Source organism: Phacochoerus africanus, chromosome 8 (assembly GCF_016906955.1).
Source record: "Phacochoerus africanus isolate WHEZ1 chromosome 8, ROS_Pafr_v1, whole genome shotgun sequence".
Lineage (NCBI taxonomy): Eukaryota > Metazoa > Chordata > Mammalia > Artiodactyla > Suidae > Phacochoerus > Phacochoerus africanus.
In genome coordinates this window covers 56942299-56994406 of record NC_062551.1, presented here as the reverse complement: position 1 = coordinate 56994406, position 52108 = coordinate 56942299, and the positions used below count along the sequence as shown (strand labels likewise).

Sequence of the window (52108 nt, the reverse complement as noted above, 5' to 3'; positions counted from 1 at the left end):
ACCTACAAGTGGGTGTCTGGCCAGTTGCAGGTGGCCTTGCATGGTTTGTGTTGCCATGGTGACTTAGCTCAGGGGTCCTGGGGCATGGATGCGGAGGCTTAAGTTTGTGTGGGTGGGTTTCTTTGGGGAACTCATGATCTCACCTGAAAGCATGAAGGAAGTTGAATTAGGAAGAGAGAAACTTTATTGCACAGTGTTTTAAGAACCAAGACCTGGAGTTCCCGTTGTGGCTCAGTGGGTTAAGGATCCAACTAGTGGCCATGAGGATGTAGGTTTAATCCCTGGCCTTGCTCAGTGGGTTAAGGATCTGGCATTGCCATGAGCGGAGGTGTAGGTCACAGATGCGGCTCAAGACCTGGCATGGCTGTGGCTGTGGTATAGGCTGGCAGCTGCAGCTCCAATTCAACCACTAGCCTGGGAACCTCCATATGTTGCAGATGTGGCCCTGGGAAAACAAACAAACAAAAAAAACCCAAACAGGAATTCCCGTTGTGGCTCAGTGGTCAACAAATCCGACTGGGAACCATGAGGTTGCAGGTTCAATCCCTGGCCTTGCTCAGTGGGTTGAGGATCCGGCATTGCCGTGAGCTGTGGTGTAGGTTGCAATGCGGCTTAGATCTGGTGTTGCTGTGGCTGTGGTGTAGGCCGTGGCTACAGCTCTGATTAGACCCCTAGCCTGGGAACCTCTATATGCCGTGGGTGCGGCCCTAGAAAAGGCAAAAAGACAAAAAAAAAAACCAAAAAACAAAAAAAAAAGAAAAAAACGAAAAAAACCCAAAACAACAAAAAACCAAAGCCTTAGCAGAACAGGGGCTCTTGGTGCAGTAGATCTGGGTTACTTGATCCTGAGGGGATAGATCTAGAGGGTGCTCTACAGCATCCACTCCGCGTGGTGACGTCTGTGGGGTCTTTTAGGAAGACAAGCCCTATTAGGCAACCCGTAGAGTGATACGGGGAAAATCTTGACAGATCGTTTTGTGGGTTACCTTCGGTATCTTTGAGTGAGTTTCAGATGCACTAGGAAAGATGCCAAAGAGAATCTGGAGTGTTTCCTTGGAAGATGTTGGGGTCTCCCTGGGGCATTTGCATCACTGGAGACCTTTCTCTCTCTTTTTTTTTTTTTTTTGCTTTTTAGAGACACACCTGTGGCATATGGAGGTTCCCAGGCTAGGGGTCTAATTGGAGCTACAGTTGTTAGCCTACACCACAGCTCACAGCAACACCAGATGCTTTACCCACTGAGCGAGGCCAGGGATCGAACCTGCAACCTCATGGTTCCTAGTCGGGTTCATTTCCGCTGTGCCACATCAGGAACTCCTTTTTCTTTTTCTTTTTCTTTTTTTTCCCGCCGTTTATTAGTAGTTTTGGGAGATGGCAGTACTTGGGCTGGGGTCACTGTGGATGAACATATGGTGTCTTTTGGTCTAGTGTGCTTTGGGGATCTTCCTGTATATCATTCCATCATAAATACATGAGTTATTGGGCTTGGAATATTTCAAAAAATTGCAGGGTGCTTCATTATTGAGAGCCTGGGGAATTTGTAAGTTTGTTTGGTCTAGAAGGGAAATGATGGGTCTTAAGCTTTGATGGAAGAAGGATTTTAGGTGTTCCTGTTGTGGCTCACTGGGTTAAAAATGGACAACATAGTGAGAAAGCGGGTTCGCCCCCTGGCCTCGCTCAGTGGGTTAAGGGTCCAGCATTGCTGCAAGCTGCAGCATAGGTTGCACACTCGGCTCTGATCCAGTGTTGCTGTGGCTGTGCTGTAGGCTGGCAGCTTGAGCTCTGATTAGACCCCTAGCCTGGGAACTTCTTTCCATGTGTCATGGGTGGGGCCTTAAAAAAAAGATTTCTTTTGGCTCATCAGGTTAAGAACCCAACTAGTATCCATGAAGATGTGGTTTTGATCCCTGACCTCACTCAGTGGATTCAGGAATCTGGCATTGCCATGAGCTGTGGTGTAGGTCACAGATGTGGCTCGGATCCTGCTTTGCTGTGGCTGTGGTATAGGTCGGCAGCTGTAGCTCCGATTTGACCCCTAGCCTGGGAACCTCCATATGCCAAAGGTGTGGCCCTAAAAAGACAAAAAAAAAAAAAAAAGAGATCCCATTGTGTACTCTCTCTATATATATATGTATGTATATATATATATTTTTTTTTTATTTTCATTTGTCAGTTGTGTCTCACTAAAGCTGGAAAAGATAAAGAAAGTGGGTGGTGTGTTGAACTTGCCTCTTCCTCTGAGTGGTGCCCAACTCAGATTTCCAATTAGGTTGGTGAGGCATTTTGCCCACATTTTCTGCCCTTTGACCAGAGATTCCACTTCATGTAGTGGATATGGGGCCTCAATAATATTTAAAATTCCCCAGGTGATTCCAGTCCAGATCCATCCTTGAGCAGCAAGGCTCCGTGTCCTCCCAATCCTGAGGGCTGGGATCTGGGCTGAGGGGGCGGGGGCTCTGCTCTGCTTGAGGATGGAGCAGGGCTGGTCTGTCACCTGCAGGGGGTTGTGGGGTCCAGCGGAGGTGCCCATGGCTGTGGTGTGGGTGAGGGCCTCACTAGGAGGGGTGCTTTATCAGAAGGAAAGTTGTAGGAAAACTCCCCTCTTGGTCTCCATGGGTGTCTCCTGTCTCTGAGTCCCTCCTGGGACAGTGGGCAGCAGAGGCCTGTCTCTTCCACATGGTGCAGTCTCCCCTGTGTGTGTGGTTGCGGCACAGGAAGAGCGTATATTGAATCTGAGCATTAAGCAGCATCTTTTTAACTTTCAAGTTTGATTTCCCAAAATTCAAAGATTCAAGTTGCCTGAGGAAGAAGCCTCTAAGGAGGAAGATGAAAGACAAGGAGTCAGGAATGGCTGTTTCTCAGGTAAAGTCATAGTCTCAGTTGACTCTCAGTCTGTCCTTCCCGAGATGCCCTCTTTTGGACTCAGTAACCTTGTCTGACCTGAAGTATCTGCCTGAGGCTGTACATTCAGACATACTGTACAGTGGTAAAACACAGGAGCCCTCGCCAGCCCATTTTTCTCAACTGTTATGTCAGATGAAATGGATCCAGTGTTTTCTTTTAATCATGCCGTATTTTTGCTTAATAATGTTTTTCTCCAATTTCTCTTTGTCATGTTTTTAACTAGGCAATGAATTTTAGAAGCATCTAATACTGTGATATCATTTCTTATTTTAATCTTTTAAATTTCTTCTATATAACATTAATAACTTTTCTAATCTTGGATCAATATTTCATTAAAGACATAAACTTTTTTTTTTTTTTTAATTTTATTTGACTGCACCCTTGTCATGTGGGAATTCCTGGGCCAGGGATTGAACCCACACAACTGTGACAATGCTGGGTCCTTAACTGCTAGGCCATCAAGGAACTCCTGATGTCTTTTTTTAATAACTACATACTTAAATTTAAGCAAGGATAAAATTGTATTTCTATTTTATTTTATTTTTATTTTTTTAAATTAATGAATTTTATTACATTTATAGGTGTACAACATCATCACAACCAAATGTATTTATATTTAATTTAGATATTTTAAAGAGATTAGAGGTATAGTATTCTATATATTTGTTCATATTTGTACCAGTTTTTTTTTTTTTTTTTTGGCGCACCTGCAGCATACAGAAGTTCCCAGGCCAGGGATTGAATCCTAGCTGCAGCTGAGACCTTCCCCACTGATGCAGCAATGTCAGATCCATGGCCTACTGCACTGGGCCTGGCCTCAAACCCTTAGCTCAGCAGTGACCCCGAGCCACAGCAGAGACAATACCGAATCCTTAACCCCATGTGCCATGTATGAGTTTTTTTTTTTTTTAATTAACCTAACATAGAATAATGTTGACAGATGAAGTTATGTATAGTTAATCCATTTTCATTGTCCTAAAGATGATGAAATACATGTGAATAAAAACTAATGTGATGGAATTCCAACTGTGGTGCCACAGGATTGGCAGTATCTCTGGAGTGTCGGGACCCGGGCTCGATCCCTGGCTGGGCACACTGGGTTAAAGGATCTGAGGTTGCCGCAGGTGGGGCATGGTCAAAACTGGCTTGCATCTGATCCCTGTCCCAGGAACTCCATATGCTGAGGTGCAGCCAAAATAGAAAAGAAAAAAAAAAAAAAACTAATGTGAAAAAATTACCCCCAAATCAGGAAACCCGGCCTGTCATTTCCGTTAATTATGTGTTTACATGTCAGTGCATGGGTGCATGAATACGCACGCCCGTGGTTTTTATGAAAGGTGTCATTTAATTAATTATTTATTTATTTTGTTGGCCCTGTCTGGGGCATGTAGAAGTTACTAGGCTAAGGATCAAACCCGAGTGCCACGGCAGTGACAACACCTGATCCGTAACCCGCTGCGCCACCAAGGAACTACACGTTTTATATTTTTCAGCAGTTGACGTTCTGTCTGAAGTATATTCCATAGCTTTAAACTCTTCCTGCATTAGCACGTTAATGATTTGAATGTGAGGAAGATCTTCTCTGCATGTGTGATGACTTTATGCCCTTCCCTGTGTTAACCTTCAAATTGACTCGGGTTTTCTCAGGGAACTCTGTGTCAGCGTTGGTTTATTCTCCATCTGCTACTTAACTGATTTTTCAGCTCTCATTCTGAAGTCTGACCACCTGAGTTTAGGTACTTGCTGTGCCATTTCTTTTTTTTTTTTGTCTTTTTGCCTTTTCTGGGGCCGCTCCCGCGGCATATAGAGGTTCCCAGGCTATGGGTCTAATCGGAGCTGTAGCCACCGGTCTAAACCACAGCCACAGCAACTCGGGATCTGAGCCGTGTCTGTGACCTACACCCCAGCTCACGGCAACGCCGGAACCTTAACCCACTGAGCAAGGCCAGGGATCAAACCCGCAACCTCTTGGTTCCTAGTCGGATTCGTTAACCACTGTGCCACGATGGGGACTCCTGCTGTGCTATTTCTATTTCTATTTTAGTTTTTATCTTCTTAGGGCAACAGGGTAACGTAGAGGTTACAAGGCTAGGGGTCGAAGCAGAGCTGTAGCTGCTGACCTACACCACAGCTCGCGTCCACACCGGGTCCTCAACCCACTGAGCCAGGCCAGGGGTCCATCCTGCGTCCTCATGGATACTAGTCAGATTTGTTTCCACTGAGCCACAAGGGGAACGGCTGTGCCATTTCTGAGTCCTTTGTTCTGAGGCAAGTTTCTCAGCGTGTCTTTGACACAGTTCTCCTGAAAGACAAGAGACCTCTAGGGAGATGCATGTAAGGCATTTAGAGTGATGCTCACGAGCACATGGGAAGCGTTCAAGCATCTTTAGTCATTGCTCTTGTCAGCATCATCATTTCAGATATTGATCTTCCCTAAAGCCACTGTGGACCTTGTCATCTCTAGGACATCACTCACTCTGCAGGTTGTCTGGGTTTTGAATATCACTCCGTGTATAGAACAGAATTATCACTTCCTCCACAGACCACCCATTCTTTTTTTTTTTTTGTCTTTTTCTAGGGCTGCACCTGCAGCATATGGAGGTTTCCAGGCTTGGGGTCCAGTCACAGCTGTATCTGCTGACCTACACCACAGCTCACGGCAACGCCGGATCCTTAACCCACTGAGCGAGGCCAGGGATCGAACCTATAACCTTATGGTTCCTAGTCGGATTTGTTTCCACTGTGCCACAACGGGAACTCCTAGACCACCCATTCTTGAATTTTATTTCTGTTTTTCACGTATTGTCAAAATGGAAAATCAAAAGTGAAGAATCATCAACGATGAGAAAAAAAATTTTCAAAATGAACAATCCACATTGAATGGAGGTTATTATAATCTCTATGCCAAAACATAAGAAATTAAAATTTAGACACATCATTTGCTCCAAATATTTTAACATGGATTTGTCAGAATACAGGCTTCAGCTGAGTCCATCCTTACCCCTTTCTCTTCTCATTTTGTGTGTAAATCAGAACTCTCCTCATGCCCCCTTGGTGACATATATGTTCATTTCAGGCACCGTTGACCTTGGAGGACGTGGCCATCGAGTTCTCCCAGGAGGAGTGGGCCTGCCTGGACCCTGCGCAGAGGGCCTTGTACAGGGACGTGATGCTGGAGACCTGCAGGAACCTGCTCTCCCTGGGTGAGCATCGCTTCCCTCCGGGAGTCGGGATCTGCCCTTGGGTATCTTTGCATTTTCCCGTGTGTGCCTCTTGGGAGCCCCTGCTTTGCTTGACTGAGCTCTAAGCCCTGTGGACTCAGACATTCTTGTTCATTTGATGGGCTAGGACCAGCAGTTGTTTGCTAGAAATAGTGAGAGCTCGGATTTTGTTTTGTTTGTGATCTGGGAGGAAAAGCTTTCAGTCTTTCCCCACTGAGTATGATGTTAGCTAGAGGCTCTTTATATATGTCTTTCATGTGTTACAGTACTTTGTGTTTATTCCTGCTATATTGAGTGTTTTTATTGTGAAAGTCTATTAACTAGTCATTTGCTTTTGTGCATCAACAGAGACGATCATGTACCATTTTTTCTTTCATTCTTTTTTTTTTGCTGCACCTGAGGCATATGGAGTTTCCCAGGCTAGGAGTCCAATCGGAGCTACAGCTGCTGGCCTACACCACAGTCGCAGCCACAGCCACATCAGATCCGAGCCACGTCTTCGACCTACACCACAGTTCACGGCAACGCCAGATCCTTAACCCACTGAATGAGGCCAGGGATCAAACCTACAACCTCAGATTCCTAGTTGGAGCCACGACGGAAACTCCTTTTCTTTCTTTCTTCAGTGTGCAATTTCATATTGAAAGACGTTCATTTGTTGGATTCCAAGAATATCCTTTTTGGTTAGATTGCATAATCCTTTTAATTTGCTTGAAAATTTGGTTTACTTTTGTTTGATTGGTTTTTCTTTGGTACTCATCAGAACTAGTCTATGGTTTTGTGTTAGTCTCTTTGCTTTGGTTTTAGAGTAATGCTAGCTTCATAGAATGAGTTTGGAAGTGGTCCCTGTTCTTCAAATTTTGCGGTAGGGTTTGAGGAATGTTTTTCTTAATTCATTTAAGATGTTGGACAGAGGAGTTCCCTTGGTGGCTCAGTGTATTAAGAACCTGACTGCAGCAGCTTGAGTTGCTGCAGAGGCGAGGGTTCCGTTCCTGGCCAGTTACAGTGAGTTAACGAATCTGGCGTTGGGAGTTCTTGTCGTGGCTCAGTGGAAAGGAATCTGACTAGCATCCATGAGAACGCAGGTTTGATCCCTGGCCTCGTTCAGTGAGTTAAGGATCCAGTGTTGCCCTGAGCTGTTTTGTAGGTTGCAGATGTGGCTGGGATCTGGCATTGCTGTGGCTGTGGTGTAGGCCAGCAGCTATAGCTCCAATTCAACCCCTTGCCTGGGAACCTCCATATGCCACAAGTGGGGCCCTAAAAAGACAAAAAAAAGAAAAAAAAGAATCTGGTGTTGCTCAAGCTGTGATGTAGGTCGTAGCTGTAGGAATCAGTCCCCCATCACAGAACTTACATATGCTGCAGGTGTAGCCATAAAAAACAAAAAGTGTTGAGTTTGGCAGTGATACTTTCTAGTTTTCCTTTTATTTTGATCAGTAATTGTTTTGACGAGTTACCCAATCTCCTGACAAGGTATAGGTCTGTTCAGATTTTTTTTTTTTCCTTCTGTCATTTTAGGGCCACACCTGTGGCATACGAAGGTTCCCAGGCTAGGGGTCGAATCGGAGCTACAGCTGCCGGCCTACACCACAGCCACAGCAACGCCAGATCCTAGCCACATTTTCGACCTACACCCCAGCTCATGGCAACGCTGGATCCTTAACCCACTGAGCGAGGCCAGGGATTGAACCCGAAACCTCATGGTTCCTAGTTGGATTTGTTTTCTCTGCGCCATGATAGGAACTCCCGGATTTTTAATTAATTTATTTTTCTTTTTTGGCCATCCCTGCAGCATTCAGAAGTTCCCAGGCTAGGGATCAAATCTGAGCTGCAGCTGCAACCTATGCCACAAGTGCAGCAATGCCAGATCCTTAACCCATTGTGCTGGACCAGGAGTCAACTGGCACCTCTGCAAAGATAAGCCAGATCATCAATCCATTGTGCCATAGCAGGAACTCTAGATTCTGTCTGTCTGATCCAGGAAGCAACTTTTAGTTTGTGATTTTATGTAGTTTTACTCATTTTCTTTTGTGTATGTCTTTTTTGGCTGAACCTGTGGCATATGGAAGCTCCTGGGCTAGGGGCTGAACTCAAGCCACAGCTGTGACTTATGCCACAGTGTGGTAATACCAGATCTTGAATCCAGTATACTTGGCTGGGGATTGACCCATGCTGCTGCAGATACAATGCCGGGTCCTTAACATACTGTCCTATTGGGAACTCCTCTTTTGTATATGATGCAGATTTTTCCTTTCTTTCTAACTTTGGCTCTATTTTGTTTCTTGCATTCTTTTTATTTCAATTGTTTTCCTTTTGAAATTGTTTTTTTGTGTTTTTTGTTTGTTTGTCTTTTTAGGGCTGCACCCGCGGCATATGGGGTCAGGCCAGGGGTCTAATCGGAGCTGTAGCCGTCAGCCTACACCAGAGCCACAGCAACTCGGGATCCGAGCTGCATCTGTGACTACACCACAGCTCACGGCAACACTGGATCCTTAACCCACTGAGTGAGGCCAGGGATCGAACCCGTGTCCTCATCGTTCCTAGTTGGATTCGTTTCCGCTGCGCCACAGTGGGAACTCCAGTACGGTGCTGATAACTGTGGTCAGCATTGCTGTACCTTAGATCTCCTGATCTGACTTGACTTACGACTTGAAGCTGATTCTCTGATTGATACCTCACCACTTCTGCCAAGCCCCAGCCTTTGATAACCACTATTTTCCTTTGTTTTTCTATTTGTCTCCCTGCCCCACTCCTCATATAAGGGAGATCATTATGTACTTTCTTCCTCTCAGACTGATTTTACTGAGGATAATCCTCTCGAATACCCTTCATGTTGGTACAGACAGGATTGTATTCTTTTTTATGAGTGACTAATACTTCATTGTGTATAGGAACCCAGTTTTTTTTTTATTCCTTCGTTCATGGGACACTTAGGTAGTTTCCATTTCTGGGCTGACGTTTATGGTGCGGTAACGAACATTGGAATGAAGATCTCTCATTGTGTGGCGTTCTTTTGTGGTGCTGCGTATTAAGGATCTGGCGTTGTCACTGCAGCGGCTTGTGTCACTGTTGTGGTTCGGATTCTATCCTGGGCCCAGGAACTTCCATGTGCCGCAGGCCCGGTCAAAAAAAATAATAATCATCTCGTCGTAATAGTGACTTCATATCTTTTCTTTTTGATATATGCCCACATATGGAATAGCTGCGTTATGTGGTAGTTTTTAAAAAGCATTTTGAGGTGTCCCTGTGTGTGGCTTGGCCGTTAACGAACCCAACTACTATCCATGAGGACATGGGTTTGATCCCTGGCCTCGCTCACTGGGTTAAGGATCCTTTGTTGCTGTGAGCTGTGGTGTAGGTCGCAGACTCGGCTCGGATCCCACGTTGCTGTGGCTGTGGTGGAGGCCGACAGCTACAGCTCTGATTTGACCCCTAGCCTGGGAACTTCCATGTGCCGTGGGTGTGGCCCTAAAAAGACAAAAAAAAAACAAACCAAAAAAAACCAGGCTTTTGCAGCAGTCTGCGCAGTGTTTTCTCCAGTGAGTAAAACTGATTTCAGCTGTGGCCACTGTCTCACAGGGCTCTCTTTCATCCACAACCTCATGAACACACTTACCTTTTGTCCTGCGGATCATAATCTTCCTCAGGGTGTGAAGCGATGTTCTCCTTGAGGGTTCGATTTGCATTTTCTCCTAAGGGAGGGGCTGCCACCGGGAAACTCCTCCAGTTCTGCCCGATGCATCGTGCCTGGAGGGATTGAGTCAGAACAAGCAGATCACCGTAGTTCACACTTTTTCGTTCTGTGTTTGGAGTGGAGGCATCTGTTTGGGTTTTCCAGCTTCTTAACCTGGTTTTTAGAGTAACTCCAGTGGATTGTTGTGTGTAGTTGTTAACTCAGTGTCTCTGTGGGCTAACATGTACATGGAGTTTCCTCTTCTGCTCTCCTGCCAACATCATTTTTCATCTTTTTTATGGCAGAGATTGTGTTAAGAGTTCCAGTGATAGGATTTCTAGTTAGAGCAGGCCAGCAAAAGGAATATTATATACACATATATTTGTAAAACATAGGGTGTTTGAAACTAGTCAATCCTAAAATTTTTAAATTATTTATTTACATTCATTGAGTATTTTAATTAATTTCTTTTATTTATTTATTTATTTATTTTGTCTTTTTTGCTATTTCTTTGGGCCGCTCCCTCGGCATATGGAGATTCCCAGGCTAGGGGTCGAATCGGAGCTGTAGCTGCCGGCCTATGCCAGAGCCACAGCAACGCGGGATCCGAGCCACGTCTGCAACCTACACCACAGCTCATGGCAACGCAGGATCCTTAACCCACTGAGCAAGGGCAGGGATTGAACCCACAACCTCATGGTTCCTAGTCAGATTTGTTAACCACTGTGCCACAACGGGAACTCCTAATTAATTTCTTTATTGGCCACACCCTCGACCTGCCGAAGTCCCTGGGCAAGGGATCCAACCCATGCCGCAGCAGTGACAATCCCAGATCCTTAACCTTTTGCCACCAGGGAGCTCCCCCCTTTTTTTTTTTCATTTTTCTCAGTTATATATCTCTTGTTTTTATTACTGTGTAGTTGATTTACAATATTACTTAAGTTTCAAGTGTACAACACGTGATTCACTGTTTTTAAAGGTTATATTCCACTAAGATTATTTTGAATTACCAGTGATCAGTCTTAATATGGGTTCTATTCCTTTAGTGTTCCTTCAATTTTTTTTTTTTTTGGTCTTTTGTCTTTTCTAAGGCCACTCCCGTGGCTAGGGGTCGAATCAGAGCCTGTAGCCGTCGGCCTATGCCACAGCCGCAGCAACGCGGGATCGAAGCTGCATCTTCGACCTAAACCACAGCTCACGGCAACACCGGATCCTTAACCCACTGAGCAAGGCCAGGGATCGAACCCACAACTTCATGATTCCTAGTCGGATTCATTAACCACTGAGCCACAACGGGAACTCCCACAGTGTTCCTTAAATTTTGAACATCGCATTTGGGAAGTCTCATTATTCTGTCCAGAATAAGTATTATTTTTTGGTTCAATAACATGTTTCCAATAAGAAATGATTTTGTGGCATTCTCTTGTGCAGCAAGTTAGGGATCCAGTGTTGTCACTTCAGTGGCTTGGGTCACTGCTGTGGCATAGATTTGATCCCTGGATAGGAACTTCCACCTGCCACGGGTGCAGCCAAAAAAAAAAAAAAAGGCAATTTTGTTTATGAACTGTAATTAAAAGGGTACCTATGGCTTTTTATATCTCGTAGATATCACTCGCATACCTGTGATGAAATTACAATCCAAAGGGAAAGGTGACGGAGACATATTCCAGACATTGATGTTGGAATTACATGATCGCCCTTTTTACTTTAAGGACCTCCAGGGAGCCCTGCCCGACACTGAGTGTCTGTGGGGAGATAAAGAGAGAGTTGACCGAGGAATGCCTGTACCCTCTAAAGAAAATCTCATGAATAAAAGAAATGAACCTTGGGCTCGGGATGCAGGACAGAAGCCTGTTGAAAATAGGCTTGGGTCAAGCTTTCAAGAGAAACTGCTGATACATCACACGGAAGGGAAAATTTATGCATGTAACGAAGCCGTGAAGTCTCTCAACAGCAGTGGCTCTTTCTCGCCCCTTGAAAGAATCCTGTCTTGTGTCCAAGCCACCATTTCTAATAAGCATGGGGACGATCTTAGCCGTCCTTCCGCACAGAGACGGGACCTGAATGCATACAGCGGACAGCCTCACACATGTAACGAGTGTGGGGAAACCTTTCCTCAGGGCTCACAGCTCAGTAAACATCAGTTGATCCACAGAGAAGAGAAATCACGCACATGTGATGGATGCGGCAAAGTCTTGAGTAGCAGCTGGAACCTTAAAATGCATCAGCGAATTCACACTGGAGAGAAACCGTACAAATGCAGTGACTGCGGCAAGGTCTTTAGCCAAAATTCCCATCTCAGCAAACATCGGCGAATTCATAGCAGGGAACCATCTCACCCGTGCGATACGTGCGGCAAGAGCTTTCCTCAGTCCTCAGCCCTCACCAGACATCAGAGAAGTCACACTGCAGAGGCCGAATCTAAATGCGACGTGTGTGGCAAAGTCTTCCGTCACCCTTGGAACCTGAAAATGCACCAGAGGATTCATACTGGAGAGAAGCCACACACATGCGACACGTGTAGCAAGGCCTTTACGCAGCTGTGTTACCTGAAGATTCACCAGAGAACTCACACCGGAGAGAAGCCGTACGCCTGCGACGTGTGCGGCAGAGCCTTCTCCGTGCGTTCAAACCTCACTAATCATCGGATGATCCACACCGGGGAGACACCTTTCCGGTGTAACGAATGCGGGAAGGGCTTCGTAAAGCGCTCCTACCTGGCGGATCATACGCGCATTCATACGGGAGAGAAGCCCTACACGTGTGCGGCATGTGGCAAGGCCTTTCGGCAAAAATCTGGCATCAGGATTCACCAGAGGTTTCACGATGGGAAGAAGCCTTTCAAATGCAAGGACTGTGGCAAAGCCTTCGCTCAGTGTTCCACTCTCACCACACATCAGATCATCCATAAAAGAGAGAAGCCCTATAAATGCGATGTGTGTGGGAAGGTCTTCAGTCAAAAAGCCCACGTGAAAGCCCATCAGAGAATTCACTCTGGGGAGAAACCATACAAGTGTCAGATGTGTGGCAAAGCCTTTATCGGGCAGGGGAACTTGGCATCCCATCAGGTCATCCACCTGGAAGAGAAGCCACACAAGTGTGACTTTTGTGGCAAGGGCTTCGGTCAGAACATCCACCTTGTGAATCACCGTCGAATCCACACGGGGGAGAAACCTTACACGTGTCACGTGTGTGGTAGGGCCTTTAATACGCAGTCCGGCCTAACTTACCATCACGTGACCCATACCGGAGAGAGGCCCCATCCGTGTGACGTCTGCGGCAAGGGCTTCAGGAAGTCTCACCACCTGGTCAATCATAAGAGAATCCACACCGGAGAAAAACCTTACGCATGTAACGAGTGTGGCAAAGCGTTTCCCGTTCGGTCGACCTTGAAGCGCCATCAGGTCATCCACGCGGGAGGGAAACCACATCAGTGTGATGTGTGTGGCCAGGGCTTCGGAAAGCAATCACACCTTGCGAATCACTGTAGGAGTCACCGCGGAAGGAAACTGTGCACATGAAAGACGAGGGTAGTCGACCTTAACTTCCCAACTCCTACATTGTTTAATTATGACTGATAATGTCACACCAGGACATCGTAGAATTTCAGGAATTGCATACAATTTTGAATATGTGTATTACCATATACCTATATGAGGCTTAAATTATTTTTTAATTAAACAAGGTGCCCCTGAGATTCAATATATTCTTTTTTTTGTGTGTGTGTCTTTTTGCCTTTTCTGGGGCCGCTCCAGCGGCATATGGAGGTTTCCAGGCTAGGGGTCTAATCGGAGCTGTAGCCGCCGGCCTACACCACAGCCACAGCAACTCAGGGCCCAAGCCGCGTCTGCGACCTACACCACAGCTCACGGCAACACTGGATCCTTAACCTACTGAGCGAGGCCAGGGATCGAACCTGCAACCTCTTGGTTCCTGGTTGGATTCGTTAACCACTGCGCCATGACAGGAACTCCAATATATTAAATGCTTAATTAATGCAACATTTTACCAGGTAAAGAACAAATCCTTCAAGTTCAGTGTCTTCACCCAGAGCCTGATCTGGGGGAATTTTCTCAAAAACATCAAAATTTTAGACATGTGGTCCATGTCCAAGGATCATTAATTATCTATTTGTTCAAAGTTACAAGAATTTTCAAAGACAAATGCAAAATGTGGTTTGGTTGTGCGAAGATTTAGTTTTCTTTAGTAATCATACACCTGTTTAAGACATTAAATATAGATAATAATTCAGGTAAAACCCAGTCTTGGTTTTCTAAGCAGTTTCAAGATAAGGCAAAACCTTTCAAGTAGATTATCTAGAGCAGTCAAAGAAAAAAAATTATTTTACCAACATTTTTTTTCCCCTACAGCGGGAACTCCTGAACCAGTGTATTTTTGACATTCAGTCTAATTATCTTTAGATATTTGTTAAGGAAGCCAAAAGCAGTTTTATTAATTTTCAATGTTTTTTTTCTTATTTGGGGATGATTTAGATAGTTCAGGACTACCTATTATGTAGCAAAAGGGTAAGATTTCACGTTGCCCAAGAGAGTTGGGAAAGCCATGTAAAATGTTTACTTAGCAGTTCCTGCTGTTGGAAGATGGAATTGGACTTTCAGTAGGTTCCGTTCCTGGCTTGGCACAGTGGGTAAAAGGATCCAGCCTTGCCGCAGCTGCAGCATACAAGGCAAGGGGCGTCCAAAAAAGAAAAAAGCAAAGAAAATATTATCGTGGAAGAGTTTCCACAGTGGCGCAGTGGGTTAAGGACCTGGTGTTGCAGCTATGGGTGCGGAAATTGCATAAGTCCCAGGTGCGGTGGAAAGAAAACAAAACCTTTCCCTAGAAACTTTTATCTCATACATAGCAATTCAATTGTTTCCAAGAAATGTTTAGATTACTCAAAAATTTTATTATACCAAGTTCTTTTTCTCCCTAACAATTTGGTGACACAAATAAGAGAAACTTATCAGGGAGTGCCCCTCGTGGCTCAGCGGATTAAGAACCAGACTAGTATCCATGAGGATCAAATTCCATCCCTGGCCTGGATCAATGGGTTAAGGAATCCATGTTGTTGTTGCCCCTGTGGCCATGGGAACTTCCATATAAGGCCCTAAAAAGACAAAAAAATAAAATAATAAAAATAGTTTCTACATTTTCTTTCCTCCTTTTCTCTGTCTCTTTCTTTTTTGGCCGCCCCTTGCATATGGAGTTCTGGGCCCAGGGATCGGATCCCAGCCACGGTTGCGATGTATGCCACAGCAGCAGCAATGCCTGATGCCCTTTAACCCACCATGCCAGCCAGGGATCCATCCTGGGTTCTGGTCCTGCAGAGACTCCACCCCACTCCCACCCCTTGCGCCACAACAGGAACTCCAGTTTCTTCATTTTGAACAGGATGCCTGTCAGAGCAAAAGACTTCAAGGAACACTTCAGCGAAATGAAAGTAGAACAATGCAATATATAAGACTAAAAAATTGGAGCTCCCATGTGGCTCAGTGGGTTAAGGATCCAGCGTTGTCGCTGCCGTGGCAGGATTTGGATCCCTGGCCTGGGGGTGCAGCCAAAAAAAAAAAAGGTTACAAGGGGGCTCCTTTCTTCCTGGGCCCCATCCTGGCCTTCCTACTCTGTTGTGTGTAGACCCGGGTTTTTCCTCCACCGCCCCCGCCCCAGGGGCCCTTGCAGGTAAAGCTCAGCCCAGGCTCCGCCCCCGGAAGCCTGGCCTCTAACTCTGTGCGGTTTACAAGTAGACTCAGAGCTGCGAGGGTCCGTCGGTCGTTTGGTGGACGTGAGTTTCTGGCTTGTCGTCAAAGTCTGCGCTGCGCGGTCTCTCTTACTCTCTCCTGGGACCTTGCGAGGGAGCACGGATCCAAAATCCCCACACCCGCCCCAGCACCCCAGGTAAGGGCACACAGAGCCGGTGTGGGTCGGGGATCTTTTCTCTGGGTTTTCCAGTTCTCTGAGGCGGACCCTGCGGTGTTCGGGCCATCGCTCCACTTAGACGCCACTTTTCGGGACATTTTCCTGCTGAAAACCCTTTATCACTCCCGCCCCTCACCCTCCTGTAAAGTCCACTTCCCCAGGAAGACCCGCGCCGCCCCTCCATCCACCGCCCCTGGAGGCAGCGCCGTCGGCTGGCCCCGCTCCCGAAGCCGCGTCCTCGCCCTGGTTCTGGGATTGGGGAGCCCCCCCTCTCCGGAGACACCCTCCCTGCAACCCCGCTGTCCTCGCGGCTCCCCAGGCGGGTCCTTCTGCTCCGCGGGCCTTCCCTGCATCGTCAGCTCTTCCCCGCACCCCGCGTAGGCGGAGTGACCTTGACCAGCCGTGGGACCCCCGGTGTCCTAAGATCCCAAATTCCACCCCTTTGGGAAATGTTCTCCTCCTGTAGGCGGCCGTTATTCGGTTGCTGGCCCAGTGACAAGTGTGTGATCGGGATCAGGAGACACAGACGGAGCTGCTGTGGGAGACAGAAAAACTGCAATGGAGAAAAGGGCGGGGAAGAACTGATGCGAACCTAGAGGACGGCTGAGGGACTTGTACTGAGACAGTAGAATGAAATGGATGTAGCCTTGGACGTAGCAGGGGAGTGAAATGGAGAAGTAAATTTAAAAAGCAGGGATTGGAGAGCAACATGGGGACGGGGGCCGGGCATCCACGCAGCCGGGTGGGCAGTCATGGTGAGACCCTGCACAGAGACCAGGAGAGGATCGGAGGTGGAACCACGGCCTTCAGAGCATCGCGGTGCTGGGAGAGAAAGAGGACAAAGGGTGACAAGAAGAGCCCAGAGAGCAGGAGCAGGAAGGTAGCATAGCGCAGGCGGGGGTGGGGGCAAGAAGGAGGATCCAGGGAGTGTAACGGGATAGAAGGGCCTGTAACCAGAGAGCAGAGGGGGCCAGAGATGAAGGAGGCGGAAATACATACAGGTAGAGGTCAATCAGGATGGCTGGAGAGAGAACATCAAGAGCGGGGAAGAGAGTTCCTGTAGTGGCTCAGTGGTTAACGAACCCGGACTAGGATCCACGAGGATGCAGTTGGATCCCTGGCCTCGCTCAGAGGGTTAAGGATCTGACGTTGCCGTGAGGTGTGGTGTAGGTCCCAGCCGTGGCTCGGATCTGACATTGCTGTGGCGGTGGTGTAGGCTGGCAGCTGTGGCTCCGATTTCACCCCTAGCCTTGGAACTTCCATATGTCTCGGGTGTGGCCCTAAAAAGCAAAAAAAGAAAAGGGGGGGGGGGAGTGCACAGTGGGACAGGACAGGTGTGGAGGGGGGCAGAGACAGCAGCAGAGCAGAGGGTAACACAAAAAGAAAGACGGGTGAAACAGGGAGGCATAGAAACAGAATGAAATGGAAACCCATAGTAGTGCAGGTCAAGGGGATAAAACTGGATGCTGATAGGCAGTGAGTTGTTTGGATAAGGATGATTCTGCTGTGATACGTAGTTCCCCTTGCAGCTCAGCAGGTTAGGAATCCAACTAGGATTCATGAAGATGCAGGTTCAATCCCTGGCCTCGCTCAGTGGATCAAGGATCCAGCATTGCTGCAAGCTGCAGCATAGGTTGTAGATGTGGCCGGATCTGACATTGCTGTGGCTCTGGCTGTGGCCAGCAGCTGCAGCTCCAGTTGGACTCCTAGCCCAGGAACTTCTGTGTGCCCCAGGTTCAGCAACTGGCCCTAAAAAAAAGGAACAAAAAAGAAGTCAGAGAAAAAATTGGAGTAAAACTGAAAGACTGAATGTTTACTCCTGAAACTTGATTAGGCAACACCACACTTCATGCTAATCATTGATCACATTTCTTTTCCTGCCACACACACATGTCCCACTGTGCATCTGTGATATATGATTTGTGGCTTTAGAATACAGTACATTTAACATGCGTTTAAATTATACAGATGAGGATGAGAATTGTAAAACTCCTGTCTACAAGCCCTGTGTAGTTTGTAAATACTTGCATGAGAAGAGAATTTTCATTTTCAAGCCCTGTTCAGCCAGGGGATAGTGACTTGACTCAAGAGAGTCCCTCAGAAGTGGGTCACCCCCTTTCCCTTTCCTGACATGCAGTAGAGGACTGGGGAGAAGAGACTGTTGACTTAAAAATATGCACGAACCTAAAAATTGAGTGTTACGTTTTACTGGGGGCAAAATGAAGACTATGGTCTGGGAGGCAGCATTTTTTTTTTTTTTTTGTCTTTTTGCCATTTCTTGGGCTGCTCCCGCAGCACCTGGAAGTTCCCAGGCTAGGGGTCTAATTGGAGCTGTAGCTGCCGGCCTATGCCACAGCCATAGCAACATGGGATCTGAGCTGCGTCTGCGACCTACACCACAGCTCACGGCAATGCCAGATCCTTAACCCACTGATCAAGGCCAGGGATTGAACCCACATCCTTGTGGATACTAGTTGGGTTCATTAACCATTGAGCCACGATGGGAACTCCTATCTATGAGGATTTAGGTTTCGTCCCTGGCCTCACTCAGCTCCGATTCGACCCCTCCCTGGGAACTTCCATGTGCTGTGAGTGCGTCGAGTCAGTATCTGCAAGGACTCATGATGAAGGCACAAGATCAACAGAGTTAAAACGTCAGGTTTGGAAATTCCCACTGTGGCTCAGCAGGTTGAGAAGAAGGGAGGATGCGGGTTTGATCCCTGGCTTTATTCAGTGGGTTAAGGACCCACTGTTGCCACAAGCTGAGGCTTAGGTCACACATGTGACTCAGATCTGGTGGTAGCATGGCTGTGACATAGGTCCCAGTTGCAGTTCTAATTCAACCCCTAGCCTGAGAACTTCCATGTGCTGCAGGAGGGCCCCTAAAAAAACAAAAGTCAGGTTGAAAGGTATAAAAAGTAATTTAGTCCTTTAAAATAACTCTAGAGTTCCTGTTGTGGCTCAGCGGGTTATGAACCCCACTAGCATCCATGAGGATGTGGGTTCCATCCCTGGGCTCCCTCAGTCAGTTAAAGGATCTGGTATTGCTGCGAGCTGCAGTGTAAGTAGCAGTTGTGGCTTGGATCTGGCATTGCTGTGGCTGTGGTGTAGGCTGGCAGCTGAAGCTCTGATTAGACCCCTATCTTGGGAACATCCATGTGCCATGCGTGCAGCCCTAAAAAGACAAAAAAAAAAAAAAAAGCAATACTTTCAGGAGTCCCACCATCGACAGTGGGCTTGTCTTTACAGCACTGCTGGTTCAACCCCTGCTAAGTGTCCCCCGTTTGCCCCAGCTGTGGCACAGTGCAGCTGAATAGGGAAAAAATAAAAAGAGCAATACTTTTTAAAAAATTGTTATAAATTGTATTGTTTACTCTCTCTTTTTTTCCCAGAGTGTTTTACTGGCCTTTGCAAACCTTTCATATGCCCCACTGTATGAGTTTTAGGTTACGGCATAATGCTCTGACTTATACATACTGAAATAGTTACCGCAATAGGTTCGGTAATCATCTATTATCCCATCTAAAAAGAAAAACCAGGAGTTCCCATCGTGGCTCAGCAGTTAACGAATCTGCCTAGCCACCATGAGGATGCAGGTTCGATCCCTGGCCTCGCTCAGTGGGTTAAGGATCCAGCGTTGCAGTGAGCTGTGGTGTAGGTCGAAGTTGCAACTTGGATCCCGAGTTGCTATGGCCGTGGTGTAAGCTGGCAGCTGTAGCTCCAATTCAACCCCTAGCCTGGGAACCTCCAGATGCCATGGGTACGGCCCTAAAAAGACAAATAAATAAATAAAATTTAAAAGAAAAACCAAAAAGAAAAATACTTGTCTTTTTCAGAAAATGTCAACTGAAGAAAAAAAAAAGCACAATATGAGAGTAGTTAAGTTCTATTTGTAGCAAATCGAGGACTGTAGCCCAGGAGACAGTGTCTCAGCTAGCTCTGAGTAACTGCTCCAAAGAGGTAGGGGGACAAGGCCGGTCTATCTGCTGCTTTGGTGAAGGGGGATCCAAGCAATCAAACACACATTTTGTTCTTTTTGGGGGGTGCCCGCAACTGTGACATGTGAAAGTTCCTGGGCCAGAGATGGACCCCATGTCCCAGCAGTGACAATGTCAGATTCTCTACCTGCTGAGCCACCAAGGAACTCCAGGCACACTTTTTTTTTTGGTCTTTTTTTGAGAGCCACACCCATGGCATGGCATATGGAGATTCCCAGGCTAAGGGTCGAATCAGAGCTGTAGCCACCAGCCTACACCACAGCCACAGCAACATCAGATCCGAGCTGCGTCTTCGACCAACACCACAGCTCATGGCAACGCCGGATCCTTAACCCACTGAGTGAGGCCCGGGATCGAACCTGTGTCCTCATGGATTCTAGTAAGATTCCTTTCCCTGGAGCCACGATAGGAACTCCAGGCACACATTTCTTGCAGAAGGTTGCTGCCAATCTGAGAAGACTACTGCTAGTCACCAGGGGCAGACATCTCTGTTACCAATTTTAGTGTTTTTCTAGATAGGAGGAGATGTAAGAATTTGGGCTCATAAAATCTTTTGCTGAAAACATCTACCTGAAAGCCTCTTCTGCTGGTTTTTCCAGTGCAGAGAGTGCTTCATGCTTGATCTCCACCGTGAACTGCTTTTCAACTGCATTGAGGGAGTTCCCCTTGTGGGCAGCGGAAACACATCCAACAAGTATCCATGAGGATGTGGGTTCGATCCCTGGCCTTGCTCAGAGGGTCAGTGATCTGGCGTTGGAGTTGCAGTGGGCTGTGGTGTAGGTCGCCGATCTCACATTGCTGCAGCTCTGGTGTAGGCTGGCAGCTGTAGCTCCGATTCTACCCCTAGCCTGGGAGCTTCCATATGCCATGTGTGTGGCACTAAATAAATAAATAAATAAATAAGTGTGTTGAAGGTCACTGACTGCACCAGCTAGTGCTTTAATTTCACCCCTCTAGAGGCAGATGGTAAGTTCCAACTTTTGTTGGCAGTATCCCATCCACGGTCATAAATTCGACCCTGGAATGAGAGGCCTTTGGGGACTTTTTCAACCCGAGGTGCTAGGAATGCTCAGTCTTCGATCAGGCAAAGATTTGGTCCATAGGCCACTCCATGTGCTATTACTGGACTATTAACAGTACTCTGAAGCCTTTGTACCACCCATCTTACTCGTCTGTTAAGATCCAAGAAGAAAATTCCTGGAGTTCCCGTCGTGGCTTAGTGGTTAACGAATCCAACTAGGAACCATGAGGTTGCGGGTTCGATCCCTGGCCTTGCTGAGTGGGTTAAAGATCCGGCGTTGCCGTGAGCTGTGGTGCAGGTTGCAGACGTGGCTTGGAACCCGTGTTGCTGTGGCTCTGGGGTCGGCCGGTGGCTGCAGCTCCAATTGGACCCCTAGCCTGGGAACCTCCATGTGCTGTGGGAGCGGCCCTAGAAAAGGCAAAAGACAAAAAAAAAAAATTTCCTCCTATTCGTTCTTCTCATATCTAGAATTACACCATTATGATCATCAGTCTCATAGAGAACTATATATCTCAAGTTGTCTGGTCATCATTATTTTTATTGGAGGTTCAGTCACACATGGGGTAATACAAGAAAAAATAATTTTCTAAAACAAGCAAAATACAGATATAGCTATTAGGGCTAAGTAACTATTTAAGCCAAGAGCTTCCTATGCCAAACTAGTTTTTTTTTTTTTTAGGGCCACACTCGCGTCATATGGAAGTTGTAAGAGCTGAAGCTGCTGGCCTACACCACAGCCATAGCTATGCCAGATCTGAGCCACCTCTGTGATTTACACCACAGCTCATGGCAACGCCAGATCCTTAAACCCACTGAGCAAGGCCAGGGGTCAAACCTGTGTCCTCTTGGATAGTGGTCAGATTTGTTACCACTGAGTCACGACGTGAACTCAAAACCAGTTCTTGAAGAAGTCTTGAAGGAGTTCTCATCATGGTTCAGTGGTTAACAAATCCGACCAGGAACCAGGAGGTTGCAGGTTCAATCCCTGGCCTCACTCAGTGGGTTAAGGATCCAGTGTTGCAGTGAGCTGTGGTGTAGGTCGAAGATGTGGCTCGGATCCCACGTTGCTGTGGCTGTGGTGTAGGCAGGCAGCTGGAGCTCTGATTCAACCCCTAGCCTGGGAACCTCCATATGCTATGAGTGCGGCCCTAAAAAAAAAAAAAAAAAGACTCAGTATGTGATAGAAACAATACACAGGGAATGACTGTGGTATAGATCTGTGATTAATGAAAAATGTCTCGATCTTCGAAATTAAAGGGAGAACAGTTACCATGATAGGAAAACTTAATCAAAAGAATCAGAAGTGTTTGTGTATGATTGACATCTCCCTGCTGCCAATTACCTTTTGCTACTGTTTTATTCAGAATGTATTACGGGGAGTTCCTTTTGTGGAGGAGTGGAAGCAAGTCTGAGTAGTATCCATGCGGACGCGGCCTTGATCCCTGGCCGGGCCAAGTGGGTCGGGGATCCAGCATTGCCTTGAGCTGTGGTCTGTGTTGCACATGGCTTGGATCTGTTGTTGCTGTGGCTGTGGTGTAGTCTGGCAGCTGAGGCTTTGATTCGACCCCTAGCCTGGAAACTTCCATATGCCGTGGGCGTGGCCCTAAAAAGCGACAATAAAAAACAAAGTCCCCCAAAACCAGAATGTATCCTAGATCCTGTTTCAATTAGTAAAATTTAATTCTTTTTTTGGGTTTTTTTTTTTTTTTGCTTTTTCTAGGGCCACTTGTAGTGGCATATGGAGGTTCCCAGGCTAGCAGTCAAATCGGAGCTGTGGTCACCAGCCTACTCCAGAGCCACAGCAATGCGGGATCCGAGCCACGTCTGCAACCTATACCACCGCTCATGGCAACGCCAGATCCTTAACCCACTGAACAAGGCCAGGGATCGAACCCACAACCTCATGGTTCCTAGTTGGATTTGTTAAGCCCTGAGCCACTATGGGAACTCCAGTAAAATTTAATTCTTCATAGCCCTAAAAAAATCATGCTACACTACCAAAATAGTCTTATTCCACCTAGTACCTAATAACAGAAGCTAACAGTGCACCATTAGGTTCTCAGAGTTGAAGGAATCTGTGACTATTTCTTTCCATGACAAAATCGAAAATCATACAATTAGGAGATTAGAGACACATCCTTGGAAAGATGTAACTGCTGCTTTCTTGCTTCCAGGCCAGTGCCGGTCACCCTGCTATCCTGTCCCTGTCTGTCCCTATGCAACCACAGATACACACCCACACACCCACACCCACACACACACACCTTACAGTAACCAGGGACTACTAGTGCCCTGTTGGTGACAGTAAATGACACTGCTTTCCTGGAGAACAGCATGGAGGTTCATGAATAAATTCAAGAGAGCACAGATGCACTCTTTCAAACACGTCTGTGGCTAGCTATCTCAAGGAAAGGAAGTGACGGTGGAGGAATGTATGTGGATCCAGTGAGCATTAATTACTGCATTATTCACACGAGCCAAGATGACTCAAGTTCAAAATGTCTCATGAAAAATTATTTCAGGATGGGGGATCATTATAAGGCCTGAGACAGGCTCTTGGTGAACACTTGGAAATGGACTGTCCGAGGAGACACATGTGCTGACCTAGGGAAAGGGCGCCTGGATAGAGAGCCGCAGAGTGAGGGGACCCAGGAGAACTGCTCTGCCACGTGGCTCACAGTCTCAGGTTTTAGGGGACTGAGGTTGTTGTCCGGGTCATCCCTGTCCAATCAGCTTGCTCGCCCTGGACAGGGTCTGGCTCAGAGTCCTTTCTGGTGATGCTCACAGCTCTCAGCCAAGGATCCTGGGGGGCCCCTCCTCAATGCTCCTGGTTAGGTTTCAGGGCGGCACCTGTTTCTCACCAGGGCCTCCCGTTAGGAGTCAGCTCATGCAGGCAGCTCTTACTGTGCCTGGCCAGGGTGGGCGGTTCCAGTCAGTGGTCCCCTGACAAAATGAGTGGATGATGGAAAGATTTTTACATATAAATATGTATGGGTGTGCGTGCACATACATATTTAAAATAGATGTTTGAGTTCCCGTCATCCCGCAGTGGTAAGGAACCTGACTAGGATCCATGAGGATGCGGGTTCGATCCCTGGCCTCGCTCAGTGGGTTAAGTCTCTGGTGTTGCCCTTAGCTGCAGTGTACATCACAGACGAGGCTCAGATCCTGAGTTTCTGTGGCTGTCACGTAGGCCAGCAGCTACAGCTCCGACTGGATACCTAGCCTGGGAACTTCCATATGCCTTGGGTCTGGCCCTAAGAAGAAAGACTATATATATATATTTTTTATATATATAAAATCCTGCCATTTATGACAAAATGAAGAATCTAAAGAGTATTATGCTCAGTGAAACAAGCGTGACAGAAAAAGACAAATTTCCTATGTGGCAACTAGAACTCTCAAAACCATAGAAGGGGAGTTCCCATCGTGGCTCAGTGGTTAACGAATCCGACTAGGAACCATGAGGTTGCGGGTTCGATCCCTGCCCTTGCTCAGTGGGTTAAGCATCCGGCATTGCCGTGAGCTGTGGTGTAGGTTGAAGACGCAGCTCAGATCTGATGTTGCTGTGGCTCTGGCGTAGGCCAGGGGCTACAGCTCCGTTTCGACCCCTAACCTGGGAACCTCCATATGCCATGGGAGTGGCCCAAAAAATGGCAAAAAGACAAAAAAAAAAACCACCTAAAACAAGCCCCCCCCCCTCAAAACCCAAAAAAAAACCATAGAGGGTAAATGGGGCAGTGCTGGTCAAAGTCTACGAATATTCACTCGCATGCTGACTCTACTTAGCCTGAGAGACTGTTGTGTAAGTTTTCCTACCACACAGACTTAAACTGGAAGTCACCCGTTAATAGAAGTGCAAGATATTGGATTCTGATAATTATTATGCAGTGTATACATCTGTCAAATAATCACAATGTAGTCTTTACATGCACATCTTTTGTTTTTGTTTTTTTTTTAAGTTGGCTGCTCCAGAAGCATTATGGAAGTTCCCAGGACAGGGATTCAGCTACAGCCACTGTAGAAGCAATGCCAAGTAGTTATGCTGTGAGCCACTATTAAAGTCCATGTGCATATCACTTTTATTCATCAATTATACCTTCATAAAACTGGAAAAGACAAAGAAATTGACAGGTGTTCTGGGCTTGCTTTCTCTGAATGGTGCCGATCTCAGGATTCGCATTAAGCTGATAAAGCATTTTGCTTGTGTGTTTTGTGCTCGTGGAGAAGAGATTCCCCTTCAGGAGTTCCCGTCGTGGCACAGCGGAAACGAATCCAAGTAGGAACCATGAGGTTGTGGGTTCGATCCCTGGCCTCGCTCAGTGGGGTTAAGGATCCAGCATGACCATGAGCTGTGGTGGAGGTCGCAGACGTGGCTTGAATCCCGTGTTGCTGTGGCTGTGGTGTAGGCTGGCAGCTACAGCTCTGATTTGACCCCTAGCCTGGGAACCTCCATATGCCAAGGGTGTGGCCCTAAAAAGACAAAAGACAAAAAAAAAAAAAAGAAAGAAAAAAAAAGATTCCCTTCAAATAGTTGGGATGGGGCCCAGTGTCAATAATAGTAAAGGTGGAGTTTCCGTCGTGGTGCAGCGGAAGTGAATCCGACTAGGAACCATGAGGTTGCAGGTTTGATCCCCAGCCTCGCTCAGTGGGTTAAGGATCCCGAGTTGCCGTGAGCTCTGCTGTAGGCCCTACCTGTGCTGTAGGTTGCAGACTCCTTTTGGATCCTTCATTGCTGTGGCTGTGGTGTAGGCCAACAGCTGTAGCTCGAATTGGACCCCTAGCCTGGGAACTTCCATATGCCACAGGTGCGGCCCTAAAAAAAATAAATAAAGGTCCCCCAGGTGATTCCAGTCCGGATCCATCCTTGAGCAGCAAGGCTCTTGCATCCTCCCAATCCTGAGGGCTGGGATCTGGGCTGAGGGGGAGGAGGCTCTGCTCTGGACGGGGATGAAGCAGGGCTGGTCTGTGACCTGCAGGGCATTGTGGGGTCCAGCGGAGGTGCCCACGGCTGCAGTGTGGGTGAGGGCCTTGCTAGGAGGGAAGCGAGAGGGAAGAAAGTGTGGGAAAACTGCTTTCAGAGTCTCCTGTCTCTGAATCCCTCCTGGGACCGTGGGCAGCAGAGGCCTGTCTCTTCCCCATGGTGCGGTTTCCCCTGTGCGTGTGGTTGTGGCACTGGAAGCGGGTGTGTTGATCCTAAGCCTTAGGAACCTTTTCAACTTTCAGGATTAACTTCAAAGACTCATGTTGCCTGAACAAGAAGCCCAGAAGGGGAGGAAGAAGAAGAAAGGAGTCAGGAATGGCTCTTTTTCAGGTAAAGTTTCTTTCTCAGTGATTCTCCATCTGTCTTTCCTGAGCTGCGCTTCACTGGACTCACTCCTCTTGTCTGACTCTGAAGTGTCCTACCTGACACTGGCCATTCGCAGACACCCGGGGGCCTCCCCTCAGGGCCTGTCACCTCCACTTTTGACCCAGGGACCTGGAGCTTGTGAAGAGGCCCCCCCCGGGCATCGTCCTGGGCAGGGCTTCACACCCGAGGATTGGAGACATAGCGTCAGCAGGGATTGGGCCCCATCTGGATGCACTGTCTGCTCTCTGTCAACCAGGATCAAGAAGCTGCACATGGAAGTCAAGTGCACTGTATGTGGTCAAATCTGTGAAACATACCCATGATTGGAGGACATCATAATCTTATTTCATAAAAAATAAAAGACACATAATTTGTTTAGGAAACTTTATATGGGACTTCTCAGAATACTTATTTTAACTGAATTGATCCTTCCTACTATCTCTTTTTGTGTGAATATAAAGTCTTCTCATAGCCTCTTGGTGAAACAGGTTTTCCTTTCAGGGACCATTGACCTTGGAGGACGTGACCATCGAGTTCTCTCCGGAGGAGTGGGCCTGCCTGGACCCTGCCCAGAGGGCCTTGTACAGGGGCGTGACTTTGGAGACCTTCAGGAGCCTGATTGATGTGGGTGAGGATCACTTCTTCCTAGGGGTGCAGTCTGCCCTTGCATTGTCCTCTGAGTGCCTTTTGGGAGGGCCTGTTTCTTGTTATTTGTTTTCTGTTTTTAAGGCCACACCCAGGGTATGTGGAAGTTTCCTGGCCAGGGATTTAATTCGAGGCGCAGCTGAGACCTACACTGCAGCTGGGGCAGGCCAGACCCTTTAACCCACAGAGGTGCCCAGGGATCGAGCCTGCACCTCTGCAGCATCCTGAACCCCTGTGGTTGGATTCTTAACCCACTGGGCCGCAGTGGAAACTCCAGTAGGCCCTGTTACGGTTGAGTAATCTGACAGCCCTGTTGTCAGAGACATGAAAAGTTTCGGGATCTTTCCTCACGTGGTTTCCTCACTTTATGATTCATGAGGAGTAGTTTCAGAGCTTCGATATATTTGAAGGTCAGTGGCAAACTTTCAATACATCCACTTTTTTCTAATCATGTGCTTTTTTTTTTAATTTTCCCACTGTACAGCAAGGGGATCAAATTATCCTTACATGTATACATTACAATTACATTTTTTTCCCCACCCTTTGTTCTGTTGCAACATGAGTATCTAGACAAAGTTCTCAGTGCTATTCAGCAGGATCTTCTTGTAAATCTATTCTAAATTGTATCTGATAAGCCCAAGCTCCCAATCCTTCCCACTCCTTCCCCCTCCCATAAGGCAGCCACAAGTCTTTTCTCCAAGTTCTTGATTTTCTTTTCTGAGGAGATGTTCATTTGTGGTGGATATTAGATTCCAGTTATAAGTGATATCATATGGTATTTGTCTTTGTCTTTCTGGCTCATTTCACTCAGTAGGAAAGTCTCTAGTTCCATCCATGTTGCTGCAAATGGCATTATGTCATTCTTTTTTATGGCTGAGTAGTATTCCATTGTGTATATATAGCACATCTTCCGAATCTAATCCTCTGTTGATGGGCATTTGGGTTGTTTCCATGTCCTGGCTCTTGTGAATAGTGCTGCAATGAACATGCAGGTGCACGTGTCTCTTTTAAGTAGAGTTTTGTCCGGATATATGCCCAAGAGTGGGATTGCGGGGTCATATGGAAGTTCTATGTATAGATTTCTAAGGTATCTCCGAACTGTTCTCCATAGTGGCTGTACCAGTTTACATTCCCACCAACAGTGCAGGAGGGTTCCCTTTTCTCCACACACCCTCTAGCACTTGTTATTTGTGGATTTATTAATGATGGCCCTCACACCATGCACAAAAATAAACTCAAAATGGCTGAAAGACTTAAATATATGACAGGACACCATCAAACTCCTAGAAGAAAACATAGGCAAAACACTCTCTGACATCAACATCATGAATATTTTCTCAGGTCAGTCTCCCAAAGCAACAGAAATAAGAGCAAAAATAAACCCATGGGACCTCATCAAACTGAAAAGCTTTTGCACAGCAAAGGAAACCAAAAAGAAAACAAAAAGACAACTTTCAGAATGAGAGAAAATAGTTTCAAATGATGCAACCGACAAGGGCTTAATCTCTAGAATATATAAACAACGTATACAACCCAACAGCAAAAAAGCCAATCAATCAATGGAAAAATGGGCAAAAGACCTGAATAGACATTTCTCCAAAGAAGATATACAGATGGCCAGCAAACACATGAAAAAATGCTCAACACCGCTGATTATAAGAGAAATGCAAATCAAAACTATTCATGTGCTTTTGATTTTGGAGTTGTAGAAAATGACTCTTATTTCTGCAGTATTCCACTATAGGCTGTGTACTCAGAAGGAGGCAGGCAGTGGGAGGATTTGTGGAATATTTTTCTAGACCCACCTGTATTGTCCTCAGTTCTCACCTCCACAGAGATCTCGGATTCTGGAAAAGTCAGAGCAAATCACCTTTGTATCACTCAGGTGGAGGAATTTCGGTTTTTCTGGTGAGTGTGTTACCCATGTTGGGGCAAGAGAAAGGGCCGGGGGCTGTGGAGAGTGCTGGGAATGAGCTCGGGGGTGTATCAGAGGGAACCCAGGTCAGGTCTCAGAAGGCCCGAGTGGGAGCCTCACCGTTAACTGCATTTGGGAAACGCTCCCCTTGCCAGAGAGTTCTGTGGGAATACAGGAGACAGTTTCTTCCTGTGCACTCTTCAGAGTAGAGCATCAGATGATGGGCACACACTGGCTGCTCTTGGATTCCATCCGGCCCCTCAGAGGCTGCATGGACCTGTCTCAAGCCCTGTCTGCTTGTCCCGATTCCTCAGACACTCCTTCTCTTCTGCTGTTGCTGCGCCCTTGAGGCTCATGGGCTATGAGCCTGGTGGATCGGATCTTCTTTGCATGTTACTTAGGGAATGTGTGAGGCCCTGGACGGAACATGATTTTAATGCCCTGTCCCTTTGGGGGTGACTGTGTGATGCTTTTGCTTTGGCGTTTGTGGTGAAAGGCACATATGCGTCCGTGTGAAGGTCACTGTCTGACCCACGTGCTTTGAGCTGCTTTCCCTCCTGTACAGTGCTACCCAGTGGGGCTCGTAGACACCTCCTCATTTTGTATTCCCCTAAGTGGGCATGGTTTTGCCTCTGCAACTTGCTGTTGAAACACACAGTCCTATGGCCTGCACTTTTATCTGGTTTCTTAGTTAACGAACTGCTTCTTTTTTGTTTTGCTTTGTTTTGCCTTTTTGCCTTTTCCAGGGCCACTTCCCACGGCATATGGAGGTTCTAATCAGAGCTGTAGCCACTGGCCTACACCACAGCCCCAGCAACGCCAGATCCTTAACCCACTGAGCGAGGACAGGGATCTAACCCGCAACCTCATGGTTCCTAGTCGGATTCGTTAACCACTGAGCCACAAGGGGACTCCATGATCGGCTTCTGATGTTCTCCACAAAGAGTGGTTTTCCTTGTGCTTGTATTTTCTGGCTTCATTAAAAATCACCACTTGAAGCTATTTCTTAGAGTGGTCATCATGTTTTAGGATACAAGATACACAGTATTTAGGATACAAGATATTCAGTTTCAGGAGAGCCTGAATGGTAAGTTTCTCTGGTGGTGGTGGTGGTGGTTGTAGTATTTATTGTTGTTTTTTTTTTAGAATGTCAGGAGTTCCTGTCTTCCAGGCTCTGAAACCTGAGCATTAGCATTCAAATATGCTAATGACTTCCTTTTAGTCTCAATAAATACTATAAGAATTTCTCCTGGGGCATCGTGGTCAAAGTTCACATCTTTGTATCCATGAGCCTGTGGAGCAAAGTGTTGTCGATGCCCTATTTTTTGTCACTTTTCTTTTTGGCGACACCCAAGGTGTGTAGAAATTCCACGCTGGGGGTCAAACCGGAACCGCGGATGTGTATCTTCCCACAGCAGGTCCTTTAACCGCTCAGCCACCAGGGATCTACTTTTTGTCACTTTTTCGTGTCGGTGTTCATTCTATTTAATTTCAAATTGTCTTAATGAGAAAACTTAGGAAGTGGAATGATACATCGAATGATGAAAAATCATTTGTTTGATTTAATAGACGATCCTTCCCCATGGTGTCGTCCTCAAACACTTGGACCATCCTTTGATGATGTACACAAGAGTTTATTTGCAGGAGTTCCCGTTGTGGCGCGGTGATTAACGAATCCGACTAGGAACCATGAGGTTGAGGGTTTGATTCCTGGCCTTGCTCAGTGGGTTGAGGACCCGGCGTTGCCGTGAGCTGTGGTGTAGGTTGCAGATGCGGCTCGAATCGCGTGTTGCTATGGCTGTGGCATAGGCCGGCGGCTACAACTCCGATTCAACCCCTAGCCTGGGAACCTCCATATGCCATGGGAGCGGTAGAAGAAAAGGCAAAAAGACAAAAAAAAAAGTTTATTTGTGATGTCTTTGTCGTACTCTTATGGTCTTTTTCTCAGGAACACACTGCTTTGATTAGTTGAGCTTTATTATAATTTTCAAATAATTGTAAATCCCCCAAGTTTGTTGTTTTCACCAGCCTTGTTTCTCCTATCAAGTGTCTTTTGAGATTGTATAGGAATCTAAGGGTGGGTTTATCTATTTAGTTGGTATTTTACTAGGGATTCCACTGACTCTGTTCATCGCTTTGGGTAGTATTGACATCTTGAATATACTGACTTTCAGGAGTTCCCACTGTGGCACAGTGGATGAAGAACCTGACTGAAGGGCTCAGGTTGCTGTGGAGATGTGGGTTAGATTTCCTGCCCAGGGCACTGGGTTAAAGGATCTGAGATTGCTGCAGTATGATGGATTCAATCCCTGGCCCTTGAGCTTCCATATACTGTGGGTACAGCTGAAAAAAAAAAAAGAAAACAAACAAACAAAAAAAAACACTGACTTCTAATTCATGAATTTGGGATATCTTGCATTTATATCTTTTCTAATTTTTTTCCAGCTATTAGTTTATTTTTTATTTTTTTGTCTTTTTGACTTTTGTAGGGCTGCACCTGTGGCATATGGAGGTTCCCAGGCTAGGGGTGTACTTGGAGCTTAGCCACTGGCCTACACCACAGCCACAGCAATGTAGGATCTGAGCCACGTCTGTGACCTATACCACAGCTCACGGAAATGCCGGATCCTTAACCCACTGAGCGAGGCCAGGGATCGAACCCACAACCTCATGGTTCCTAGTTGGGTTTGTTAGCCACTGAGCCTTGACAGGAACTCCAGCTATTAGTTTAGAATGTAGAACTCTTCCCCTTTTTCTATGTTTATTCCAAGTCATTGATTTACTTACATTTTGATGGTATTGTGAATGGAATTTTTTTCTAAATTTCTTCTTGATTATTCAGTTTTAGTGTTTAGAAGTATTGATTTTTGCCTTTTCATTTTATTATCTTGTAATTTTTCTTAGTTCATTATTTTTAGCAATGTTTTTGGATGAACCTTCAGGGTTTTTATGTATTAGATCGTATCATGAGTCAACAGAGATAATTTTGCTTCTTTTTTTTTCTTTTTTTTTTCCTTACACAGGAATGCCTACAACCCATAATGAAAATCTCACTGATAAGAGAGGTTAATGTAGTAGAAATTTTGCAGGAAGGAAGATTCCTGAAAAGATGCTTGCATTAAGCTTTCAGGATATACTACCTATTTTTAAAAGTGAAGAGAAAATACAAGAATGTAATCAAAGTAACAAGAGTATCAGCAGTCGTGCCTTATTTTCACCACTTCAAGGAATTTCTTCTAGTGTCCAGTTTGACATTTCTCATGGATATGACCATGGTTTTATGCATTCTTCGATAGTAACACAAGACCAGGAAACACACAGGGAAAGACCCTATAAATGTGATGTGTGTGGGAAAACCTTTGATTACTGCTCACTTCTCTCACACATTGGATAATCCACACAGGAATAAAACCACATAAATGTGATATACCTGGGAAAGTCTGTGGTCGAAATTCATACGTTGCACTGTATGAATAGAATTCATACTTACAAATGTAAAGAGTGCAGGAAAGCCTTTCATTACTGTTCACTCCTCTCAATACATCAGATAAACCATACAGGAGCAAAACCATATAAATGTGGGAGTTCCCGTCGAGGCGCAGTGGAAACAAATCCGACTAAGAACCATGAGGTTGTGGGTTCAATCTCTGGCCTCCCTCAGTGGGTTAAGGATCCAGTGTTGCCATGAGCTGTGGTGTAGGTCACAGACACGGCTTGGATCTGGTGTTGCTGTGGCTGTGGCTGTGGCCAGAAGCTGTAGCTCCAATTGGACCCCTAGCCGGGAACCTCCAAATGCCATGGATGCAGCCCTAAAGAGACAAAACGACAAAAAAAAAAAACCCAAACAAACAAACAAACAAAACCCAACCCCCCAACCCCCCCCCCAAAAAAATATAAATGTGAAGTATGTGGGAGAAATTTTGGTTACAATTCATCCCTTGAATTTAATTGGAGAATTCATACTGGAAAGAAGCCATACAAATGTAATGTCTGCAGGAAGTTCTTTAATCAAAAATCAAACCTTATAATCCATCAGAGATTCATACTGATGAAAAACCTTATAAATATAAAGAGTGTGGGAAAACCTTTTGTTACCGCTCACTCCTTTCAGTACATCAGGTAAGGCATACAGGAACAAAACCACATAGATGTGAAGTATGTGGCACAAAGTTTTGTCGTGGTTTGTCCCTCAAAGTTCATCAGAGCATTCATACTGAAGAGAAACCTTACAAATGTCATGCCTATGGCAAGGCTTTTAGTCATAAAACAATACTTGCAGATCATCAGATAGTTCATACTGGAGAGAAACCTTACAGATGTAATGAGTGAGAACCTTTTCTGCTGCCTCTGCATTCATGCAACACAAACTAATCCACTCAGGAGTAAACCACATACATGTGATGTATGTAGGAAATTCTTTCGACTAATTTCACACCTTTACAATCATCATAGAATTCACACTGGAGAGAAACCTTACAAATGTAAGGTGGCAAGGCCTTTACTCATAAAACAACCCTTGCAAAGCATCAGAGAGTTCATACTGGAGAAAAACCTGACAAATATAATGAATACTGGAAAACCTTTTCTTATTCTTCCCTCCTCATTTGCCATAAACTGATCCATACGGATGCAAAGCCATACAAATGTGATGTATGTGGGAAAGCCTTTCATCAAAGTTCACAGCTTTTGAATCATCAGAGAATTCATACTGGAGAGAAACCTTGCAAATGTATTGTGTGTGGAATAACTTTTACTCAGGGTTCCTCTCTCAAGAGTCATCAGACAGCACATAGAAAAAACATATTATGTAAGTGGCATATGTGTCAAGGTCCTCCTTTACTGTTCATAAGAAAATTCTTACTGAAGAGAAACGTCAAAAATGTAATGAGTGTGGGAAGATCCTTGGTCAAAAAAGCCTTTCTCCTTGTCAAAGAATTCAGTCTGGAGAGAAATCTTAAAAATGTAAAGAGTGTGGGAAAAACTTTTTACCACTTACTGCTCTCAGTGCAACAGATCCATATAGGAGCAAAACCATATTAATGTGAATAATTGGGGCAAACTTTAGTCACAGTTCATCCCTTGAAGTTCATCTGAGACTTCATACTGGAGAGAAACCTTACAAATGTAATGAGTGTGGGAAAACCTTTTCTTCTTCCTGCTTCAGGCAACATAAACTCATCCACACAGAGGCAAAGCCATATAAATGTGATGTATGTGGGAAAGCCTTTCGTAGAAGATCACACCTTTCAAATCATCGGAGAATTCATTCTGGAGAGAAACCTTACAAATGTAATGAGTGTGGCAAGGCCGTTAAGAAAAAAATCTACCTTGCTGATCATCAGTGTATTCATACTAGGGAGGAAACTTGCAAACGTAATGAGTGTGGGAAAACCTTTTATTATGCCTGTCAACTCACACGACATCTGTTAACCTATACAGGAGCAAAACCATATAAATAGGATATATGTGGGAAAGTCTTTGCTCCAAATTCAAATCTTTCTGGTTATCAGAGAATTCGTATTGGAGAGAGACCCTGTGTATGTAATGAGTGTGGCCAAAGCTTTCATCAGAGCTTAGTCCTCAGACGACATCAGGTGATCCATACTGGAGCCAAACCATAGAAATTCAATGCATTTTGGAGACCCTTTGGTCAAAAGTCACATCTTTGAAGTCATCATAGAGTTCATACTAGACAGAAACCTTACAGATGTAATGATTATGGCAAGGCCTTTAGTCACAAGGTAATACTCACAAGACATCAGCAAATTCATACTGCAAAGAAACCTTTCAAAAATAATGAGTCTTGGAGTTCCCATCGTGGCGCAGTGGTTAACGAACCCGACTAGGAACCATGAGGTTGTGGTTTCGGTCCCTGGTCTTGCTCAGTGGGTTAACGATCTGGCGTTGCCGTGAGCTGTGGTGTAGGTTGCAGACGCGGCTCGGATCCCGCATTGCTGTGGCTCTGGTGTAGGCTGGTGGCTACAGCTCTGATTTGACCCCTAGCCTGGGAACTTCCATATGCTGCGAGAGCAGCCCAAGAAAATGGCAAAAAGACAAAAAAAAAAATAATGAGTCTTGAAAAGACTTCACTTACATCTGTATTCTCACTACTTGTCAGTTACCAAATACAGAGGGGGAAACATTAATGTATGTGGGAAGGTCTTCATTCATCGTTAACACTTTAAAATCTGGAGTTCCTGTCATGGCACAGCAGAAATGAATCTGATTAGGAACCATGATGTTGCGAGTTCAATCCCTGACCTTGCTCAGTGGGTTAAGGAGCTGGCATTGCCATGAGCTGTGGTATAGGTCACAGACACGGCTTGGATCTGGCTTTGCTGTGACTGCGTTGTAGGCTGAGGGCTACAGCTCCAATTGGACCCCTAAGCTGGGAACCTCCATATGCTGTGGGTGTGGCTCAAAAAAAAAAAGGAAGACAAAACAAAACAAAACAAAAAAACCCACTTTAAAATCATGGGTGACTAGGGATAAATCATGCAGATATTGTGAGTCTAGGAAACTCACTTACCATCAGTTAATCTGTACTGAATAGAAATTATAGAAATTTCATGAATGTTTCCAAGTCTTTATTGAAAATTCATACCTTAAGTTCTACCAAAGAATTCATACTGGAGAGAAACCTTACAAAAATGAGTGTGGGAAATACTTCGATGTATTTTCAAGAGTAACTTACACAGCTGATATTAAACCCAATGCCATTATGTGTATATGACAACAAGAGGAACATAGTGGGAAATGGCTCATTATCTATATTATGTTGAAATTTTCTACTATTTGATTTTTTTTTTTTTGGAAAAGGCTCCATTACTTTTTATGCTTTTGAACCTGACCTTTGAAGGTTGTTGATCTTTTGCCTTCATTACAGGCCTTTGATGGTGGTTTGGGGGGAAGGTTTCAATATGATGAATGGGTTGTTTTCTTTAGGTGTGGTTTATTCACATCTATTTGCCCTGGAAAAACAAGGACCTTGATTTATTGGATTCAATAGTGTGTGAATTAGCTACAGAGAGGGGCAGACAATGAAGTAAAACTATGACATGACTCATCATAATCATTATGTTCAGGGTGCTTTCCATAAATAGGCTTCTCTGGGTCATAGGACAGAATCCTCTGCCAAATGACCTTGAAGAGAGAGGGCAGGACATCAAGGGAATGGGCTTTTACAAGGACTAATTATCTGGTAGAAGTAATGCAGGGGAAAAGTTGGTCAATTTCTGCATTGGATGGCAGCATCAGTTGTAAATAGCTATCTGTGTTTAATGAGAAACTAGTCTCTTTTTTTTTTTGTTCTTTTTGTCTTTTTAGGGTGACACCCGTGGCATATGGAGATTCCCAGGCTAGGGATCTAATCGGAGCTGTTGCTGCTGGCCTATGCCAGAGCCACAGCAATGTGGGATCTGAGCCATGTCTGTGACCTACAGCACAGTTCAGGGCAACACTGGATCCTTAACCCACTGAGCAAGGCCACGGATCGAACCTGCAACCTCATGGTTCCTAGTTGGATTCATTAACCACTGAGCCACGATGGGAACTCCTGCTGTGCCATTTCTATTTTTATTTTATTTTATTTTATTTATTTATTTTTTTGTCTTTTTGCCATTTCTAGGGCTGCTTCTGCGTCATATGGAGGTTCCCAGGCTAGGGGTCGAATCGGAGCTGTAGCTGCCAGCCTATGCCACAGCCACGGCAATGCCAGAGCCAAGCAGTGTCTGAGACCTACACCACAGCTCACAGCAACACCAGATCCTTAACCCACTGAGTGAGGCCAGGGATCAAACCTGCAACCTCATGGTTCCTAGTCGGATTCATTTCCACTGTGCCACGATGGAAACTCCTGTCTTTTTTTTTTTTAAATCAAAGAGAGCAGTTACTTGAGAGTGTCATTTATTCAAAATAATCTCTAGTATGTTTTTGAGTATTATTCATATTTAATTGCTGCCATTAGGTTTTGCAGTGTGTTATTCAGAATATATCATAGGTCTCCTATTTTAAGTAATAATATTTTAAATTTAAAATTTTATCATAACCCCGGATGAATCCTGATTCATCCACCAACATAGTTCTAACCCTATCTTAGTACTTTATATGAGTAGTTCATAATGCACCATTAGGCTGTTAACATTGAAAGAATCTATATTAATATCTTCCCAATGTGGAATCACATAACATACAGTTGGGATTAGGTACTCATAGTTTGTACTTGAGTTATTCTCTCTACACTCTAATTCAGATTATTTAAGTGAGTATAATGCAAATAGTATAGCAGTTTATTTCTGACTCTGACTTCCAGTAGTGTGCAAAAGTTGAACACAACAGGGAGTTGCCATTGTGGTGCAGCAGAAACTAATCTGACCAGTATCCATGAGGATTCAGGTTTGATCCCTGGCCTAGAGTCATCGAGTCAGGGGTCCCTAGTTGGCATGAGCTGTGGTGTATATCTGAGCTATAATGTAGGTCACAGACATGGCTGGAACCCCGCATTGCTGTGGCTGTGGGGTAGGCTGGAGGCAGTAGCTACCATTGAACCCTTATCCTCGGAACGTCTGTATACTGAGGATGCAGCTCTAAAAAGCAAAAAACAAAGAAAGAAACAAACAAAAAAGCCCATGCAGTAAATTTAAAGATCTAGTTGATCTTTTTGAATGTTTTTATATATGGAGCAGCATCCTACATAGCAAATAAAGAAGTGCTCCAAGAGCTGTACAAAATGGAAGGTTTTCTTAGGCAGAAACTTGGTGGGACAAAATTTTTACTCAAGGAAAAAGTTCTTTCAGGCAAGTTTACTTTGGGGATGGGGAAGGGCCAAAGTCTTATCCTGTAGATTACCTCGTTAGTGTTCATCTGATTCCCGAACACCTGCTCCCCATTCTTGAATATGCAGTACATGTATGTGTTTCTTCCTGTTCTTGTTTGTGTTCAAATAAATCTCATGGCCTGCACCTTGGTTTATATGAAAGAAAAACAGGAATGTATTAAACACACAAAACACTAGAAAAATTTTAAATCATCCAATTCCAGTTTTAGCCTTGAAGCACTCTGTACAATAATTTGAAAATAACAATACTCCTGAATATTTTCTTAAAAAGGAGCAATATACAGTGGGGACATTTTTGTTTGATAGGTAAACTAGAATTATTTATTTATTTATTTATTTATTTATTTATTTATTTTGCTTTTTAGGGTCATACCCGAGGCATATGGAAGTTCCCAGGCTAGGGGTCAAGTAGGAGCATAGCCATAGCAATGCTGGATCCTAAAGCCACTGAACAAAGACATGGATCAAACCAGAGTCCTCATGGATCCTAGTTGGATTGGTTACTGTTGAGCCATGATGGGAACTGCAGAGTTTTGTACTTCTCATTCAAGATTTTAATTCAAAGGAAAGTCCAGATCTTGTTTCCTTAAACTCTTTAATTCTTTGTGTTTGTTTTTTTTAGGGCTGCACCGGCAGTGGCATATGTTAGTTTCCAGGCTAGAGGTGAAACAGGAGCCACGGCAACACAGGATCCCAGCACCATCTGCGACCTACACCACAGCTCAGGGCAATGCTGGATCCTTAACCCTCTGAGAGAGGCCAGGGATCGAACCCACAACCTCATGGTTCCTAGTTGGGTTTGTTACTGCTGAGCCAGGATGGGAACTCTGTTTAATTAGTTCTAATTGAAGAAATATTTTGGGAGCCAACTACCCCCCTATCCACACGGAGACCAGTGAATTGTTTTGAGCTTTAGGAGCAGGATGGAGTAACCTGCTGGCTAAAACAGCTTTTCATAGAAACCCTAGAACTTGTTAATAGAAAATAGTTTAATTTCCTTCACCAGTGACATGCTCGCCTGTACACTTTTACCTTAAAACCTTCCCAGAGAAGGAGTTCCCGTTGTGGCTCAGTGGTTAACGAATGCGACTAGGAACCATGAGGTTGCGGGTTCGATCCCTGGCCTTGCTGAGTGGGTTAAGGATCCAGCGTTGCTGTGGGTTGTGGTGTAGGTTACTGACGCAGCTCAGATCCTGAATTGTTGTGGCTCTGACTTAGGCCGGCGGCTACAGGTCCGATTCGACCCTAGCCAGGGAACCTCCAAAAAAAAAAAAACAAAAACAAAAGCAAAAACCTAACAGAAAACAAAACCTTTCAAGACAAGATCTTTTTTTTTTTTTTTGGTCTTTTTGCCTTTTCTAGGGCCACTCCCGTGGCATATGGAGGTTCCCAGGCTAGGGGTCGAATCGGAGCTGTAGCCACCAGCCTACACCAGAGCCACAGCAACTCGGGATCCGAGTCGTGTCTGTGACCCACACCACAGGTCACGGCAACACTGGATCCTTAACACACTGAGCAAGGCCAGCGATCGAACCTGCAAACTCCTGATTCCTAGTTGGATTCGTTAACCACTGAGCCTCAATGGGAACGCCTCCAGACAAGATCTTAAAATGAGCAGCTTCAAGATATCAGGAATAACCATCCTCTCCTGGGAAGACCCCCCCCCAACTCTGTGCATGCACACTTTCTCAGTGGTGAGGGGTGACCAACACTTCCCAGAGCACAAGTTTCTCATTTTTCTTTTAAGTCTGTGCTGTGCTGTCTCCTCTGCCCCTTCCCATGGGTGTGTGGGGGGGTCCCTATGATACCAGAATCCAAGTTCTTGTTCACGGCAGTTGAAGAATTAACTCCTCGAACACACAGGCAGTGAGCAAGCAAAGTCTTTATTAAAGGAAAGCAAATAGCTCCCAGGACTGCTGGGAGAGGGGAGAAGAGCCCCCTTCTCTATTGCCCTATAGGAGTTTTTATTCCTTAGAGATCGGGGGGGGGGTATCAACGTGGGGTCCAGAAAGATGTGGTTTTCTCCCATTGGATTTGCTCAGTTACCTCTATCTGTCCTTATCCAATAGGGGTTTTAGGGGGTGGAAATGTCCCCCTAAGTTTGATGTTTTCTTTGTCCTTCTCTTGGACTAGGTCACGATTCTTCTCACTCCTTTTCTATCAGTTGAGGAGTAGGTTAGAGATTATGGTCTATCTGGGGGAAGGCACATTTTCTCTAGTAAACAAGGCCTGTGGGGAATTACTCTCTGGAGCCCCTAAACCATAAATGTTAATCAATAGCCATATCAAAGAATGCATCGAAGCCCATGCTCCTACGCTGATTGAGTTAATATTCTTCCTCACCTACAGACTCATCCTAGCACTCACCTCTCCTCCTGAAATAAACACAGATGTTGTTGTTACAGGTCGGGCTTGTTTTCCTTTGGGTTTGAAGTCGCTCTTGGCTGTTTCCTGCCCTTGGCTTTTCTGCCTGCTGTCCACATAGACACCGTCTTTTTCGTCATTTCCCCGCTTAAGCCGCTTTCCTGATGTCCCCCATTCCCTCCGTCTTTTGTGTCACCCTCATGTAAAGTCCTTTTCCACGAGGATGTCCTGTGGGTCCCCCCCCCCGCCCCCCCTTCCCCCCCGCTCCTGGTGGCAGCGCTGGCTACCCTGCTCCAGGAGAGGCCACGTCTTCACCCTGGTCCTGGAATTCTGGAGCTCGCCCTCTCCTGAGACACCTCCACTACAGCCCCTCTGTGGTACAAATACTCAATGGAATATGCTCAGCCATAAAAAAAGAACAAAATAATGTCATTTGTAGCAACATGGATGGAACTAGAGACTCTCATACTAAGTAAGTCAGAAAGAGAAAGGCAAATACCATATGGTATCACTTATGTCTGGAATCTAATATATGGCACAAAGGAAGCTTTCCACAGAAAAAAAAATCATGGACTTGTACAGACTTCAGGTTGCCAAGGGGGAGGAGGAGGGAGTGGGATGGACTGGGGGTTTGGGGTTAGTAGGTGCAAACTATTGCATTTGGAGTGGATAAGCAATGCACTCCTGCTGTAATCACTTGTGATGGAACATGATGGAGGATAATGAGAGAAAAAGAATACATATATGTATGACTGGGTCACTTTTCTGTACAGCAGAAATTGACAGAACACTGTAAATAAACTACAATGGAAAAAATAAAATAATATTTAAATATTTAAAAAAAGCAGGTACTAGGACTCACTTCCGGGACCCCGCCCTTCCCGGCTCTGGTGCTGCCCAGCAGTCGCTCCTCTCCCCGCCCCTAACGCTCCGCCCAGGTCCCGCCCCGGAAGTCCTGCCTCTTCGCTGCGCAGACACCTTGCTCCGGAAATGAAAACTGCATACTCGGGGTGAAGGTCAGAGTGCGGAGCGTTTGTTTCTTTCTTGCGTAGTTTGGTTGCGAGGTGTCCCTTACCCTGTCCTCAGAGTTTTGGGAGTGTCTATCGAGTTTCTAGCCCCGCAGCTGCCTCTCCACCCGGAACAGTTCCGGAAGTCGCGTTACAGGTCAGGTATGTTTTTCTTTGGGTTTGAAATCGTTCTGAGGTCAGTCCCTGCCTTCGGCTTTTCTGCCTGCGGTCCACGTAGACGCTGCCTTTCGAGATATTTTCCTGTTTAAAAACCTTGCCTGACGTCCCCCCTACCCTCCGGTCTCCTGTGCCCACCCCCCGCCTCAGGTAAAGTCCTCTTCCCAGCGGTGGATTTGCCCCCGTCCCCCGGCCTTGGAGGCAGCGCCGGCCGCCCCGCTCCCGGAGAGGCCGCGTTTGGTCCTGGGATTCGGGAGCCCGCCCTCTCCTGAGACACCCTCCCTGCAGCGCCTCTGTCCCCGCGGCTCCTCAGGCCGGTCCTTCCGGCCCTCAGGCCTCCCTGCGCCGTCAGCCCTTCCCCGCACCCCGCGGAGGGGGAGGTGGCCCTGACCAGCCTGGAACCCTCGGTTGGTTCCTTCTCAGCTTTCTTCGGATGCAAAATGGTTTCTCCCCCAGGCGAGCGTTTTATTTGGTTGCGAATTCGTGGGCAAGGGGAATCCAGGAGAAGCAGATAGAGGGCGACAGAGAGAGAAGGAGACAAAGAGGAGAAAAGAATGAGAGAGACGGATGGTAACTCTCGGGATGGCCGAAGAGACACTAGCATAAAAGAAGTTTATCCTTGAACGTTGTGCAGTATGATAGAATTCAATAAAGAAGTAACTAAAACAGGATGTGCGGGGATTGAAGAGAAACCTAGGGAGACAGCTGTATCAGTGGTAGGAGAGGGGGCAAAACAATGGTGAGGCATTTCAGGCAGAGTGAGGGGTGTGGATAAAAGAGTTGCAACCTTGGCCTTCAGAACGACATATTGCTGGTGTTAGAAAACTATCGACCCTAACCGCGAACCTTGGCCTGCTTGTGTGAGTCTTTTCTCAAGGGGGTTGCTGAGAGTTCCCATTGTGTCTCAGTGGTAATGAACTGGACTAGTATCCATGAAGATGTGGGTTTGATCCCTGGCCTTGCTCAGTGGGTCAAGGATCCTGCGTTGCCATGAGCTGTGGTGTAGGTTGAAGTCTCGGCTTGCATCTGGCGTGGCTGTGGCTGTGGCTGTGGCATAGGCTGTCAAGCTGAGCTCCAATTCAACCCCTAGCCTGGGAACTTACATATGCCCGAGGGGGCAGCTCTTAAAAAAAAAAAAAAAAGGAAAAAAAATTACCTTGTACCAAAAAACAAAAGAGTGGGGCCCCTGATAAGGAAGGTGGTGCTGCCTGGAAAACTAATCCACTAGAGCCATTAGGAGGGAGCAGAGGACCAGCCTCCCAGATTCCTTGGAGCTGAAACCCATCTTGCCTGAGAGAGTCTCTTGCCACCAGGAAGGACCCTGAGACAGACCAGATATGGGCAGAGCAAGATGATTGGCCAGAGACAGTCCAGAAGCTGACCCTGTTCCCATAAAAGGTGATGCTGTGAGCCACATGGCAGAGTAGTTTTGGGTTCCCTCACTCTACTGCCCTGAGCCTGGGTGTCCCTTCCAGTAAAGTCTTTTGCTTTGTCAGCGCATGTGTCTCCTCAGACATTTCATTTCCGAGTGTTAGACAGGAGTCCTTGCTCAGGCCCTGGAAGGTGTCCCCCTTCCTGCAACACTGGGAGTAATTGAGGAGCAGAGGAAGGAAGCAGCAGGAAGGAAGCATAGCACCTGAGAGTATGAGAGAGTGACCACAGAGGGAGCACAGCAGGGGTAGAAGGATGGTATCCCAGAGGGCAAATCAGGAGCAGAGATGGCAGAAGAAAGAGGCAGAAAGAGCTAGAGATTGAGGGTAATCCGAAAGGTTGGAGAGGAAGCACACAATTAGAGGGGAAAGAAGTTGCAGCGTGGACAGGACATGTGTAGGGTTCGAAATAGAGGGGCAGGAACAGCATTGAGGAACAGAAGCAGAGAAGAGTTCTCCCTGTGGTGCAATGGGATCTGTGGCTTCTCAGGAGCTCTGGGACCCCAGCCTAGAACAGTGCGTTAAAGATCCCATGATCCAACAGCTGTAGCATTGGTTGCAACTATGGCTCAGATCTGATCCCTGACTGGGGAACTCTGTATGCTTCTGGGTGGCCAAAAACAAAGGAACTTACAGAGTTAAAAAAAAAAAAGTATAAAAAGAGAGTTCCTTGGTGGCCTAGTGGTTAAGGATTTATCATTTTCACTACTGTGGCTTAGATCTGAAACTTACGCTTGCAGCAGTTTTGTTCAAAAAAAAAAAAAAACAAAAAGGAGCTCACATGAAAGAAAGAGACTGGGAAACAGAATGAAATGGAAAAGCATAGTAATGCAGGTAGAGGGGGAAAACTGCATTCAGATGAGTGTTGACTTGGATATAGATGATTAAGTTGTGCTGTATTGTTTTGTGGCTTTAGAATCTAAAGTGTGTTTGCTTAGATTATACACATCAGAGTGACAAGTTCAAAATGTGCTATAGAACGTTTTGTGCATTTTTCAGGGTGGCGGGGGTGACACTGCCCTCTGCAGCATATGGAGTTTCCCAGCAGGTGAAACAGGTGTTTCCCAACAGATGTGAGCCACAATTTTGACCTACAGCGCAGCTCTGGCAACACCAGGTCCTTAACCCGCTGTGCCTGGCTAGGGATGGAACCTTTGTCCGAGTGCTCCATTGCACCACACCAGGAATTCCAAGTCTGTACGTTTAGTAATTATTTTTATCAACTGATAAGTTGCTTTTGGATTTCCTCTTCAGCTGCCCCCCCCCGGGGGGGGGGCAGTGACTTAGACAGTTGTGTGTAACCCCTTTCCTTTTTCCTAGCATGAGGTAAAGGAATGAGGGAGAGAAGCGGGGAAAGAAATGACTGTCACTGCCTGGTTCCTCCTTAAAGGAACATTCAAAGTGTTGTGAGTTTTTTTTTTTTCCTACTAGATTTACATTTTCTTTCTTAGTTGATTATATGCAATCATTTGGAGATTGAAATTAATCAGTATGTTCAGTTTCTGCTTTCCTATAAATAATTCTTAACTTCTGAAATAAGCTTTGGTGGCCTTCTAAAGTCTAGTCACATCATTCTTTATTAAATAAGCTATATTCTTGAGTATTAAAAATGTTGAAACATGTATGTTTAGATTGTTATGGACAGATTATCTCCCATTATTTTTTAGGGCCGCACCTGCAGCATATGGAAGTTCCCAGGCTAGGGCTCAAATCAGAGCTACAACTGCTGCCCCACACCACAGCCACAGCAACATAGAAAAGTTGTGTTTGTTTATGTGTTTTGTGATACTCAGACCTCACAGCAGTTATACTGTGAGCCACCAAGAAAGTCCATGCGCACATCATTTTTATTCATCAATTATACCTTAATAAAACTGGAAAAGACAAATTGGGAGATTTTTCGGGTCTACCTGCTCTGAGTGGTTCTGATCCTAGGTTTCATGTTCAATTGATGAGGTATTTTGCTTGTGTGTTTTGTGCCCCTGGAGAAAAGATTCCCCTTTCAAATAGTTGGGGTGGGGCCCTGCCTCAAGGATAGTTAAGGTGCCCCAGGCGATTCGAGTCTGGATCCGATCTTGAGCAGCAAGCCTCTGCGTCCTGAGGGCTGAGATCTGGGCTGAGGGGGTGAGGGCTCTGCTCTGCACAGGGATGGAGCAGGGCTGATCTGTTACCTGCAGGGGATTGTGGGGTCCAGCTGAGGTGCCCATGGCCACAATGAAGGTGAGGGCCTCATCAGAAGGGGAGCATTATCTCAAGAGATCGAGGGGACACTCCCCTCTTGGTCTCCATGGGAGTCTCCTATCCCGAATCCCTCCTGGGACAGTGGGCCCCGCAGAGGCCTGTCTCTTCCACATGGTGAATTTTCCCCTGTGTGTGTGGTTGTGGCACAGGAAGTGGGTGTGTTGATCCTAAGCCTCAGGAACATTCTCACCTTTCAGGATTGACTCCAGAGACTCATGTTGCCTGAGCAAGAAGCCTGGAAGGGGAGGAGGAAGAATAAAGAAAAGGAGTCCGGAATGGCTGTTTCTCAGGTAAAGTTAATTCCTCAGTGTTTCTCAGTCTGTCCTTCCTGAAATGCCCTTCTTTGGACTCACTCATCTTCTCTGACTCTGAAGTGTCCTGCCTGACACTGGCCGTTCCCAGTCACCCGGGGCTTCCCTTCAGGGCCTGTCACCTCCACTTAGACTCCATGTCCCTATGACCCAGTGATCTGGAGCTTGTGAAGAGGCCCCCCTGGGCATCGTCCTGGGTAGGGCTTCACACTGGTGGATTGGAGGATATCATAATCTTATTAAAAAATATTAGAAGGTTTGCATAGAGGCATATAATTTGCTTCAATAACATTACATGAATTTCTCATAATAGGTATTTCAACTGAATTGATCCTTCCTCCTATCTTTCTTATTTTGTTTGAAAATAAAGTCTTTCCTCATGGGCTCTTGGTGAAATGTGTTTTCCTTTCAGGGACCATTGACCTTGGAGGATGTGACCATCGAGTTCTCTCCGGAGGAGTGGGCCTGCCTGGACCCTGCCCAGAGGGCCTTGTACAGGGGCGTGACTTTGGAGACCTTCAGGAGCCTGATTGATGTGGGTGAGGATCACTTCTTCCTAGGGGTGCAGTCTGCCCTTGCATTGTCCTCTGAGTGCCTTTTGGGAGGGCCTGTTTCTTGTTATTTGTTTTCTGTTTTTAAGGCCACACCCAGGGTATGTGGAAGTTTCCTGGCCAGGGATTTAATTCGAGGCGCAGCTGAGACCTACACTGCAGCTGGGGCAGGCCAGACCCTTTAACCCACAGAGGTGCCCAGGGATCGAGCCTGCACCTCTGCAGCATCCTGAACCCCTGTGGTTGGATTCTTAACCCACTGGGCCGCAGTGGAAACTCCAGTAGGCCCTGTTACGGTTGAGTAATCTGACAGCCCTGTTGTCAGAGACATGAAAAGTTTCGGGATCTTTCCTCACGTGGTTTCCTCACTTTATGATTCATGAGGAGTAGTTTCAGAGCTTCGATATATTTGAAGGTCAGTGGCAAACTTTCAATACATCCACTTTTTTCTATTCATGTGGTTTTGATTTTGGAGTTGTAGGAAGTGACTCTTATTTCTGCAGTATTCCACTATAGGCTGTGTACTCAGAAGGAGGCAGGCAGTGGGAGGATTTGTGGAATATTTTTCTAGACCCACCTGTATTGTCCTCAGTTCTCACCTCCACAGAGATCTTGGATTCTGGAAAAGTCAGAGCAAATCACCTTTGTTTCACTCAGGTGGAGGAATTTCGGTTTCTCTGGTGAATGTGTTACCCATGTTGGGGCAAGAGAAAGGGCCGGGGGCTGTGGAGAGTGCTGGGAATGAGCTCGGGGGTGTATCAGAGGGAACCCAGGTCAGGTCTCAGAAGGCCCGAGTGGGAGCCTCACCGTTAACTGCATTTGGGAAACGCTCCCCTTGCCAGAGAGTTCTGTGGGAATACAGGAGACAGTTTCTTCCTGTGCACTCTTCAGAGTAGAGCATCAGATGATGGGCACACACTGGCTGCTCTTGGATTCCATCCGGCCCCTCAGAGGCTGCATGGACCTGTCTCAAGCCCTGTCTGCTTGTCCCGATTCCTCAGACACTCCTTCTCTTCTGCTGTTGCTGCGCCCTTGAGGCTCATGGGCTATGAGCCTGGTGGATCGGATCTTCTTTGCATGTTACTTAGGGAATGTGTGAGGCCCTGGACGGAACATGATTTTAATGCCCTGTCCCTTTGGGGGTGACTGTGTGATGCTTTTGCTTTGGCGTTTGTGGTGAAAGGCACGTATGCGTCCATGTGAAGGTCACTGTCTGACCCACATGCTTTGAGCTGCTTTCCCTCCTGTACAGTGCTACCCAGTGGGGCTCGTAGACACCTCCTCATTTTGTATTCCCCTAAGTGGGCATGGTTTTGCCTCTGCAACTTGCTGTTGAAACACACGGTCAAGGGTCCACAGTTTTATCTGGTTTCGTGGATGTGATAAACCATCCTTAGTTAAGAACAGCTTCTGATGTTCTACATGTGGAGTCATTTTCCTTGTGTTTATTATTTTCTAGCTCCTACAAAATCACCACTTGAAGCTACTTAGTAGATTGGTCAGCATGTTTTAGGATACAAGATACAAAATATCAGGAGCGTCTGAATGATAAGTGTTTCTCATGTTTTTTTTTTTGTTGTTGTTGTTCTCATCTTTGTTGTGTGTGGGTTTTTTTTTTTTTTTTTTTTTTTGCCATTTCTTGGGCTACTCCCGTGGCATATGGAGGTTCCCAGGCTAGGGGTCTAATTGGAGCTGTAGCCACCGGTCTCCGCCACAGCCACAGTAATGCAGGATCCGAGCTGCGTCTTCGACCTATGCCACAGCTCGTGGCAACGCCGGATCCTTAACCCACTGAGCGAGGCCGGGGATCGAGCCCACAACCTCATCGTTCCTAGTCGGATTTGTTAACCGCTGAGCCACCATGGGAACTCCCATTGTGTTTTTTAAGGACTGTCACAAATTATTGTCTCTTGAGCCGCACTGTGACAGTAGCATGTTCGCATATGCTAATTACCTTTTACTTTCAGTCTCAATCAGTGTATAGGAATGTCTCCAGAGGCGAACATCCTACAAGTTCACATCTTTGTATCTGGGAGGCTGTGGAGTTGAGTATTGTTGATGCCATATTTTTTTTTGCTTTTTTTTGGCCATGCCCGAGTTCCCAAGCCAGGTGTCAAACCTTCAGCACAGGTGTGACCTGAGCCCCAGTAGCGATCATGCCAAATCCATTAAACACTTGGCCACCGGGAAACTCCTTTTTTTGTCATGTTTTTGTGTCCTTGTTCATTCTACTAAATTTCAAGCGTCTTAGAGAGAGGGCTTAGGAAGTGGAATGGTGCATTGTATGATAAAACATCATTTGTTCGATTTCATAGAATATCCTTACCCCATTGAGTGGTCCTGATGCACCTATGGACCAACATTTGACCATGTGCACATGTCTTTGCTGTACCCTCTGTTCTTTTTCGCAGGACCACACTGCTTAGATGATGATGATGATTTGTCTTTTTAGGGCTGCACCTGCGGCACATGGAGGTTCCCAGGCTAGGGGTCTCATTGGAGCTACAGCTCCTACGCCAGAGCCACAGCAACGCCGGATCCTTTACCCACTGCGTTAGGCCAAGGTTCAACCTCATGGTTCCTAGTTGGATTTGTTTCCACTGCGCCACTTCAGGAACTCCTTTTTTTTCTTTTTTTTCTTTTTTCCACACTGCTTAGATTATTTTAGCTCTGTAATAATGTTCAAATAATTGTGACTTCCCCAACTTTGTTGTTTTCTATAACCTTGTTTCTCCTAGAAATTGTCTTTGGAGATTTATAGGAATCTAAGAATGGATTTATCTACTTATTGAAGAAATGCTATTGGGATTTTACTAGGGAGCCCATTGATTCTGTTCATCTCTTCGGGTAGTATTTTCACCTTGAAAATACTGACTTCCAGCAGGTCCTGCTGTGACAGGGTGGGTTAAGGATCTGAATGAAGGGAGTTCTTGTCATGGCTCAGAGATAACAAACTCGGCTAGTATCTATGAGGATGCAGGTTCAATCCCTGGGCTTACTCAGTGAGTTGAGATCTGGTGTTGGCCTGCGCTGTAGTGTAGGTAGCAGATGCAGCTTGGATCCCATGTTGCTATGGCTGTGGTGTAGGCCAGCATTTAGAGCTCCAGCTTGACTCCTAGCCTGGGAACTTCTATATGCCTCAGGTGTTGCCCCCTTCCCCCCAAAAAAGACTCTGACTGAAGAGGCTCAGGTTGGTTCACAGATACAGATGTGGCATTTCCTCACCTATGATGGAGTCAATCCCCGGCCCATTAACTTCCATATGCTGTGGGTGTGGCTATGAAAAAAGAAAAAAAAAATACTTCCATTTCATGAATTTGGGATTTCCTTGCATTCATTTATGTCATTTCTTATACTTTTGCAGCTGAGTTTATAGTTTGCTTATTTATTTATTATTTATTCTTTTGCTTTTTAGGGCTGCATCTGTGGCAAATGGAAGTTCCCAGGCTAGGGGTCGAATTGGAGCTACAGCTGCGGGCCTACACACAGCCAAAGCAATGCAGGATCTGAGCTGCATCTGCGACCTACAGCACAGCTCATGGCCATGCTGGATTCCCTATCCATTGAGCAAGGCCATGATCGAATCTGCATCCTCACAGATACTAGTTGGATTTGTTTTTACCACCCCATTCTGAGAATGGAAACTCCCTGAGTTTTTAGTTTAGAGTGTACAAATCTTCCCTCTTTTCAGTAAGCTTATTCCAAGTCATTGATTTATTTACTTTTTCATTGCATTGTAAATTGCGTTGTTTTCTAAATTTTGTTCTTGATTATTCAGTTTTAGTGTTTAAAAGTAATTTGTGGGAGTTCCCATCGTGGCGCAGTGGTTAATGAATCCGACTAGGAACCATGAGTTTGTGGGTTCGATCCCTGCCCTTGCTCACTGGGTTAATGATCCAACGTTGCCATGAGCTGTGGTGTACGTCACAGACGTGGCTCGGATCTGGCGTTACTGTGGCCCTGGCGTAGGCTGGCAGCTACGGCTCCGATTAGACCCCTAGCCTGGGAAATTCCATATGCTGCAGGAGCGGCCCAAGAAATGGCAAAAAGACAAAAAAAAAAGAAAAAAGAAAAATAATATTTGAAAAAAAAAAAGTAATTTTTTTTCTTTTCATTTTGTATCTTGTAACTTTTCTGAGTTCATTATCTCTAGCAATGTTTTTGGCTGAATGTGAAGTGTTTTCTACATATTAGATCATATCACTTGTCAACAGAGATAATTTTGCTTCTTTTTTCTTTTCTTTCTTTTGTCTTACCAAGGAATGCTTAAACCCCATAATGAAAATCTCACTGTTAAGAAAGATCGACGTAGTAGAAATTTTGCACAAAGGAAGACTACTGAAAACATGTTTACAATAAGCTGTCATGATGTACCATGTATTTTTAAAAGTGAAGAGATAATAGAAGAATTTAATCAAAATGACAAGAATATGAGCAGGAAGCCTTCATTTTCACCACTCCAAGGAATTTCTTCTAGTGTCCAAAGCAGTGTTTCTCATGCACTTGAAAATGATTTTGTGCATTCTTCAATAGTGACACAAGACCAGGAGACACAGATGGAAAGACCTTATAAATGTAATGCATGTGGGAAAACCTTTGATTATTGCTCCCTTCTCTCACAGCTCTGGATAATCCATACAGCAATAAAAGCATATAAATGTGATGTACGTGGTAAAGTCTTTGGGCAACATTCATACATGGCACATTGTCAGAGAATTATTACTGGAAAGAAATCTTACACATGTAAGGAGTGTGGGAAAACCTTTTGTTACTGCTCACTCCTCTCACATCAGATAACTCATACAGGAGCAAAACCATATAAATGTGAAGTATGTGGGAGAAATTTTAGTCAAAATTCATCCCTTAAAAGTCATCAGAGAATTCACACTGGAGAGAAACCTTACAAATGTAAAGAATGTGGCAAGGCCTTTAGTCGTAAAACATCCCTTGCACATCATCAGAGACTTCATACTGGAGAGAAACCTTACAAATATAATGAGTGTGGGAAAAGCTTTTCTTCTTCCTGCTTCAGGCAGCATAAACTAATCCACACAGGAGCAAAGCCATATAAATGTGATGTATGTGGGAAAGCCTTTCATAGAAGATCACACCTTTCAAATCATTGGAGAATTCATACTGGAGAGAATCCTTACACATGTAATGAGTGTGGGAAAACCTTTTCTTCTTCCTCCTGCTTCAAGAAACATAAACTCATCCACACAGGAGCAAAGCCATATAAATGTGATGTATGTGGGAAAGCCTTTCGCAGAAGATCACACCTTTCAGTTCACCAGAGAATTCATACTGGAGAGAGACCTTACACATGTAATGAGTGTGGGAAAACCTTTACTCAGGGTTCCACACTCAAGAGTCATCAGATGACCCATACAAAAGATATATTATGTAATTGTGATGCATGTGTCACAGTCTTCAGTAGAAAGTCTCACTGTACTATTCCGAAGAAAATTCAGACTGGAGAGAAATGTCAAAACTGCAGTGAGTGTGGGAAGATCCTTGGTCAAAAGAGCCTTTCTTTGCACCAGAGAATTCATTCTGGAGAGAAGCCTTGCAAATGTAATGAGTGTGGGAAAACCTTTCTTTACCGCTGTCTCCTCTCAATACATCAGATAACCCATACAGGAGCAAAACCATATAAATGTGAAGCGTGTGGGAAACACTTTGGTCTCAGTTCATCCCTTAAAGTTCATTGGAGAATTCATACTGGAGAGAAATCTTACAAGTGTAATGACTGTGGCAAGGCCTTTAATCAAAGAACAACCCTTGTGAATCATAAGAGGCTTCATGCTGGAGAGAGACCTTATAGATGTAATGAGTGTGGCAAAGCCTTTCGTTACAATTCATCCTTTTCAAAACATCAGAGAATTCATACTGGAGAGAAACCTTACAAATGTAGTGTGTGTGGAAAAAGTTTTACTCAGGGTTTCTCTCTTGAGAGCCATCAGATGATCCATACAAAAGAAATATTGCATTAGTGTGATGCGTGTGTCAGGGTCTTTAGTAAGAAGCCCTACGTTACTTTTTCTGTGAAAATTCATACTGGAGAGAAATGTCAACAATGTAATGCGTATGGGAAGATCCTTGGTCAAAAAGGCCTTTCTGGATGGAATTCTTGTTGAGGCTCTGTGGTAACAACCTCGACTAGTGTCCATGAGAATGTAGGTTCGATCCTGGTCCTGCTCAGTGGGTTAAGCATCCACTGTTGCTATGTGCTGTGGTTTAGGTCACAGATGAGGCTTGGATCCCAGTTTGCTGTGGCTGTGGTGTAGGCCAGCCGCTGCAGCTCCGATCAACTTCTAGCTGTGTAACTTCTGTGTGCCTCAGGTGTGGCCCTAAAAAGAAAAAAAAAAAAAAAGGTGTTTCTGCTCATAGGAGAATTCATTCTGGAGAGAAACTTTACAAATATTAAGAGTGTGGGAAGAACTGCACAGCTCACTACTCTCAATGCTTCAGATAATCCATACAGGAGCAAACCCATATAAATGTGAAGTATGTGGCAAAAACTGTGGTCACAGTTCATCCCTTGG

At 45.6% G+C, this 52108-nt stretch overlaps 2 protein-coding genes across 8 annotated transcripts in view; both read left to right on the top strand.

Annotated features, from left to right (window-relative positions):
• The window catches only part of LOC125133256 (zinc finger protein 260-like), a 19533-nt gene extending 6133 nt beyond the window's left edge, over window positions 1-13400 (top strand). The window contains exons 2-5 of the mRNA XM_047791370.1: window positions 2789-2862; window positions 5981-6166; window positions 11511-12087; window positions 12256-13400. Of these exons, the coding sequence (XP_047647326.1) occupies window positions 2789-2862; window positions 5981-6166; window positions 11511-12087; window positions 12256-13319 (1901 nt within the window). The 3' untranslated portion in view covers window positions 13320-13400. The remainder of the gene's footprint in view (window positions 1-2788; window positions 2863-5980; window positions 6167-11510; window positions 12088-12255) is intronic.
• A 13539-nt stretch (window positions 13401-26939) lies between these two features.
• LOC125132684 (zinc finger protein 665-like) lies at window positions 26940-51770 on the top strand. Of its 7 annotated transcripts, XM_047790269.1 has the most exons (5): window positions 40822-41015; window positions 44899-44991; window positions 45425-45551; window positions 46080-46243; window positions 47023-47165. In XM_047790269.1, the coding sequence occupies exons 2-5, from the start codon at window positions 44917-44919 to the stop codon at window positions 47074-47076; spliced, it is 420 nt and encodes a 139-aa protein (XP_047646225.1). In that variant the 5' UTR covers window positions 40822-41015; window positions 44899-44916; the 3' UTR covers window positions 47077-47165. The 7 variants fall into 7 exon arrangements, with proteins under 7 accessions (XP_047646224.1, XP_047646225.1, XP_047646222.1 ...); XM_047790266.1 differs by lacking the exons at window positions 46080-46243; window positions 47023-47165 and adding an exon at window positions 49824-51770 and having other exon boundaries at window positions 40822-41010; XM_047790263.1 differs by lacking the exons at window positions 46080-46243; window positions 47023-47165 and adding an exon at window positions 49824-51770.
• The last annotated feature ends 338 nt before the right edge of the window (window positions 51771-52108 follow it).

What these genes read in the sequence shown, in the direction of transcription:
- LOC125132684 (XM_047790266.1), top strand. Translation starts at nt 44,917, where the DNA reads ATGTTGCCTGAGCAAGAAGCCTGGAAGGGGAGGAGGAAGAATAAAGAA. An exon ending in CCGGAATGGCTGTTTCTCAG is followed by an intron (nt 44,992 to 45,424) that starts GTAAAGTTAATT and finishes TTTTCCTTTCAG; the next exon opens with GGACCATTGACCTTGGAGGA. An exon ending in CAGGAGCCTGATTGATGTGG is followed by an intron (nt 45,552 to 49,823) that starts GTGAGGATCACT and finishes TGTCTTACCAAG; the next exon opens with GAATGCTTAAACCCCATAAT.